Here is a 57317-nt window from a genome sequence, read left to right on the forward strand (position 1 = left end):
TATTGCAAATACTGCTAGTAAACATCTTGCATGGCTTGGAAGGGTCATTAGTACACAAGTTTTTCTAGTAGTCATCAGGCATATGAAAAATCTCCTTAAAAATACTCATTGTTTTCTTCATTTGATTCACCGAAACTCCATGATTAATAACCTGCTTCAATCTCATTATAATTTCCATTAAACATTATTCTAGGATTATACAGACTCGATGATGATAAATATTTTACTTGTGCATTGAAGATAGGACTGGCATGAGCATAAGACGGCTCAAACCCTCGCACCCTTGCTTGGCTCCACAAATCAGCACAAATAAATATATTGACCACTTATCAAAATTAAATAAAAATTCATTTGACAATTTTGAATTCTTATATAAAAATTTCACATTATAACTCGCTTTACGCCTTACAATATGTTGATTGGGTTAATTGAAATCATATTGTTATCTAAAATAGGGTTAGTACTAGCATAAGGCAAACCAAATCTTGTTTTAGACATTAAAAAAAGAGTAGATTCTTTGAAGGGATATAAAATTAGATTTATAAACCTTTAGGCATCTTGTTTAAAAAAAGGGTTAATAGGTCTTTACCCCTGTAATATAGGACACTTTTGGTTTTGCCCCCTGTGATTTTTTTTTTTTTAGATTCCGTCCTTGTAAAATAAAGATTCTTCAGGATTGCCCCCCGAGTCCTTTGAGTCAGCAGAATCTCTGACGTGACAGCTACGTGGTTTTTTTTTATTGCCACTCGTAAAAAACAATTTACACGTCATTAATAATAAAAAAATATGAAAATTAATTTTCATGAATTATAAAAAAAACGAATTATTTGGGAAAAAATAAATTTTTTTAAATTTAGAAAAAAATTATAAAAAATTTCAAATTTAATATATTTTGAAATTTTCAAAAAATTATAAAATAATTACAAAAAAGATTCTAAAATATCCAAATATAAATTAAAATTTAAAAAATTGAAAAATATAATATTATCTAATATTTTTTATTTTGAAAATTAAGTTCCATTTTTTTTTGAAATATTCCTAATTTCGAAAAAGATTTCATAAAAATTCAGAAATCAAACTGTCGAAAAAAAAATCTGAATTCTTTTCTAAATTTAAATTTTTCGAAAAAAAATCTGAAGTTAAGATTGTAAAAATTTAACTAAAATCGGTTTTTTTCGGATTATATAATTGGAATTTAAAAACATTTATATCCAGATTTTTAAAAACTAAAATATTTTCCAGAATTTTTATTTTTTGTAGAAAAAATAAAAAAACTTCTTTATTTCGAAAAATACCTGAATTTTTTTAATTTTAAATTTTTTTTCTTTTGAAAATTAAATTCCATAATTTTTAAATATCTTCTTAATTTCGAAAAAGATAAGAACTTTTTTATTTTTTTAAATTTCGTAAAAAAAATCTAAATGTTTTGAAAAAAAATCTGATTTTTTTCCGATTATTTTAATTATAAAATTTTTTTGAATTTTTTCAGATTTTTTAAAATTTTGAAAATTAATTTTCAGATTTTTTTAAAAAAGATTTTCGTTTTTATAAATTTTATTTTATTTTTTAATTTTTTTTAAATATAAATGACTTGTAAATTGTTTTTTTACGCGTGGCAAGAAAAAAAATATTTGTGGGAACTATAATCTTTACAAATTTAGATGTAGTTTGATTTATTTTTGACTTAATCTAGTTTGATAGATGTACACATGTTGACTACTTGGACAGACAACAACTTATGTCATTGAATAGCTCCTATTTGCTAGATTACATAAAGATAATGAGGAGTTTATTTCATTGATCTGGACCAAGTGCAAATTTAAAATACTTAGCAGAATTTTTTTGGTTGTCCCTCTAGCTTTAAATGTAATTGGAAGTTTAGTTTTGTCATTGTAGCCATTTTGGTTCCAGTCTCCACATGTTGTTGGAATTCTGGTCTGCATTATAATGTCTCGATATGCATCCTTCCACACTCTGCTCTTCACCTTTTAAAACATTATTTTCAAAAAAGTTTAAGCATTGTAATAGGGAATAGTAAATTTATCTATTGGCTTGATACAGTGAGTGGAAGTTGAGTAATAAATCTTCGAAAATTGCTTTTCTGACATTGATAAGTTCACATTGACACAAGTAAAATACCTAAATGCCTCCAGCAGCAGTTAACAACTGTTTATCAAGCTGGCAACAGTTAACAGCCGCTGAGTGTCTTGCTCATTTTCCAGAAACTCATTTTCCAGTGTCTCTCCTAACCAAATCCTTTGATACCTAAACAAATTCATCTAAAATTTTCATCCAATATCCAATTGATACCTAAACAAATTCATCCAATATTTAACAGGAACAGGATAAAATTAAAACGCAAGAAATAATATAAAGGTATGTCGGAAAATGTCATAGAAATACGAAAATGTACGAAACATGTCATAATTATACATCACCATCATCATAGTCAAAAAGTACATAAAAAAAGCCTAATAAGAATCAACCCTGCTGCCTACCATGCCCCTGCCCTGGGAAGATATCCTTCATCAGGTGGGAGAATACGGGGTGAGAGACTTTGGCATACCAAGCCATGTAGCCAGGCTCATGATGTCATGCTCTCTCACACCTCTGGGTCCAATGAGGGTAGAACCACACCTGAGCGTCTAGCAACACAGTGGTCAGCAACTGCGTAGGCGCCTGAACGACAGATGACGGATGTCTGGGAATGTTCTGTACAAAGTTAAATTGTCTCTTTACCCACTCAGGTAAATGACCGTACACACTCTCCTTCCCGCACATCAGCCATCCAGAGTAAGTGCATAGAAACTAAAAAAAGGGCGCACTTCTCTGTGATCACCATAAGTACAAAACCTCACGTCATCCACCTCTAAGCGATCCAGCCGTAAGTGGTAATGGTGCACATCTTTATGCCCTCTGCCAGTAAGCCATCTCCCAGCACATGATCTCTCCGGCTTCCACCTTGGGTTAGGCTTCCTTGGGTACGGATCTGGCAAATGCTCCAAAATCCATCCCTGCAACAAAATAAATAATACACAAAAATAATTATTCGAGTTAAATATTCAATAAATCTAATACATTATAAAATAATCTAACATGATAATAAAATTTATAAAATAAATTCATAAAAAAATGAAGATAAATATTAAATTATTACCATAAGAAGAGTCGTACATCCAACCATTGTTCTGTTATTCAGAATAATAGAATCATCCAAATAATCGTACAGGTAAGTTAAGGCCATCCCTCCCCATGACCACTTCCCAATCGCCTGCAAGTCTGTCATACAATCAAGATATATCAAGTCGATGTGTCGGTTCGTTTTGTTAGTGAACAGCGCACAACCGACGAGATATAGAAGAAAACTCCTCACACATCACTGCCTCCTCCTGCCTCTCTCCTGCATCTCCTCCTTCGTCTGTGGGTCCTCCAGCCGTCTAGCCTCTGTCAGGTGGGCTTCATAAAGCCGCTTCAGTGTGGGATAACTGATATGACCAGCAGACTCTGTCCTAACCTCAGCCCTAGCATCAACATCTGACATGCCCAACAACCTGGTCATCAAATCAATCGTACGATCCCGATTCATTGCCTCGTCATGGTCCAGCATGTGGCCGTGAATAGGAATGTGTAGGAGATTATACACATCATCCAAAGTGATCGTCATCTCCTTCATAGGTAGATGAAAACTACTGGTCTCCGTGTGCCACCTCTTGCACATAGCACGTATCATGGCATGGGGCACACTAGAATACCCCGTGTATATCAAATGATGTAGGCCAGACGCCTCCACAGGATCCCAAAACCACCTCAAACCCTCCTCCGGCTTACCAAGCTCTTTCATCTTTTCCCTGCATTTATACACTTGTACTCCGCTTCATTATACCTCATCTGAAATTCAAATTAATTAAGACATTGTCACTATAAATAATTTAAACACTTACGCTAAATTCTTTTAAATATAAGTAAAACACTTACGCTACATTCTTTTAAATAATTAAAACACTTACGCTATATTCTTTTAAATAATTAAAACACTACCGCTACAAAACAAATTTAAAAAAACACAAATAAGTGGACAATGTATTTAGACATTTCAAAGGAACGTAAAGATATACAAATATAAAGGATACATATTCTAGGCATATATGATTTTGATTGATATTTGATAAATATATACATTATAACACACAAATCCAAACTAATCAAACTAATAAAAATAAGGTCAATATGCACTATATCAATATGCTCAAAATATGGTTATTATATCACTATGGTCAAACTAATCAAACTTGCCAAAAAAGAGCAAAAATGCAAACTTATCATCATTATAACATACATACATTATAAAATTAAACATATTTGCAAAAAAATTATACAAAAAAGCAAGATTTCCTCACTTATGCATTTCATCAAACACCTTATGTGCATTCTAAATTAGGAGCATAATTAGTGTTATTTGAACATCTAAACAACTACATTGTACCTACACTTACTCTAAACAACAATTACAACATAAACAATCCATCAAAGCATCTAAATCATGCACATGGTCGTTCCTAGAGTTTTACGGGCCTTAGGCATAATATGAGAAAGGGCCCCTTATATAATATGTCGTAAATATTTTTAGTTCATTGTTGTGATTTTATTAGCTCTTCATTTTATTTTTTTCTCCGCTTTTCACTATCAAATAATTATTTTTAGGAAACATCTGGAAATAAATCAAATACTTTATAGACACCAAAACAAAATAAAATACCGTAGAAGAGAACAATAGCACCTACGAATTGATCATGAATGCGTCTCGCATGATCTTGCAATATCAAATTCAATTTTGCAATCCTTTCAATCAATTTAAGAAATTTGACATTACAATATTGATATAATTTATTTTTTAGGAACCTAAGAAAGATAAGATTTATTTCGTAGGCTCATTTTCAACTAAAATATAATTTGTTTTGTTATGAAAATTATCCCAATTTCTTGGATAATAAATATCACCAATATTTTTAATATTAGTGAGACACATTATTAGAAACAAAGGGTCCAAAAAATATCGTCAATTTCTTCGATAATAATTTTTTTTGGCACATTATTTAGAAAAATAAATAAAAAATTACAGGGAGGGTGTATATAGAAATTTTTGTGTTGTACGAGGGTATATATATCAAATCTTGCCAAAAGGGCCTAAAACATTAATAGACTTGAGCCCATCCCTTTATTTTGTCAACATTTCGGGACTTTTAGTGAACATTACTACATAAACCCCCCCAAAACCAAATATTTCTATATACACCCCCTCCATTAAAAAAATTTAGGGCCCCCTAACGGCATGGGCCCTAGGCCATCGTACCGCTGGTCTATGCCTAGGGCCGGCACTGATCATGCATAATTTGCAATTTTCTAACCTAACCTAAAACTACCTAAAACTAACATTTTGCTCAAAATTATAAAAACTACATTGCATGTAAATAGGAAGGAAAGAACTTACTTGTGAATTAATTGAAGAAATTGGGCTCAAATTCGATCACATGAAGTTTGGACAAATTTGGAAGTTGTGTTTTTAGTGTTTGTGTTTCTGGAAAATGGAAAAGTGAGGATTCTGTTTTTGTTTATTCGCAGAACTCAACGGTAGTTAACTACCGCTGAGTGCCAGCGGCAGTTAACTACCTCCGGTTTACAGAATGGTAGTTAACTACCGCTGGAGGCATTTAAGTATTTTACTTGTGTCTTTATGAAGTTTTTTATGTCAAAAAAACAATTTTCTAAATCTTCAAGTTAATCTTTATATATGAATTTAAATGTTCAATTAATTTTAGAAGCATTCCCTTCATTTTTTTACCAATAATATATCATACCAATATATAAAGGGAATACCTCTTCTTGCACAATCTTCTGTTTTAACTATTTTTGCACAAGTTTCTTCATAGTAATCCACCTTGTTCTATTGTTCTATCAAATTGGTATCTTGAGTCCGGTTTGTTCATTGTTGTTGAAGAATTTGTGAAGAATGGTAACTCATAACAACAATTTCCCTGCGCATTTGCCAGTTTTTGAAGGCAAGAATTACGATCAGTGGATCGTGAAGTTGAAGGTGATCTTCAGGTATCAGGATGTGCTTGAAGTGGTGAATGATGGTGTACCATCACTAGAAAGAAACGCAACAGATGTGCAACAAGATGCAAACAAAGAGGCAAAGAAGAAATATGGGAAAGCAGTGTCCTTGATGTATCGGTGTGTAATCAATGAGATTTTTGATAAAACCATGCATTATGAAAGTTCAAAGGAAACTTGGAATGCACTGGAGAAGTTGTATTTTGGAGATGGTAAATTGAAGAAAATGAGGTTCAAGCTTTAAGAAGGCATAATGAAGTATTGACTATGGAGGAAGAAGAAACCATAATACAGTACTTTGACAAGGTTGTGAATATGTCAAATCAGATGGCTAGGAATGGAGAAAGTGTTACTGATTTGATGAAGATTGAGAAAGTTCTTTGAACTTTAGCACCAAGATTTGATCATATTGTAGTTGCATTGGAAGAATCTAAAGATTTGGATTCTATGAAAATTGAAGAATTGCAAGCAAGTCTTGAACACATGAATTGAGATTGACTGATAGAATCAAGACAAAAGGTAAATGTGTTGCATCTGATCAAGCTTTGCAAGCTCAATATGTGAAGAAAGGAAAATTCAAGAAGGTGAAGAAACCCTGGATTGATCAATCCTACAAGGATGGTGAAGGATCTAGCAAGAATCGGGAAGGTAGCAAGAAAGAACATGCAAAGTCTGCATCAGATCAGAAGAAGAATACAAGAAGAAGCATCAAGAATGTAAATAAGATCATAAGTGGGGTCATTATGCATCTGAATGTAAATCCAAGAGAGTGCCAAGGAGCAAAGGGTGATGAAGCTCAATTTGCTCAAGATGGGGATTCAGATTCTGAAGAAGTTCTTATGATGACAACAATCAAAGAAGAAGAAGAAGAAGAAAAGAATGATGAATGATACTTGGATATTGGGTGCTCAAATCACATGACAGGTAAAAAAGCATGGTTTTCTAAATTAGATGATTCAGTGAATAGAATGATAAGATTTGCAGACAATAGCATGGTTTGTGCTGAAGGAATTGGGAAGGTTATGATTCATAGAAAGGATGGAAAGAAAGCTTGCATAACTCAAAACTCATATTACTCTCTCCGTCCGCATGTTTCTATCTTATTCGTAATGCTTCAAAAAAAGAAACAAAAGTGATCGTTCAATCTAAATCAAATACTTCAACGAAAAGCAAATTTTATTTTATATTTTATTATTTAAAATATCAAGGTTACATTTAAATCGTCTAATCTTGATCAAACGACCACTAACTTCACGAATGCATGAAAAACTCGTGAAGGATGATCTAAAAAAATCTTTTTACATAATATAAATGAGAATGGAACTTGAAGAAAGGAAGGAAGACGGTAAATGTATAATGCTTAACTATAAAGAAATATATGTATAAATAATATTTTATTATGTTTATTCTTCGATCTTTTAGGGAACTATATTGCCCAACTTACAAATTATGAGTATGACCAAGTTGTCTTCCTTCCATAACAACACTGGGATTCCAACGAAAGCAATCTGTAGATTTTTCTTTAATCTTACATGGTCCTGATTCGTTTACTACCCAATGACATTCATTTCCGCAATCCTGATCACGATTTTGAATATAGATGTCAAAGTGGTAATTACCATTAATCCATGAAAAACTACAAAAATATAAGGACCTTCCTACAATTAATGTAGGACTAAACTTGAAGAAGTAAAATTCGCCAAATCGAATTGTTCGAAAGCCAAAATCATAATTTCTGTCTTTACAATCAATACCGAGCTGGTAATTAGTCAAGTTGTTAGTAACGTACACGTGTTTTTTTTTTTTTGAAATGGCAAAATTTTATTAACCAACGAGCCCGTGCAAGACGCACTAACAAGCTCGGGTGGCGAAAAAAAACAAAGAAGGGGAAATCGGTTGCCGTATATAACGTGGCTCGATCAAAAACCCCTTTAAAAAACCACCCATAAAAAGGACAACAATCACAAAGTAATGACGCCAACATATACAAGTGACAGGCCACAAGCATACCCTTGCGTCAAGACTACGAGCGTCCGAACTAAACCCCAAAACAAAGCTGCGCCAGGCAAACAGCAACCAAGAACCTGCAACATCCACAATAGACCCACACTTCGCACCTAAAGCACCACAGCACAGCTGGAATACGCACACCAGCAAGCCAGAAAATCCGCAAGACAAAAACAACCCAGCAAGCAACAGAACAGGCTAATAAGCACCTTTCCAGGCTGCTGTTCAGCAGGCAGAAACCAACAATAACACAACCAGAACACACCCAGCCTGCTACGGACGCACCTGCACCCTGCCAAGACAATAGATAGGATTCCAACTCCACTCATAATACAAACACACCGGAATATTCATTCTCTCCAACAACCACCGCCAAGATAAAACCTTGATCTCCTCCACTAACTCATCCGTGTCATAATTGATCCCTTTAAAAATCTTATCATTCCTAGCTTTCCATAGGACCCAAATCGTAGTATGCCATATCAACCACAAACCTCTCGACAAATTCTTGTTACCACCCCTCCCACTCCAACACTCCCAATGGATAAAAAGATTTGGAGGGGTAATAAATTCCACATCCACCCAAGCCATCAAACGGGACCAAACCCCTAAAGCCACATTACAATGCAAAAAAAGGTGACTAGACGTTTCTTCCCCACCGTTACACATGACACAAACTAATGAGTCCTCCGGCAGCAAAATATTCCTCACCACAAGGTTAACTATTGTTGGAGCACGATTCAATAAAGCCTTCCAAGCAAAAGCCACCACTTTGGACGGTGCCGGGCTCTTCCACATCTTCTCAAACACCTTTAACTCACTCGGACCCCAACACTCCACCGGAGCACTCAAAGCCATCAACTTCTTATACGCCGTTTTGACCGAGAAGATACCCATCTCTTCAAGCTTCCACCTCCACACATCCTCGCTAGGAGACCACGATATACCTTCCAAATCCTCCATAAGGCTCACCAACAATTCCTCCTCCCAAACAAAAAGATGCCTTCTCCAAGTAAACAACCACTCCGTACCCTCCTCGGAGACCACTCCCAACTCCCCCACCATAGCCTCTCTTTGATTTGAAACCATAAAGAGACGCGGATATCTAAGCCTAAAACACCTCTCCCCTTTCCAATTATCATTCCAAAAACTTGTATTCAAACCGTTCCCAATCCTACGCACCACCTCGGAATTAAACCAACGAACACCACCAACTTCCCCCACCCTCACAACTTCCTTCCACCAAGATGAAGTATGTCTCGGCCAAGAATAATTACCACTCTCCAACACTCTCCCCACACAAGGGCCGTACCTCTCTTCTAGCACATCCTTCCACAACATTCTCTCCCCATCTAACAACCTCCACCGCCATTTTGCTAAAAGACTCACATTCATCACCCGAATATCTTTCACTCCCAATCCACCCAACCTCTTATGTTGACACACCGTTTCCCACTTCACCCAACAAATTTTCCTTCCCCCACCCACACCTCCCCAAAGAAATTCTCTTTGGATTCTAACCACATTCCTCCATACCTTAACCGGCATCTTAAGAAACGACAAATAAAAGATAGGTATCGAATTAAGCACCGCATTTAAAAGAACTATTCTACCACCAAAGCTAATGTATTTATGACCCCACACATTCAATTTTCTATTCAACTTTTCTACCATCGGTTCCCAAGTTGACAAACTCCTACCATTAGCTCCCACCGGCAACCCCAAATAGTTGAACGGAATACTTCCCCTACTACAATTCAAAAAATTACACGCCATATCCATAAAATCCTCACCAACATTCACCCCGATCAAAGAACTTTTAAGAAAATTAATCTTTAAACCGGAGGCCATTTCGAACCCCCGGAGAATAGCCTTCATTGCCCAAAGATTATCCACCGATGCTTTACCTATACAAAGAGTATCGTCGGCATATTGTAAATGAGTAACCACCAACCCATTCCGGCCAATATTAAAACCCTCATATAAATTAGCCTCCGTAGCTTTCCTCATCAAACCACTAAACCCCTCCGCCACCAAAAGAAACAAAAAAGGTGCAAGAGGGTCCCCTTGTTTAAGACCACGATGAGTACTAATCTCCTCCGTTGGACATCCATTCACAAGAATAGACATAGAACCTCCACACACACAAGCTTTCATCCACGCCACCCATTTCTCACACATCCCCACCCGATACAACATATACTCCAAGAAACCCCAATCCACCGAATCATATGCTTTTTCGAAGTCTACCTTGAAGATCAAACACTCTTTCTTTTCCTTCCTAGCATAATCCACCAACTCATTCACCACCAACACCCCATCCACCAAATTCCTCCCTTTAAGAAAAGCCGATTGCGTTGTAGAGATAATAGAATTCATAACACCCGCCAATCTCCTAGCTAACACCTTAGATAATAGTTTATAAAGACTCCCAAGCAAGGAAATTGGTCGAAAATCTTTTAATTCTAAAGGAGAGGACACTTTAGGAATTAAAGTCACAAAATAGCTCAACATACCCTTTGGTAGCACCTCATTAGCATGGAATTGATCAAACATAATTCTAACCTCATACTTGATCAAATACCAAAATTCTTTAACAAAAGCGAAGTTGAAACCATCCGGACCCGGGCTTTTTGTACCATCACTATCTCTAACCACCGCCTCTATTTCCGGCATAGAGAAAGGCGCCACAAGAAATCCATTATCCTCCTCCGAAATTTGGGCAAAAGACACCCCATCCAACTTAGGACGATCCCAACACTCATTGGCCACATGACTTGTAAAATAATCCACCACTTTCCTTCGGATCTCCCTAGGCGACACCACCCACCCATCATTAACCTTCAAAGCCTTAATCATATTTCTTCTCGTTCTCACCTTAAGACAATTATGAAAAAACCTTGAATTAGCATCTCCCTCCTTGAGCCATTTGGAACGAGACCTTTGGACTATCAACGCATCCTTCGCTTTAAGAAGTCTCCAAAGCTCTTCAAATTTCTCTTTACGCACCCTCACTTCCACCTCCTCCAAACTACCCTCTTCCCCCTTTTCATCAAGCATACTAATCTCCTCCACGAGCTTCTCTACTCTTTCCTCCATACCCCCATACTCCTCCTTATTCCAAACTTTAATTCTAGCTTTAAGGCCCTTTAATTTCTCTTTCAACACAAAGCACATCCACCCACTCACCTCTTGATTCCTCCAACACTCCTCTACCATGCCTTTGAACTCACGATTTTGTAACCAAAAGTTGTTAAAGCGAAAAGGTTTAGGGCCCCACTCCCACACACCATCTATCAACACCAAAGGGCAATGATCCGAGACATCTCTCGGAAGCACCCAAAGAGAATTATCCCCCCGCCAATGAGACCATTCCTCCGAGATAAGCACCCTATCTATACGACTCATGGATCTCCCGTTCGGGTGGTACCAAGTAAAACGACGGCCCAAGACATTTAAATCTTGTAGATTCATATCACCAATAAAATTATTAAACAAATACATCTCCAATAATTGACCGGTCGTAGCCTCTTCATTAACCCCCCTTCTTTCATCTCTCCTACAAACCACATTAAAGTCTCCAAGCACACACCAAGCCACCCCTGCTCTAGTCTCACGCTCCTCCACTAAAGTCTCCCACAATCTTCTCTTTGACGGCAAATCGCATTTAGAATAAACATTAACCACAACACACCTCCTTTTATCCACCCCCCATTCCAAGCACACCCCCACATATCCCTCCCCTTGAAACGAAGACAACAAATTAGCATTTGATTTCCTCCAAATAGAGAGAATACCACCACTATTACCTTCGGATGGCCTAAAAACCCACTCACAATCATCATCACCCCACAAATAGTGACATAATGCCGGAGTAATATCTTCTAACTTAGTCTCTTGGACCGCCAAGAAATCCACTTTATTAAGCCGCACCAATTCACGAATCTTATTCTTCTTCACTCTCCCTCCAAGCCCCCTAACATTGAAAGTCGACACAATCATTGATCCAACAACTCCTCCTCCCTACTAACCTTAACTTTCACCGCAACCTCTTCTAAAGCCACAAGCTTCTCTAAAGTTGGGCCCTCTTTCAAGATATGTGACACTCCAGAACCATTTTGGATATTAAGAACCCTCTCCGCCGCCAATTGTTTCAAATTCGGACCACCTTCCGATCTTCTCTTCTCAGACAGCACACCCCCCTTCCTTTTTTTTGCACCTGGTAGAAGACCACTACCATAGACTAGAGAGGTTCGCAGTTCCGGAAAACTAGAGAGACAACCAACATCCAGGGACCGTGACATCCCTACCTCATCATCACTACCTTCATCTTCGAAACCCTCCTGTAAGGATAACGCTCTCCTAAGCTTGATAGACTGTTGCGCCCTCCTCTTCTCTGTCTTCCCAGACTTCGGACTTCCAACTTCCTTCCCTGCCATAGCTGCCACATTTTGTTTTTTCTCCAAAGATCCCATAGTTTTCTTCCTTCTACTTCTCTACCTAATCTTCAAAAGCCTGTGCTCATTATCACCATGATCATGAATTGAATCACTAAGGTCTGAATGATCAGAATCTTCATAAACAAATCTAATGTGATTATTAACTTTACTCCCCCCAAACACCTTATCCTGCTGCCCTGTGTTATACCCTAATTTTGGACCTAAAAATACTTGTTCAATTCTTCTTTTCTTGCATTATAAGTCATTTGATATGTCTCTGATCAATTGCATCTTTCTCTGCATTTTATTTCAATGTTATCTGCAAAATTCACGTAGAAGGGTATTTTAGTCATTTCCTGCATTTAACTCATTTTAATCCTTGAAAATTGTTTGAGTCTTTTAAATTGGTTTGTATAAGCCCTTGTTTCAATCTCATGTCAAAATTCATTTCAGAAAACATCAGTCGAGTCATTTTTTAGTCAGTTTAGCCCCTAGGGGCATTTTAGTCATTTCATGTGATAAAATTTCTTTCAGTCTTTTAAAAAATTTGTTTGAGTCTTTTCATTTGATTAGAATAAGTCTCTGTTTCATTCCATGTCAAAATCCATTTTAAAATTGCATTTGAAGTCATTTTGAGTCAGTTTTGCCCCTAGGGGCATTTTAGTCTTTTCATGCGTTAAAACCCGGTTTAAATTCTAAAATTTGTCTCTGAGTCTTTTAATTTGTTTGAATAAGTGTTTGCTTCAATTCTCTGTTAAAAATCCATTTTTAAATTGCATTTGAGTCGTTTTTAGTCATTTTAGTCCCTAGGGGGCGTTTTGGTCATTTCACATAATATTTCTGATTCGTTTTAATCTGCTTCGTTGTTTTTAATCGTCTCGCTTTACGTTAATTTTCAATTTACATTTTTCAATTCATTTTTAGTTTTAATTTTCGTTTTGGTCCTTGTGCTTTTGTTATTTGCATTTTAATCCCTTTTTAAGTCAAAGTCAAAGTTTGTTACAAGTCTAGTGCCACATGTCTCATTCCAATTGGTCCAAGCTTTCCCACATCACCTATATAAGTCAAACTTGTGGTCAATTTTTCACAACTAATCATTTTTACACTAATTATTTTCACAAATACACAAAAAATCACAAAATCATTTTTCTCTCTTCTCTCTTTCTCTCTCCTCTAACTAACTTTCTCCATAACCAAAACCTCCATAACTAACTTCCACCACCACCTAAACCACCACAACAACCTCCCTAACTTCCCAAACTCATCAAAAAACTCACCAATTCCACAAATTTTTTCACCGATTCACAAAAATCTCATAATCAAAAGCCTCAATTCATCGCAAATTCTCACGAAAGTTTCTCGGACTCATCGTTGAAAGCAAGAATTTCAAGCTTCCAATCGCAAAGCATGAACGGCTCACGACGGCGCTAACCGTCACTGCGCAACTGCCAATCGTCATCAAGGCTCAGTTTCAACCTGAATTCGTGAACCACCGTAACAACACCGCAAATTTCCGTTTCAATCACTCAAATCAAACTGAATTCGGATTCTCCTTGGGAAAGACACGCAAAAACAGTGACGAGTTCGAGTTTGGATCGGAGAAGAACAGCAACGCATAAGCCATGCCATTTTCAAAGAGGAACACGTGAAAGAAGAAGGCTCCAATTGAATTTCGCAAAAGGCCAGAACCACAATTTCAGCGAGAAGAAGAATCCAGGAGCAAACTTACCGGAACCGTAACGGATTCGAAGAAGCTGAATTCGCGTGGGAAAGGAACAAAACAGATCGAAGCACAATACGTGAAGAAGGGAGGAGCAATCTCGTTTTTATTTCTTCAACATCTCCAGATCTTAACTAATCCGAGAAGGTAACGTTTCTTGTTCCCTTTATTCACCTTTCTTTCCAAAAAATTCGTAGTTAAAGTGCTAGATCCATGCCATGTCTTTGATGATTTTTGAAAATTGTTCTGAAAATCGAATAGAGGAGGAGAAGAGAATCATTTTGATGTAAAAGGTTTTGAAAACGGAGCTGTTTGGGTCGTCCGACGCGGCGGCGCCGCCCTGTTGGGCCGGCAGCCACCGTGCCGGAAAGCACTCATCTCGCCTGAGAAGAAGAAGGAGGCGCTGGTCTGTGAACATGGGGAGAAGTTTCTCACGTTTTTGAAAAAGAAAAGGATAACAAACAAGTTGTTTTTTACCATCAATTTTCATTTTATATTATGACCCTTTTTCTTAACCCATGTCCATACCCATAACCCATGGGTCCAACCCTACCCATTTCGTTTGGGCTTGGGCCTGACTTGCCTACAGCCTTTCTTTTCTCTACTCTTTTGCTGTTTACACCCCCCTTCCCTGTATGTTCTTAATAATTTCTTGCTTTTTACACCCCTGCTTGTTTGAAAACCTTTGATAAAAATTCTGAAAAAATTCCTATAATTTTCTTTGTACTTTTTGATCAATTTTGACATATTACATGTCAAGATTGATCAAGAAATACTGGAGAATTATTTTTACTTTGGTTTATTGTTTTTTCTTTAATTTTTGTTGAAAATCTTGATAAAAAACTTGTAAAAACCTTGTGATTTCTTTTACATTTGTTTTGAGTGATTAAGACTTGTTTCTTGTGACCCTTCGCATGTTGAAAATTGTTGGAGAAAGTGCATGTGGAATTGTGAATGATTTGTGTTGTCTTTCATCATATTTTGTGAAGCTTTTTTGCACATTTTAACTCCAATATCTTGGCTTATGATAATTGGTACTTGATGGGTGATCTTAGGGTGTTATTTGTTGCATAATATGTAGTGTTTGGTGCTGTTTTGAATGGGTGATAATTGGTTGCTTGGTTAGCAAGTTATTTGTCATTTTAATATGTAAATTGGTGCAAAAATAGACCTAGTTTCATATCATGATTCCTTGGCTTATAATTTTCTTGTAACTCTCACATTAGGGCTGACCCCAAAACTCTTTGAAAAATGTTACAATGTGAGGGTTATGGGTCTTTTGTTTGCTTGGAATTTTGGTATCTTGTTAGATGTATTTTGTCATCTTTCCTTGCCATTTTATCATGTTATCATGCCTTATTTCTTTGTCAATCTTTTCTACTATCACATGCCTATTATTACTAACTATTTGTTCATTTGTCGCATACACCATGAGCATTCCATATCTCATCCCTTTCTCCACTTTAATTTCTTGCACTTTAAGTTTCACCAAAAAAATTAGAATGTAAAACTTAGGAATTCTTGTAATATTTTACTTTCATGCTTTTAATTTCTTGGCAAAGAGGCCATAGAATGTATCTAGGGTATGATGTAAAGGACAATGGACTCTAATGATGTACACCGACACAAGCACCGACACATGCACACACACCACTATAGCTAGAATATGCATGTTTAGATGTATGTTTAGGATTGCATGTTTAGATGAATGCCTAGGACTTATACTTAGAAAAAACCCAATTTTCCAAACAAATGTGAACAACTTCACTCAAATCTTTTCCAAATAAACCTTGGGATCCAATATCCCATTGAATTTTCCTTTTGTTTTCTTAATCAAAAATCCAATGAAAATAATCATACTTTGACCTCTTTTGCAATTCACTAATTCAACCTCACAATTTTCCTAATCTCATACCCTTGAGGCCTCTTTCTATTCTTCCAAAATCCATTTTCAAACTTAAAATCAACCAACAAAAACAAAAACATTTTTGGAAGAGAACTACGGTGGATTTGATCCCTTAAACGGGTACGTAGGCAAGGAACAAAATTCCTTCAATCCAACTAAAATAAAAATTCAAAAACATTCTTCTCCCTCCAATTCTTCACTTAGCAAATTTTAGGTATAAATAACATTTCAAAATAGCATTTAAAAATAAAGCGCGCGCGTAGAAATTAAAGACGGTTCCTATAGGTTACTATAGTCGTTATGGGTGCCTAACACCTTCCCGTAGCGAAAACAACTCCCGGACCTCGATTCTCAAGGGTTTTGCTTACTTTTTCCCTTCCCAAGAAAAAAATAAGATATCACCGGTTAGAAAGGTTCGAACGTAATCAATGTTTGACACCCGAAAACCAAGATAAAACAGCTGGCGACTTCACTGGGGAGATTCGAGAGTTACGCCTAGTCTTTTATTTCCACGCTTGCGCTTGTATTTTTACTTGCTTCTTTTACTTGCTTTCCTATGTGAATAAATGTTTAATTTCTTGCAAACGTGTGGGGTGAGAATATCAAAAGTCCTGCACCCGGGCTGAGTGAACTTAGGATTTAGGGGGGATATAATCGACAATTCATTCCGGGGGTTGCCTCGTGTTTTGGATTATGCGATCAATCCCACATAGCTGAGGCATTTTGGGGGTGATGTTGTCGGCGCGAGTTGTCGCGTTTAGGCACTTTGCTTCTAATTGTTCTATGACGCTATGAACCGTAGATAACCAAACCCATCCATGGCCATTTTCTAGGATGTAGTGCGGAGGCTAAACCGGGTGTTGTCTCGAGTTTTAGTCGTCACGCGATACTACACTCAAGTTAGACCTTCCACGTATAATCATGGAGCGAGTGTTGACTCGTGACACCATGAGATACGTCGGAGAGGTTGCAACTTGGGAACCTTTTTAGAACCCGGTTACTATTATCCTAAAACCCTAGTTTCACCGGACACCGTGTCCACCCATGACTCCTCGACTTTGAACTTCAAACCCACCATGTTTTCTCCGAACTTGAACATAATCATGCATTCATGCATACATGCATACATGCATAAACTTTTTGTCATGCATTGTTATCGAAGGGCTTAGACAAGTTGAAATTGTAAACATTGTAGGGATGAAGATGACTAAGTCCTACAAGTTCAAGGAAGTGGATTTGGCTAGTTTGAGGGATTTGGCACTCAAGATTGAGGATCCGACTGGTTTCCGACGCCGTTACGGGGCTTTACTTCCTATTCTCCATACTAATGTGGATGAGAAGCTTGTGCACACTCTAGTGCAATTCTATGATCCGGGGTATCGGTGCTTCACTTTTCCAGACTTTCAGTTGGTGCCTACTCTAGAGGCTTATTCTTCCTTGACAGGTCTATCTATTGCTAAGGGGATACCTCTCTCGGGACCTGAAGATCCTCCTCCTCCATTGGTTATTGCTAAAGATCTCTATCTCAAGACCACCGACGTCTCCAAGAATCTTGTCACCAAGGCACATATTCGAGGGTTCACTTCAGAGTATCTTCTTGGGAAAGCCAACCTCAATACCACCTGTCAGGACACTCTTGAGGCTATTCTTGCACTTCTCATCTATGGGCTTCTTCTCTTTCCGAATCTTGATGGCTTCGTGGACATGAATGCTATTATGATGCTTGAGGATTTCCATTTCTTGTTGTTATTTCCATTTGTTTATGTTGAAGTTGTCTTGTAAAACTATATGTTAGTTGTTTGATTCCCGTTTATGTTAATTGTTGTTTAGTAATGTTTACAAGTTTATAATTTGTCTAAAAACCCTTCGGTAACACAAAAAGGGTCTTTTTGCATATGCATTTACACATTTCATGCATCATATGCATCCATCGGTCACAAATGGCTTCCCGTGCTCATTGTCTCCTGGTTTTTCCGCCGCAGTCTGCAAGGTGGCTCGTGCTCGTAAGGTTTACCAACCAGATAGAGCTTATCAGACAAGATTGTACAAGAGAAGAAACATGGCTAACCTTGAGGAAGAGAATGCCAGCCCCTCGGGCCAGCCCATTGAAGAGTCTAATCTAGACGAAATTTTGAGGCTCATCAAAAAGAGCGATTATAAAATTGTTGACCAGCTGCTGCAGACTCCATCAAAGATATCCATCTTGTCTTTGCTTATGAGCTCAGAGGCCCATAGGAAAGTGTTAATGAAGATACTAGAGCAAGCTTATGTTGACCACGAGGTCTCTGTGGATCAGTTCGATGGGATAGTGAGTAATATTACTGCCTGCAACAACTTGGGATTCGGTGATGATGAACTCCCCGAAGCAGGGAGGCACCACAACTTGGCTTTACACATCTCGGTGCATTGCAAGTCTGATATGATATCCAACGTGTTGGTGGACACCGGATCATCATTAAATGTAATGCCTGAGTCCACACTAAGACAGTTGAGTCATCATGGAATCTCTCTGAGGGGAAACAACTATTTGGTTAAGGCTTTCGACGGATCTCGCAAAGATGTTCTTAGGGAAGTAGACTTGCCAATCACCATTGGTCCTGAGACATTTCAGATCACTTTCCAAGTCATGGACATCAATGCTTCCTACAGCTGTCTCCTCGGAAGACCGTGGATCCACGACGCTGGAGCAGTCACGTCCACTTTGCATCAGAAGCTCAAGTTCATGAGGAACGGTAAGATTGTCACTGTGCATGGTGAAGAGGCATTTCTGGTTAGCCAAGTATCATCTTTCTCTTGTGTTGAAGCAGGGTCCGCTGAAGGGACGTCGTTTCAAGGCTTGACTGTCGAAGGTGCAGAACCCCGGAGGGCTGGTGCTAGCATGGCTTCATTGAAAGACGCCCAGAAGGCCGTTCAAGCAGGGCAAGCTGCTGGCTGGGGCAAAGTGATTCAGATCTTGGAAAACAAGCGTAAAGAGGGCCTTGGATTCTCCCCGACATCTGCTGTTTCAAAGGGAACCTTCCACAGTGCTGGGTTCATCAATGCTATTGCTGAAGATGCTGCTGAAAGAGGTCACGTGCCTGCGTTTGTTATACCAGGAGGCACTGTGAAAAATTGGGAGGCCATTGATGTTCCTTTAGTCATGCATGCTTCCATGTAATGTGTTTTGTTGCTCATGTTTTTTGTTTTCAAAATAACAATCCTTTCGCTCTGCCCAAGGCGAAAGTGATATCATTGTAAGGGCGTGTTTGTTTCGGCATTGCCGTTATCAATAAAAGTTGTCGTTTTTCTCACGACTCTTTGTTTTTTACTTTTTAGTGCCTTTTTCTTGGAAATAATGGTAATGCCAGAAAAAACCAAAACATCTGTATTTTCTTATTAATTTCAAAAATCTGCATGAAAAACTTTTTTCTAAAAATCATCCCCAATCATATTATGCAGATTGAACCATAATAAACCCGTTGAACACAGTGACCCTATGGTTCATCCAAATTTTGAATTCCCTGTATATGAAGCTGAAGATGAGGATGATGATAATGAAGAGATACCATATGAGATCACTCGACTGCTTGAGCAAGAAAGAAGAGCCATTCAGCCTCACCAGGAAGAGATTGAGCTCATCAACCTGGGTACTAAAGAGAACAAGCGAGAGATCAAGATTGGTGCTGCGCTTGAGCCAGAAGTGAAAAGGAAGATTATTCAACTTCTCCATGATTATCCAGATGTCTTTGCATGGTCTTATGAGGATATGCCGGGTCTAGATCCCCAGATTGTGGAACATCGGATACCGACAAGACCTGAATGCCCTCCTGTCAAACAGAAATTAAGAAGGTCTCGCCCAGACATGGCTCTTAAGATCAAGGCTGAAATACAGAAGCAAATTGATGCGGGTTTCCTCATGACAGCTGAATATCCTGAGTGGATTGCCAACATTGTGCCAGTGCCAAAGAAAGATGGGAAAGTTCGAATGTGTGTTGATTACAGAGATCTGAACAAAGCCAGCCCAAAAGATAACTTCCCATTGCCTCATATTGATGTGCTTGTTGACAGTACTGCTCAATCCAAAGTCTTCTCCTTCATGGATGGTTTCTCTGGCTATAATCAGATACGAATGTCTCCTGAAGATAGAGAAAAGACGTCCTTCATCACTCCGTGGGGAACGTTCTGTTATAAAGTGAGGCCGTTCGGCTTGATAAATGCTGGTGCTACCTATCAAAGGGGTATGACCACTCTGTTTCATGATATGATTCACAAGGAGATTGAATTATATGTTGATGATATGATTGTGAAGTCAAGTGATGAAGAGCAGCATGTTGTGTATTTGAAAAAGATGTTTGAAAGACTGAGAAAGTACAAGCTGCGGTTGAATCCTAATAAATGCACATTCGGTGTACGATCTGGAAAGTTGCTTGGCTTCATTGTCAGTCAAAGAGGCATCGAAGTTGATCCCGACAAAGTCCGAGCCATCAGAGAGATGCCGGCCCCTCAAACTGAGAAGCAAGTCAGAGGTTTTCTCGGACGTCTGAATTATATTTCAAGATTCATATCTCATATGACTACTACTTGTGGTCCAATTTTCAAATTGCTCAGGAAGAATCAGCCTGTTGTATGGAATGACGAATGTCAGGAAGCTTTTGATAGCATTAAAGAATACCTGTTGGAACCACCTATCCTTGTCCCGCCAGTGGAAGGAAGGCCATTGATTATGTATCTGTCAGTGTTAGATGATTCAGTGGGTTGTGTTCTCGGTCAACAAGACGAGACTGGAAAGAAAGAACATGCTATCTACTATCTGAGCAAGAAGTTCACCGACTGTGAGACTCGATATACAATGCTTGAAAAGACATGTTGTGCCTTGGCTTGGGCTGCCAAACGCCTGCGTCATTATATGGTGAATCATACAACTTGGTTGATATCCCGAATAGATCCAATCAAGTACATCTTTGAGAAGCCTGCTGTCACTGGAAAGATTGCACGTTGGCAAATGTTGTTGTCTGAATATGATATTGTGTACAAAGCTCAGAAAGCAATCAAAGGAAGTGTCCTTGCTGAGCATCTTTCTTGTCAACCTCTTGATGATTACCAGCCAATTAAGTTTGATTTCCCTGATGAAGAGATTATGTATCTGAAAGCAAAAGACTGTGAAGAGCCACTGATCAATGAAGGGCCAGATCCCAATAGCAAGTGGGGATTGGTGTTTACGGTAAAGGAATTGGAGCTATCATTGTGACTCCGCAGGGGCACCACATTCCTTTCACCGCTCGAATAACCTTTGACTGCACAAACAACATAGCTGAATATGAAGCATGCATCTTGGGCATTGAAGAAGCCCTTGACCTGAGAATTAAACACCTTGACATCTATGGGGATTCTGCACTTGTTATTAATCAGATAAAGGGTGAATGGGAGACTCATCATGAGAAGCTGATCCCTTACCGTGACTATGCAAGACGTCTGTTGACATACTTTACCAAGGTTGAGCTACACCATATCCCTCGGGATGAAAATCAGATGGCTGATGCTTTTGCTACTCTGTCTTCTATGTTTCGTGTCAATCACTGGAATGATGTGCCCGTAATCAAAGTGCAGCGTCTTGATAGACCCGCTCATGTGTTTACTATTGAAAATATGCCAGATCAGGCTGATGAAGGTGTGAATGATAAAAAGCCTTGGTATTACAACATCAAACAATTCTTGCAGAATCGTGAATATCCACCTGGTGCTTCCAACAGGGATAAAAAGACCTTGAGACGATGGGCTAGCAGATTCCTTCTGGACGGAGAAATCCTATACAAGAGGAACTATGACATGGTTTTGTTGAGATGTGTTGATAAACAAGAAGCTGAGAAGTTGATGCATGATGTGCATGATGGCACTTTTGGGACCCATGCTTCGGGCCACACCATGTCAAGAAAATTGTTAAGAGCCGGCTATTACTGGACAACCATGGAGCGTGACTGCCACAAACATGCTAAAAGATGCCACAAGTGTCAAATTTATGCTGACAAGATTCATGTGCCTCCACACGCTCTCAATGTTATATCTTCCCCATGGCATTTCTCTATGTGAGGCATTGACATGATCGGAAGAATTGAACCGAAGGCTTCCAATGGACATCGTTTTATTCTAGTGGCAATTGATTATTTCACCAAGTGGGTTGAAGCTGCCTCCTATGCCAATGTGACCAAGCAAGTGGTTGTCAAGTTTATCAAGAATAACATCATCTGTCGATATGGTGTTCCCAACAAGATCATCACTGACAATGGTTCCAATCTGAACAATAGTATGATGCAAACTTTATGTGAAGAATTCAAAATTGAACATCACAACTCTCCTCCTTATAGACCTCAGATGAATGGTGCAGTTGAGGCCGCTAACAAGAACATCAAGAAGATTGTTCAGAAGATGGTCACTACTTACAAAGACTGGCATGAAATGCTACCTTTTGCCCTGCATGGTTACCGTACTACAGTGCGTAGTTCAACCGGGGCAACTCCTTTCTCTCTTGTGTATGGCATGGAAGCAGTTCTCCCTCTGGAAGTGGAGATTCCATCTCTTCGAGTAATCATGGAAGCGAAATTAACTGAGGCTGAATGGTGTCAAAGTCGGTACGATCAATTGAATTTGATTGAAGAGAAACGTATGGATGCCATGACTCATGGACAGTTGTATCAAGTGCGAATGAAGAATGCTTTTGACAAGAAAGTCCGACCTCGAGAATTCAAGGAAGGCGAACTTGTATTGAAAAGAAGGATAAGTCAGCAACCCGACCCAAGGGGCAAGTGGACACCTAACTATGAAGGTCCTTATGTTGTCAAGAAGGCTTTCTCTGGTGGTGCTTTGATTCTTACACACATGGATGGTGTTGAACTCCCAAATCCTGTTAATGCCGATATAGTCAAGAAATACTTTGTCTAGAAAGAAAAGAACAGCGTGGTAGGTCGAAAACCCGAAAGGGCGGCCTAGGCAAAAATGCGCTTCCCGGTGGATCGAAAACCCGAAAGGGCGATCCAGGCAAAAGTTAGGGACAAAAAAAAAATGAATATGAAAAAGCTCGCTGAGATTGTACGCAACTCAGGCAAAAATGAGCGCCTCGATGAGCCGAAAACCCGAAAGGGCGGTTCATGCAAAAATGAGGTTGATAAAAGACAAGTAACTATATCTGGCAAATCACCATCACCCCTTGGGGCATCTGCAACTGTCAATGATCGTCTTCATCAGAGGCTTCCGTACGTGTGAATTCAAAATTTCTATGAAATGTAGCGGTCATCGTGTTCAATGTATCACCAACCAATAAAATTACCATTTTCCAAGCTTTGTAAATCCGTGGAGTCGTGCCCTTGGCTGACTTTCACTCTTCTACATCAATTCGAGCCTTTCTATTGTTTGAAATTCCATTTCCTTTCTGCTTTCAATGCTTTATATACAAAATATTTTCTGTCTATTTGATAATGTCAATGTCTGAAACAAACATCTTTGAAAACTAAAAAAAAATTTCTATCTATTTTGAAAGCAAACCTGAGCAACAGGGTACATTTCAATGAAACATGCATGAATGAATGAATATCAATGTCTATTTCAATACATGTTACAAGCAGGTTACTCCCCAGGATGATCTGTGGTCAATGGCAAGAATGAAAAAACAGAATGAAAATGAAAGTGAAAAAAATGAAAAATGAAAATGAAAAGCTCGCTAAGTTGAAAACCCGAAAGGGCGGCTTAGGCAAAAATGAGCACCCCGCTGATTGACAACCTATGAAGGCAATTCAGGCAAAAATGGGGCAATGAAAAGAAGTTATTCCCCGGTGAATCGAAAACCCGAAAGGGCGGTTCAGGCAAAAGTGGGGTTCGAAAATGGAAAAATGAAAAAATGAAAAGAATATAAAAGCATTGACCACAGATGCGAGCATCCAATGTTCACCCAGCACTGACACGCCTAGCAACGGCGACCTGTATCCAAGAACCTTCCAAGGGTCCCTCCTTTACAAGTTTTATTGCCCTCAGCCATGGTTTTGATACGTCTCTCAACGACGGTCTCTCCAAAGAGGTTTTTCCCCTGTGAATATGTCGCAGCACGAGCCACTACGTGCCCAATCTTCCAATGTCTCATCTGCCTTTGTGAAACTTCTCTGTCAAACTGCCAATCAATCATGCATTTCAAGCATTCATACATGCATAATCATGCATTTTATGTGCTCGTACATCCAATAATCTTGCTATACCATACATACATGTTGCATATCCAACTTTCAACTGCCAAATTCAATGCAAGTTTCCACTCTCCAACTTCAATTCCAATCATGTCGACTGTCAAATTCGAAGCAATTTCCAATCTCCAATGTCAATCCTAACCTCAATTTCAATGTCAAACTGTCAAATTCAACTCAATGTCAATTGTCAAATTCGATGCAATCTCAACCTTCCAATCTCAATTCCAAACCATGTCAAATGTCGAATTCGAAGCAATCTCAACTCCAATAACAATGTCAATGTTGACATCCAATGACAATGTCAATGTCAATCTCCAATTCCAATGATGACATCCAGTGACAATGTCAATGTCAATCTCCAATTCCAATTCCAATGCCAATTTCCAATTCCAATGTCAATTTCAATGTCAATTTCCAATTTCAATCCAATCCCAATGTCAAAATTCCAATTTCAATCCAATTCAAATGTCAATATCCAATGTCAATGTCAAATGCAAATGTCAAATGTCAAATGTCAAATGTCAATGTCAAATGTCAATGTCAAATATCCAATGTCAAATGTCAATGTCAAGTATCCAATGTCAAATGTCAATGTCAAATGTCAATGTCAAATATCCAATGTCAAATGTCAAATGTCAATGTCAATGTCAATGTCAAATGTCAATGTCAAATATCCAATGCCAATGTCAATGTTAATGTCAAATGTCAATGTCAATGTTAATGTCAAATGCCAATGTCAATGTCAATGTCAATGTTAATGTCAAATGCCAATGTCAATGTCAATGTTAATGTCAAATGCCAATGTCAATGTCAATGTCAATGTTAATGTCAAATGCCAATGTCAATGTTAATGTCAAATGCCAATGTCAATGTCAATGTTAATGTCAAATGCCAATGTCAATGTCAATGCCAATGTCAATGTCAATGCCAATGTCAATATCAATGTCAATGTCAATGCCAATGTCAATGTCAATGTCAAATTCAACTTTCAACTCAATTCAAATCAATGTCAATTTACTCTTGGGCCAACAAAAATGGTCATGTCTATTTGCAAATCAGGTCAATGACAATTTACCCTCAATTGGTATCTTGTTAAACCAGACTCTCAATTTGTATCTTGTTACTGGTCAAGTGCCAGGTTCGATCCAAAAAAGAACCACTTGTACCTGCTCATATACCTATGCTTCCGGACAAACGACAAGTTCGATTTAAAGAACAGTTTGTACCCAGCTTATGCTTTGTTATCGGTCAAACGGCAAGTTCGATCTAAAAGAACAGTTTGCACCTTCCCACATGACGTGGTGATAATCCAACAAGCAAGTTCGATCCAAAGAACAGCTTGTATCAACCCTTTTTGTCTATAGCTCCAGCCAAACGGCCAGTTCGATCCGAAGAACAGTTTGTGTCTGTCTATCTGTTTGTATTTTCAATCAAGTGTCAAGTTCGATCCAAAGAACAGCTTGTATCTGCCTATATGTCTATGTTTCCGATCAAGTGTCAAGTTCGATCCAAAGAACAGCTTGTATCTGCCTATATGTCTATGTTTCCGGTCAAGTGGCAAGTTCGATCCAAAGAACAGCTTGTACCCTTCTCTTGTTTGTGTCTCTCGGTCAAGTGGCAAGTTCGATCCAAAGAACAGCTTGTACCTGTCTATTTGTTGCCCGTTCTTTCTACCTTGATGTCTATAAATCCCTTAGTGGTGTGACACAGCCCGTAGATTCCGGTTCGATTGTCTTGCATTCATAAATGAAATGTTGCATGGCATTCGTGTTTGTTTGAAAATCTGAAAGTGTATTTTTATGTCCAAAAGCAGTGCAAATGTTAATATTTAAGTATCTTCGTCCCGTCAACTCAAAGACTTCGTCTCTTGACTCTCCGGACAAAGAAACTTAAATAGGGGCAGCTGTTATACCCTAATTTTGGACCTAAAAATACTTGTTCAATTCTTCTTTTCTTGCATTATAAGTCATTTGATATGTCTCTGATCAATTGCATCTTTCTCTGCATTTTATTTCAATGTTATCTGCAAAATTCACGTAGAAGGGTATTTTAGTCATTTCCTGCATTTAACTCATTTTAATCCTTGAAAATTGTTTGAGTCTTTTAAATTGGTTTGTATAAGCCCTTGTTTCAATCTCATGTCAAAATTCATTTCAGAAAACATCAGTCGAGTCATTTTTTAGTCAGTTTAGCCCCTAGGGGCATTTTAGTCATTTCATGTGATAAAATTTCTTTCAGTCTTTTAAAAAATTTGTTTGAGTCTTTTCATTTGATTAGAATAAGTCTCTGTTTCATTCCATGTCAAAATCCATTTTAAAATTGCATTTGAAGTCATTTTGAGTCAGTTTTGCCCCTAGGGGCATTTTAGTCTTTTCATGCGTTAAAACCCGGTTTAAATTCTAAAATTTGTCTCTGAGTCTTTTAATTTGTTTGAATAAGTGTTTGCTTCAATTCTCTGTTAAAAATCCATTTTTAAATTGCATTTGAGTCGTTTTTAGTCATTTTAGTCCCTAGGGGGCGTTTTGGTCATTTCACATAATATTTCTGATTCGTTTTAATCTGCTTCGTTGTTTTTAATCGTCTCGCTTTACGTTAATTTTCAATTTACATTTTTCAATTCATTTTTAGTTTTAATTTTCGTTTTGGTCCTTGTGCTTTTGTTATTTGCATTTTAATCCCTTTTTAAGTCAAAGTCAAAGTTTGTTACAAGTCTAGTGCCACATGTCTCATTCCAATTGGTCCAAGCTTTCCCACATCACCTATATAAGTCAAACTTGTGGTCAATTTTTCACAACTAATCATTTTTACACTAATTATTTTCACAAATACACAAAAAATCACAAAATCATTTTTCTCTCTTCTCTCTTTCTCTCTCCTCTAACTAACTTTCTCCATAACCAAAACCTCCATAACTAACTTCCACCACCACCTAAACCACCACAACAACCTCCCTAACTTCCCAAACTCATCAAAAAACTCACCAATTCCACAAATTTTTTCACCGATTCACAAAAATCTCATAATCAAAAGCCTCAATTCATCGCAAATTCTCACGAAAGTTTCTCGGACTCATCGTTGAAAGCAAGAATTTCAAGCTTCCAATCGCAAAGCATGAACGGCTCACGACGGCGCTAACCGTCACTGCGCAACTGCCAATCGTCATCAAGGCTCAGTTTCAACCTGAATTCGTGAACCACCGTAACAACACCGCAAATTTCCGTTTCAATCACTCAAATCAAACTGAATTCGGATTCTCCTTGGGAAAGACACGCAAAAACAGTGACGAGTTCGAGTTTGGATCGGAGAAGAACAGCAACGCATAAGCCATGCCATTTTCAAAGAGGAACACGTGAAAGAAGAAGGCTCCAATTGAATTTCGCAAAAGGCCAGAACCACAATTTCAGCGAGAAGAAGAATCCAGGAGCAAACTTACCGGAACCGTAACGGATTCGAAGAAGCTGAATTCGCGTGGGAAAGGAACAAAACAGATCGAAGCACAATACGTGAAGAAGGGAGGAGCAATCTCGTTTTTATTTCTTCAACATCTCCAGATCTTAACTAATCCGAGAAGGTAACGTTTCTTGTTCCCTTTATTCACCTTTCTTTCCAAAAAATTCGTAGTTAAAGTGCTAGATCCATGCCATGTCTTTGATGATTTTTGAAAATTGTTCTGAAAATCGAATAGAGGAGGAGAAGAGAATCATTTTGATGTAAAAGGTTTTGAAAACGGAGCTGTTTGGGTCGTCCGACGCGGCGGCGCCGCCCTGTTGGGCCGGCAGCCACCGTGCCGGAAAGCACTCATCTCGCCTGAGAAGAAGAAGGAGGCGCTGGTCTGTGAACATGGGGAGAAGTTTCTCACGTTTTTGAAAAAGAAAAGGATAACAAACAAGTTGTTTTTTACCATCAATTTTCATTTTATATTATGACCCTTTTTCTTAACCCATGTCCATACCCATAACCCATGGGTCCAACCCTACCCATTTCGTTTGGGCTTGGGCCTGACTTGCCTACAGCCTTTCTTTTCTCTACTCTTTTGCTGTTTACACCCCCCTTCCCTGTATGTTCTTAATAATTTCTTGCTTTTTACACCCCTGCTTGTTTGAAAACCTTTGATAAAAATTCTGAAAAAATTCCTATAATTTTCTTTGTACTTTTTGATCAATTTTGACATATTACATGTCAAGATTGATCAAGAAATACTGGAGAATTATTTTTACTTTGGTTTATTGTTTTTTCTTTAATTTTTGTTGAAAATCTTGATAAAAAACTTGTAAAAACCTTGTGATTTCTTTTACATTTGTTTTGAGTGATTAAGACTTGTTTCTTGTGACCCTTCGCATGTTGAAAATTGTTGGAGAAAGTGCATGTGGAATTGTGAATGATTTGTGTTGTCTTTCATCATATTTTGTGAAGCTTTTTTGCACATTTTAACTCCAATATCTTGGCTTATGATAATTGGTACTTGATGGGTGATCTTAGGGTGTTATTTGTTGCATAATATGTAGTGTTTGGTGCTGTTTTGAATGGGTGATAATTGGTTGCTTGGTTAGCAAGTTATTTGTCATTTTAATATGTAAATTGGTGCAAAAATAGACCTAGTTTCATATCATGATTCCTTGGCTTATAATTTTCTTGTAACTCTCACATTAGGGCTGACCCCAAAACTCTTTGAAAAATGTTACAATGTGAGGGTTATGGGTCTTTTGTTTGCTTGGAATTTTGGTATCTTGTTAGATGTATTTTGTCATCTTTCCTTGCCATTTTATCATGTTATCATGCCTTATTTCTTTGTCAATCTTTTCTACTATCACATGCCTATTATTACTAACTATTTGTTCATTTGTCGCATACACCATGAGCATTCCATATCTCATCCCTTTCTCCACTTTAATTTCTTGCACTTTAAGTTTCACCAAAAAAATTAGAATGTAAAACTTAGGAATTCTTGTAATATTTTACTTTCATGCTTTTAATTTCTTGGCAAAGAGGCCATAGAATGTATCTAGGGTATGATGTAAAGGACAATGGACTCTAATGATGTACACCGACACAAGCACCGACACATGCACACACACCACTATAGCTAGAATATGCATGTTTAGATGTATGTTTAGGATTGCATGTTTAGATGAATGCCTAGGACTTATACTTAGAAAAAACCCAATTTTCCAAACAAATGTGAACAACTTCACTCAAATCTTTTCCAAATAAACCTTGGGATCCAATATCCCATTGAATTTTCCTTTTGTTTTCTTAATCAAAAATCCAATGAAAATAATCATACTTTGACCTCTTTTGCAATTCACTAATTCAACCTCACAATTTTCCTAATCTCATACCCTTGAGGCCTCTTTCTATTCTTCCAAAATCCATTTTCAAACTTAAAATCAACCAACAAAAACAAAAACATTTTTGGAAGAGAACTACGGTGGATTTGATCCCTTAAACGGGTACGTAGGCAAGGAACAAAATTCCTTCAATCCAACTAAAATAAAAATTCAAAAACATTCTTCTCCCTCCAATTCTTCACTTAGCAAATTTTAGGTATAAATAACATTTCAAAATAGCATTTAAAAATAAAGCGCGCGCGTAGAAATTAAAGACGGTTCCTATAGGTTACTATAGTCGTTATGGGTGCCTAACACCTTCCCGTAGCGAAAACAACTCCCGGACCTCGATTCTCAAGGGTTTTGCTTACTTTTTCCCTTCCCAAGAAAAAAATAAGATATCACCGGTTAGAAAGGTTCGAACGTAATCAATGTTTGACACCCGAAAACCAAGATAAAACACCCTGAAGCCACTAATACATGTGCAGCACCTTCTTCCCGCGGCCTCTCACAGCAGAAACTTGAATCAGGCCTATGTTCACCACCCATTAGAACTTGGGCCTTGTCCAGCCCAATATCAATTAACCCACCTGATCCCTGGGGCTCCACAATCAAGACCGGTCCACAAGATATCTCCACATGGGTCCCAACACACATCTTCCCCCCACTTGCAACAAGCGCGTGAGGAACTCCTTCCCCAAGGTTCTGTACCAACTCCACCTGGGCCCCACCTGCATCACCTTCCAGCCGTAAACACCTGTCCACTTCAAACCTTCTCCCATCTAAGTCAACTGTCCCACATGCCACTTGTCCCTCACTCACAGGATCATTCAAAATATTATCCCCCTTTAAGGGAACTAGGTTCTTTGTTCCCCCAGGAGTATCTTTCTGCACCTCCTTTTGTTTCTCTGACCCATCAGTAGAGTCCACCCTATGCTGACCACTCCTAACACCTAAATATTTTGAATTATGAGAACAATAGCTAGGCACATCATCTTCAGAGGAAAAGCCTCTCTCCTCCCCCACCATATCCGCATCACGTGACCCCACCTCTGTGACATCATCAATGATTCTACCTTCCTTCCTCCTTGGAGACCTCCAACCACCACCCTCCTCCACCACCCACAGAGCAAACTCCGCCCCCATCACTCTAATCCTAACCACCTCATCTATAATACCTTTCCTTGCTGTCGAGACTCGGATTCTAGCCACCTCAAAGTTATTCCTACCAATAGTCTCCTCATCAAAATCATCAAAAACACCAAACAATGAACCAATCTTTTTGAAAAGTGGTTCATCCCAAACATGGAGAGGAATGCCATGCACATTTAGCCACACCAATCTAGAAGAAGACACCAAGTTGGGGTACCATCTCCTGACTCTTTTAAACATAGCTCCCCACCATTGCTCATTGCTCTTCTGAATTGCTGCCACACCACCGGATTCCGCCACCTGAAGCAAAACTTGCCTCTCCCCCATTCCAGTCACCTTAACTTTCGGCCATCCTTCCATTGCCAGCGCTTGCTGGACCTCTAAAGCTTGCAACGATTGATTGAGCTCCGCTACAAACCCATCCTTCAAAAAGTCCATCATCTCCTCACTTGGTTGGATCTCCAAGCAAGGAGTCTCCTTTCCCACCTCTGTCTCGTTCCTAACCTCCCTCACCACCACACCTTTATAAGATCTACCATTGACATAGGACTTCGAGCCACCTCCAACCTCCCGCCGAATCTTCTTCACCTCCGCTACCTTCTTCTCCTCCAACTTCTTGTCCTCCCCTCTTCTATCCTCCCTTCCAAACCTAGCTCTATTCACCTTCAGTCTACTTTTCCACAACCACACCTCCTCCAACCGCCACCCTAGCTCCTCCTCATCAACCACCTCTTTAAACTTAACAAAACCAAATCTCCTTCCCCATTTATCTAATTTATTAGGGATGAAGACCTCCTCCACTTTACCAAAGTTGACAAACAGACGCCGGAGATCCTCCTTGGAGGCATTCACTGGAAAATCAGTGAAGAAGAACGGAACAGTAGAGTTATCTAGGTGTTGGAAACCTCTGCGCCGTATCACCGCCTTGTCCGTTGCATCCTGGATGGGAGTTTCACTCACTTTTGTCCCTGTGGACCCTACCCCCCCAGAGCCTCTCTCTCTTCTTTCTCACTCATACTTTTTTCAAAATTGGTTTTCTCTAGTAACGTACACGTGTACTTTTTGAAAAATGGGTAACGAGCTTTTGCAGTCTTCGAACTGCAATGCAACAAGAATTGTTAGTAACAAAGAAACTAATAACAAAGATTTAGAGATTGTTACCATCTTTCTTGCCCAAGTGATTAACCGATACAATGATATTGAAACCTTTGATTAGTTTCTTATTATATATTGTCGAGCCTGATGAATGTGGACATGTTTTTTTTGTTCGATAATTACAAATATTAATTAATCGTATGATCATATAAGGTATCACTATTTATTTTTAATTATTTCAAATATTCTTTTGGACAAATAGTCAATGTAAGATTAAACTTAGAATATTTTTTTTTTTTTTTACATATTAAACTTAGAATAGACCTTCATATAGTTTTTTTTTACCTAGAGAAATTTTTTGCCATCATTTACCTAGAGGTAATGTTAATAGTCTTTATTTTTTTAGAACGACCATTTACTTGATAACTTTTGGGACAATCATAATTTTACAAAGAAAAAGAGGTATTGACATAAAAATCAAAGCAATAGAGAGAAAGTAAAATTATAATGTATACATGAGAGATAAAGTTGTCAAAAACATTGTGAAAAAATGGTTATACAAATATCTTTTCTCTTTTTAAATAGATGATTTATGCTTAAAGTTGTGATTTATACGAATAAAAGAAAATATATTTTTTATATTTGAGAGAAACAATTATTGATCAGATTATATCACCACCCTTCACAAAAATCTTGGGGTTAGCAAAAAAAAACATCATTTTAACAAATTACTCCATCCGGTCACATTTATAAGCAAAAATGCACTTTTTAAGTTTATTGAATACATCATGTATTTGGTCTATATATTGACCAAATACATTAAACATTGAATGAATCTAAAAAGTGTTTTTTTGCTTATAAATGTGACCGGAGGGAATAATTGATACTTGTAACATTTTTTTTTTTTTTGTGGAAAGAAAGAAAATAAAACTAATTAATTCCTTAAAAAAAAACTTAATAATAATTTAACAGCACAGCAGAGAAGTGGATCATGGCACGTGTACGTACAATATGACGTTTAACAGAAGGATCGTGCGGAGCACCATCGCTTAACTTTCCCGAGAAACACAAAAGCCTAAAAAATCTATGAACTCTCTCTCTGTTAGAGATCTTGCACTCACGCGCGATCATCTTTGAATCCTAAGTTTAGGGTTTCAACTTTCCAATCACCTCTTCTAAATGTGCCCAGCACAATAATCACGGTATCTATCAAATGCATTTTCCCACTTTGTTGAACTGCTTCACTGCATGATGGATTTTCGTGTAAATAATCTTTTGTTGTTGTTGTTGTTGTTCATTTTTCTGTGCAGGAAGATTTTGTTACTAGTTCTAAGATGACTTGAAGTGCTTCTTCTTATGAGCTTACTTTGAAGGAAATGGTATGTATTGTTTTGAAATTAACATTGTTGCCCAGAAATGGATTATGTTGTTTGTGTTTGATGTTTGAATTTCAAGTGTTTACCATTTTGTTTTAAATGTGATATCTTGAAAGAGAAGAAGAAAAAAAAACATTGGGGCTATTAGTTATTTACTTATTTTAATTTGCTGTTGCACTTGCATATGTTTTTGTGGTCCACTTTTAGTGTCAAGTACTACAGTCTACAACTTAAATTAGAAATTGATATGATTTTTGTACTTTTATTTGCATGACATTCTGAACAATAACTGTTTTATCAGGTGAATAGGTTATTGTTAGTGTACTTTAAAAGTTCCTTAAAATATGACCCTTTTCCCTTATTTGTAATAAGAAGCATCCTAAAACTTATTTCTATATAAAACTCTTTGCTGGGTGCGTTTTTGCATTTTTCTAATGTATGTTTTTCTTGTGATAGTCGTTCGACAATCAACCATTTTGGATGGGAAAGAGTTCTGGGAATTTGAATGAGGGTGATGATATGACATATGAGAATTCTTCTAGAATCGAGTCAAAGCGTTCTAATCAGTCCTTCATGGATGGCCTTGAAGTGGATCTGTTTCCCAATAAGAAACAAGCAGTGGAGGCTCCAAACAGTTTATCATCAGGAATGCTCAGCTCGAATATTTTGTCTTGGGGAAATTCTTTGACTTTTCACTCTTTAACTGGCCATTTTACTTCACAACTATTTGATCCAGGTGCTGCAATTATGAATTTTGAAGACACAAATGTTTGCCCTTTAAATATAGATAATAAGTTGAGTGCGGAGAGAAAGGATATCTTGGATCCTTTTGGGGGCGATGCCTCATTTGGTTTATCAATGTCAACTACACTAGAAGATTCTCAACCAGTTTTTAATCACAACGGGATTAGAAAAGTCAAAGTTAATGAGGTGAAGGAGTCTGAGAATTTCATGTCTGTTCCAAGTAATAATCCCTATGATGGAGGGTTTAGCAACACCGTGTCAAACACTCATGCATTCAAGGAAGGTGATTATTCAATATCAACATGTCTCTCATACAACAGAGGGGATGCCAATGTTATATTGACGGGTGGCGCTTTTGATAGGACGGAGAACAATTTAATGTCGATGAGTCAATCTTATAACAAGGGAGGTGGCAAGTTATCAATACCTTCAACATACACAGATATTTGTAATGCAATACCAATGGATCAAGGATACAGTAATGTAGATAGTAATGTCGTGTCTATTGCTCAAGCCTACAACAAGGCTCATGACAATTTTATGTTAAGTGACCGCTTATTCAATAAGGCTGGAGATGGCACCATATCAATGGGTCACACTTACCATCAGAGGGGAAATGACATGCCATTTGTTTCTCGTTCTTATAATAAAGGAGAAAGCAGTATCATATCCTTTGGTGGCTGCGACGACGACGATGCAACCCCATTTGACTTATTTGTTTCCGACTACGGGCTGCTTATGGGTCAAGCACCTTCGCATATGTCACAAGTTGCAAATGAAAGAGAGTTGGTTAGATCAAGCTCTAAAGTACCTCCAAGTACAGTTCAGACGTCTGCATCTGAAACTGAAAATGTTCCCAAGACAAAAGAGGAGATGAAAATGTCCAAAAAGGCTACTTCAAATAACTTCCCTTCAAACGTCAGAAGTTTGCTATCCACTGGTATGCTGGATGGCGTCTCTGTAAAGTATAAAGCTTGGTCACGGGAGGTAAAATTTCGTATTCCTGATGAGTTCATCTTTGCAGTAGCTTATCTTTGATCACATGTCTGGTTCTTCCTATGCTTAATAGAAGGAACTTCGAGCTGTTATAAAAGGTGCTGGGTATTTGTGCAGCTGTCCGTCGTGTAGTTTTGCCAAGGCAAGTTTGTTTAATCATCGTAGAGGAGAATCCTTTTGAAGTCAACTTGCTCTGTCTAATATTGCATTTCTTCAGGTTATTAATGCATACGAGTTTGAAAGGCATGCTGGTTGCAAGACAAAGCACCCAAATAATCATATTTACTTTGAGAATGGGAAAACCATATATGGAGTGGTACAAGAGCTCAGGAGCACTCCACAGAATATGTTATTTGAAGTTATTCAGTCAATAACTGGTTCACCTATCAATCAGAAATCCTTCTGCATTTGGAAAGGTAATATATCTTGTTCAGTACGTAGACCATGTTTGCATAATCAACTTAATTAAACACTTATAACATTCGTGATTATCATGTAAGTGCTTATGTTTAAGCTATTTCTATAGTAAATGATAAAATAAAGTCATAATATATTCTCATAAAAACTATAGGCTGTTTTCATAAGCTATCCTAGAGAGCTTATGAAAAAGGGCTGAAAACGACTTACATACATGCCATAAATTGTTTTCATAAGCTCTTCTAAACAGTAGTGCTTATGTCAGTAGATAAGTTTAAATGAATCAGTTCAAACATGCCCTTAGTTGTATTTTTTGTATATTTGTATGACTTGTTATGTTGATGGACCAAGATGCTTTATGTGAGTACATATTTCTTCTTTCTTACGTTGTCTTCTTCCTATACAGAGTCCTTTTTGGCGGCAGCACGCGAGCTCCAGCGCATATGTAGAAAAGATGAAGTAAAGCAATTGTTATAAAGAAGCAAATTTGAGTTGTAATATGGAACATCCTTGTTGGGTTATTAAGTGTTCTGTTTTGATACACCTTTTTCTGAGTAATTGTTGACCCTAAAGTTTTGCCTTTACACTTTCGAGGATAATAGAGACTAAAATAGAAGGAAACTCTTAAAACAGAATGTACATATGTGTTGCGTGTTGCAAATTGAATGTTTCATGGCACGTAAGCATATAGTGAGTAAATTTCATGAAAGAAACATGATTTTGAAGTCATGGTCTAATTTATACAACAAAACCTCCTTTAAGTGATATTCTCGATATATGTATCTAATTTAACGGTAACTCTGACAGATACAATATTTTGACGAACAAAACCTTATCCTCTTGTTTGTGTAAAAGTTTCCTACATAGAAAGCTTAGTCTGGGAGTAAGAAATCAAAATTGTGTAAAAGTTTCCTATATAGAAAGCTTAGTCTATGAGTAAGAAATCAAAATAAATGAATATTTTATGCAATTTGTTTCTTTCAACCAAAGTTTCATTTTTTAGGCTTTGTTTATTTATGCGGGATAAATGAGAATGATCTATTCAAACATGGTTGTTGAAGTGGATCAAGAGTTGAAGTTTTGCAATACATATTCTTGAAATGTGATAATTAAGTTTGATTTTTCAGTCAATGTGATAATTTAGTTAGTGTTAATTGAATATTCTGTCTGGGATTGACAATGGTGAGACCATTTAGATTGAAGGAAGTGGTGGTGCAGCAGGGTCATCTAGTGATTTTCCTGGTGATCTTTATGTTACTATCAAGGTCAGGGAATATCCCGTATTCATGTAGATACTGTTTTAAGTATCAGTCAAGCAATTTTGGGCGGAACCATTCAGGTCCCAACTCTTACCGGAGATGTTGTTCTTAAGGTGCATCCTGGAACACAACATGGTCACAAGGTGGTTCTGCAAAATAAAGGGATTAAGACCAAAATTAGATTAGGTGATCAACACGTTCATCGTCAGTATCCCAATAAACCTGACCGATAGACAGCATGAAATGAATTGATTCAAGAGTTTCACAGGGAAGAGCAATATGAATCTGATAAAGGGAAAGATTGCTTCAGCACCAGTCAAAAACATATACCATCAGTAATCATTTACAAGTATGTTAGTTTTTTTTTTCCTTTCCTTTTCACTCATCGGCTTTTGAGTATATCATATGTAATAAATCTCGTCATAAGAGATGATCATAAATTATCGATTCATCTTTAAGGTTAGATTAAAAGACAGTTCCTTCATGCACCTGTAGACTGTAGTATTCTAGTTTGTGCTGTATATATATTCCTTAACATAAAGGGGTTCAAGTTACGAATCTATCACATGTAGAGGAACCTTGACAATCATTGGAGCATGTGCATGCTAGTTGATAATTTCTGCATCAATACAGAAAGATTATATATTTGTATTTTCTTAGATATAAAAAAAGAGCACAACAAAATGGAAATAAGCATTATGGTTTCTCCAATGGAAAATCATAAAAGATGATATTTTCAACTCAACCTGCGTTGGTGGCAAAAATAACTTCAAGTTAACGTACTTGGACAATCAACCAAACATATAATTAAACTATATTTTTCCAATGAAAATGGATGTTCAGCACCGTCAACAAATTAAAAAACAAACATTTCCCAAAAAAAAAAATAAAAGAAAAAACAAACATGCCTTGCCCTGCGTTGTTTGTTATAAACACTATTGTTAATTTGATATCAAAATAATAGGGAATGGTCCATAAATACACACCTAAAATGACAAGATTTTGATTTAAATGTGTCTCCAATAGAAGTTACTTAAGTAGTTCTTAAACTTAAGATTCGGTTCTTAAATAGTATCATCATTGATTCAAATATAATTGTCACATGTAACTTGTAAGAATTATTATTATTATTATTATTATATTTGAATTGGCAAAATTTATTCTCGTCGAGTTTGTACTAATAACAGTACCACTCACAGAAAAAACAGAAAAGGAACAAAAACACCAGGTGTCGTATATAGACGTAACACCGAATACATACAAGACAAACACCCGGAACCACAAAAAATAAAAACAAAAATTACCCAACTCCCAAACTAATCCTGATGCCAAAATATACTAAGGGGTAGAACTAGCCGAAACCCAAAACAAAGGTACTGCTATATATTCCAACCCCACCCTAGCATACAATTGCCTCAACACCAGCCTACAAAGCCAAATATAAGGCGCTTCCAGCACAAACAGCTGCATAGCAGAGGCCTTAAACCGCAGCCTACTGTGAGGAGAAAGATAACAGCAATTAAAACACCCTGGGCAAGCACAGCACACCTCCAAAATCACACACAAGCAACTACCTCAAGAGACACTCATGTGGATTCCAACTTCATTCATAGTATAAAAGTTTCCATATTAAGCCTACCCATACTCCAACGCCATGACAACACCATAATTTCCGACACTAATTCATCAACTTGTTTCGTAACATTCCGGAAAATTAAATGAATTAATAGCAAGCCCAACCCTATCCTAGTACAGCTCTCTTAATTTGGTGATCACTAATCGATTAATTAATTAACCTAATCTAATTGATCAAAACTTTGAAGGAATCCTAATCAATTATCAAATCTATTCCATTCAATTACGTTATCATTTGGAGTTTTAAATTATTCTCAAGTTAAATTAGAATCTAATCGGTCATACGATTAGTTTCTAAAAAAGTCAAATTCATCCTTAATTGCTAGATTCATTCATTAACATCATTAAAATAGTTACCTGCCTTTGTTACTTACTCTAATGGATCACAATACCTTTTTTTTTTGACGGATCATGGATCACAATACCTATTTATCTAGATTTTGCAAATTTATGATTTTAAACACAACCTAGTTCTTGCTATGCTAGGAGTATTAGAATTTCATTGATCCCAAAACTTTGATGACGATGAGGAAGAAAGGGTGGCATATCTTCAATCTCAATGATACAAACTAGTGTTCTTACAGTTATCGCTGATTGATTGTAATTGTAAAATATGTTACCATCAAGCGTATTCTTGCAGTATTTATTTTTGTTGATTCTAGACTAAAATTATTTACGAAATAAAGTCACATGAAAATGATAAATCACAACAATACTAGTTTAGGGATGGACCCGTGTATGTGTCGTGCATAACTTACCACCTCATATTTAGAAGAGAAAAGGCAGCATTTACCATCTCTATCTGACTCTCCTAATTGAATGCAAATTTTCACCATCTCTAAATACAACACTCTGTTTTCAGTTAAATGAAATGTCAAACATTGAATCAAAGACCATGAATATCAAAAGCAAATACTCCCCTGTCCCTATCTAAGCACCCTTTTATTAGAGGCAAAGGGTGCTTACATATAGCGACGGATGAAGTATTTTTCATATAGACTCAAAAGGTTACAAGCAACAATAATCATAATATTGTTATATCTAATCTACACATTCTTCACCGTCAATACACATCTACACATTCTTCACCGTCAATACACATAAATGCAGTGAATCTATCAAAACCTTTGTTAATATATTTAAATAAGTACTTAATACGATTGGACTTGTTGCAAAATTCCTTATTGATATGAGCATGATACTTTATGATCAATGTTGGGTTATATGGAACCACATATCAACTACCCAACTATACATATTTTTTGTAAACATAACTCTAGAATCTCCGTGCCAATAGACATGATAGCCGCTCTTACAAAAGATGTGTGATAAATATATATATTTTTTAGATAAATTTTTTGTAAACATAACTCTAGAATCTCCGTGCCAATAGACATGATAGCCGCTCTTACAAAAGATGATTGATAAATATATATATTTTTTAGATAATATTTTGAACAATTACCGTCTTTTGTGCTGGTCGGGGTTCGAACCCCGGACCTTGCATATTTTTATGCATTGTTTATACCAACTAAGCTAAGCGCGAGGACACAATTACCGTCTTTTATCATGACAAGAAATAATTTTGAGAATAGTCTTTTATTTCATTTTTTTTTGAAAGGTAGTCTTTTATTTCATAGTTCTGCACATATATCTTGAAAGTCAATCGTATGCATACCTAAAATATTATCGGAACAAATTAAAGATATAAATAAATAATAAATATTCCCCTAAAAAAATATAAATAAATATTAGATACAAAGCCATAAGAAAAAAATGAAACGAAAGATAAAAAAAAAATTAGGTATTTCGACACTAAATATACTTGTTATCATCCTACGCAACCAAATGAAAAACTTTACAGCTAAATCAGGACTATATGTTGCATGGTTACCATACTTATCTAAATATTGTTGAATTTCTAATCACTCTGGATTATACATGTCATAGTAAGGAACCAATCAAGATAACCAAAATTTTGCATATAATCATTGCATCTTAATAATTGTTGAACATACACCTCCTACCACTTGTGAAAGAACGATCCTATAGAAAAGCTTGAATACCGCTGCAACTTACAACTTCTTCTAATTAGTTTTTGGTTGCGTAGAAGTGTTAACAAGAATTGTGCATGGAGGCAGGATGAAATCAAAGAAAGAAAATGCAAGAATGGAGGGGAATCCACAAAGACCAATAAAAAAAATCAATGCGATACTTATGATACAATATTATGAGAGAAAATATCATTGAGTGGAAACTATAGAAATGTGAATTGTGAACGAATTTCCTTAATGTTTGTTGTCACAAGAACAAGTATTTATACAACAATTAAATGTGTGATTAGTCCCTACACTTTCACCCAATTTTGGCATTGGTCCCTGCACTTTTTTTTGTTTGGCTTTAGTCCCTGCGCTTTATAAAAAATTTGGTTTTGGTCCCTCCGTTAACTTTCCGTTAAAAAAAAAAACAAAACTAACGGAGTGCCACGTGGTCCAATCATTTTACGACACGTGGCACACTAAAAAACAAAAATTCAGAATTAAAATAAATTAAATAAAATAATTGATTTTTTTTTTTAGCAAAATAAAATAATTGATTGTTAACTAGTATTATCATTATTTCATTAGAAATAGTAATTGAAAAATTAAAAAGACAATATCAGAGCCAATGAAAAAGGCGACATTTGAGAAAGGGGAAGAAATGATTTCTTATTCAACTTGATCTTCCCTCAAAAAACAAAAAAAATTCAACTTGATCTAACATTGCGATTCAAGTTTCGTTCTTGTTTCCGTTTTCGTTACTGTCTGCGATTTCGATCTTGGCCGCGATACCGTCTTTGTTTTTTGTTTTGATCTGCCATTCCATCACCAATTTGTTGTTTAATGGTTCAATTTCAATTTTTTTCTGTAACTTTTTTGTTTATGCTATTTCAACTTCTGTTTGTTTCTATTATGTTAAATGGTTTAATTTCTGTTTTGTTTCAATTTATGATGAATTTTCATGCCAACTATATGTTGAATCTGATGAAATTGGAGTTGGTGTTGATGGATTATGAATTAAAAGAGAAGAAGGTGAAATTAGAAATTAGAGTTGAGTGTTGATGGAGATGGGTGAAGAAGAAGAACAGATATTGTGTTAACCATTGATGGTAGTGGCGATGTCTCGTTAAGAAACTCTTTGTAGAGGATTTTATTTTTTTAATTAATTCTGAATAAGGAGAATGCTAATTATAAATCAATTATTTTATTTAATTTATTTTAATTCTGAATTTTTGTTTTTTTAGTGTGCCACGTGTCGTAAAATGATTGGACCACGTGGCACTCCGTTATTTTTGTTTTTTTTTTTTAACGGAAAGTTAACGGAGGGACCAATACCAAATTTTTTATAAAGCGCAGGGACTAAAGCCAAACAAAAAAAAGTGCAGGGACCAATGCCAAAATTGGGTAAAAGTGTAGGGACTAATCACACATTTAAGCCTTTATACAATCATATAGTCCTTACATTAGTAATTCTATCAGCACAGGTACAGGATTGCATTGCTTCATCTACAAGTAACTAACTTCCTATAAATCTATAGTGGCTAACTATCAATAACTGTTTCGACAGTATGTTGGGATGTAACTTGTTGAGCTTGCAGATGTAAGCTCGATATACTCTGGTGCTCGATATCACTTTCGTTTCGTGTAATAATGTTCTCCTCATCTTTGCGGAGAAAATTCTCCGCTCGCAAGTTCTCATATGGGGTAGTCTGCGGAGAGATCTCCACTTAATACAATTTGACATCTAATCAAAAGTATTTGGACAATTGTTGAAAAATAAACATTATTTTTTTGAAAACAGAAAAATAAACATTTAATATATAAGATAATATGTAAATAATTTATAAATGGAGAAATGAACAAAATCTTTCCCCAACATTAATATAAATTTTTTTCTCGAAAGAATATATATCCCCCTTTGGGTAATACTTGTTTGTTTTGGTTCTTATTTGGCAGCGAAAAATATAACCTTGCTATGTTACACAATGTAGATTGTAGACTAAAGCTATGGACTCTTTGTTACCGTTAAGCAGCAGAATGCAATACTGCAATTGGTGGTCCAAACTCGTGATACACTCACTAGGCCCTCTGCTTAATGCTTTTATTGTGAAAGAGGCTTGTTATTTAAATAAGCATTTTTTTTGACAACTTAATTATGAGCAACAAAAATATACAAGTTCCTTAAAAAAACAAAAATATACAAGTTAATGTGAGTATTGATACTTTACATCAAAAAAATGTGAGTAATTGATATCATTTCTTATTATGGAAATGACTATTGTTCTTCTATGAAATTATATTTGCTTAAATTCATGCAAATAGAGTGAATCTTCTAAAAAAATACAAAGAAGTTAATTCCTATATATTATTAGTATAAGTTTTTAAGTTCGATCCAATGATAAATTACTTAGATGAATAACAAATCATTACATCATTTGATAACTTTAAATGTTTTAAAACTACTCAAATATTAAATTAACTACTTTTTTATGATTGAAATAATGTAAAAAAGTTCCCTGAATCTGCTTCCCTTAAACTTTTCTTGTATATATAAAAAAAATGTAATATTTACAAGGAAAAAAATATGCAAATCAAATACTACATATCTACTTCCCTTAATTCGAGCCCTTGATAAGTTATTGTCAACCTTGTTGTTCTAATGAATGAATGAGTACAAATTCACTCATTCCACCATATTTGATCCCATGTGCTACTTCATCAGGAGTCAACATCAGGTAAATCGTACCCCTGCAACTGGACCGGCTCTAGTCTTGGCATATTTTGGATGTTCAGCCACCTAACAAAGTCCCAATTTTATGGCCATACTTTTCTTTTATCCTTTTGTTAAGTATTGAAAAACTTGTATTTCTTGTGATTAGATTATGTTACAAACATCTTGATATGATACTTAAAAGAACACTCATGTGATGGTGAATATGTTAGTAATCGAAACAAGTGTTAGGATGCACTTGTCTTGTTGGGGGTATGAATTTGTCTCTATAAATATTGTATGACCTTGTAATGGAACCAATGAAAAATATAATCAAGTTTTTTCTCTCTAAATTATGGTATATGCATGATCGTTACTCAAATTAGGTTGAATCACATCTTATTTTTTTTTATGTGTATGAATATAATTTGATACTTTCAAATTACAAAATTCACAATACCACTTATGTTATTCGTATATGGTATTTGACCAGAAATTAGGTCGTAACTCATATTACAATCTAAAATAACACTTTCTCTCCAATTTTACCCATAAATTATATAATTAAAGTAACAAGTATATAAATTGTTTATATTTTAAAGATCAAAATGACGAATTTTCTATGCTTTACGGACTATTTTTTTATTTTAGAGGATAAATCAGAGAAAAATGATACTTTTTTTTTAAGAGGATGAGAAATGATACCTTGAGGACTACATTAATCTTTATCTTAAGAAATGAAGTAATTAGGCAAACACTTACCGAACTGCATGGGCATGGCAGTGTATATCCATAAAATTGGGATTGAAATAAAACTAGGACATGGACGCTCCTTTCATTTCTTTTACTTTGAAGATAAGAGACAACTCCAACAGTGTACTGCATAGAAGCACTTAAATAATTGACCATTACTGATATATAGTGCCAAAAACAATAGGAGAATGCTAACCAATGCCCCAAGGACAATGGTTAATCATATAAAAGAAGTAAATTTTTATAAAAAAAGGTGTGTAATTATTGCTTCACCAAAAGTAACATATTACATTTCCAAGATAAAATTTCTATTTAAGGATTCCTTAACCATTGCCATGAGGGCACTGGTTAGCAAGACCCAAAACAATATTATCGTGCTATTTTGTCGTGTCACCTCGAAAAATATACACCATCCGGTCACAAATATAAGCAAAAATTCATATTTTAAATTCATTTAATAAATAATGTATGTGGTCTTTATTGTAGACAACATACATCATTTATTGAATGAATCTAAAATATGAATTTTTGCTTATATTTGTGACCGGAGGGTGTAACTCTTGTGACTTGTGACACTATATGTGCATTCTTTTTTTCAAGAAACAAAAACAAAATACTATTACATATTAGAATCAAGCATGAATAAAAAATGCATGTAAATTTCATGATTTTACTCTACCACCCCCTTACTGCCTTCAAAGACAGAGTAACCCTTGCTAAAATCTGCATTTACAAATTACAATAATTAAATTGATAAATTAATATTAAAGGATACATCAATGCCATAAATATTAAACTTTCCTCCTAATTAGTTGAATTTGGTTTCTTTGGTGTCAGATCCAAGTGATGGCCAAAATTGTGCATTCTTCACCTTTGATATGCTTGCCAATACACTAAATGGAGTCACATCCCCAACTATTGTCACCTTCTTTGCAGCAAAATCTATGTTGAAGGAGGTAACTCCTGCCCATAAAATCAACAACATTAAAATCTCATATTTGAATTCCCATTCGTAAATGCGTGACATATTTATTGACACTATGAATAGGGCCAAATAAATCAAAATACAAAATTGGTTATTTTAAAAAGTGAATAAAAACTATATTCATAATATATCACTACAAGAGAATATCCGATATGGTACGATAACTTTGCTATCAAATCTGTTTCGAGTGAATCTCAAGTTAATTAGTTACCATTTGACTAAAATTCATTTTTTATTGGTTACTTTAACTAAACGCTCCCGAACTAAAAAAAAAAAAAAACTTTCACGAAACAAACGCGATTTCAAAACAGGATCTCTCTCTCTCCCCCCCATTCATCGCTCAACGATTTCAAATCCCTAATTCGTTCTAATTTTCGATCTCAATCTTCACATGGCGATGAGCGACGGCACCAAAATGAATCTCCTCGACGATCTCTTCTCATTCAAACTCACCGATTGGTCGCACTCTTCTCTCAAAGGTAATTCAATTCGATTTGATCCATTCTAATTCCTATTTCTATCAATTTCGTAATTCAATTCGTTTCTTTAGGGTTTCGTAATTGTTACTTACTCGCTTTGTTTGGATCTGTTTTGAATATGAATTCATGATTTGTGAAATGTGTTAAGGTAGAACTAAAAATCATATAGCTAAAATTCATAAATATTTATGAATTTTAGCTATATGAATTTTTTTTTTTACCGTGAATAAGGTAGAACTAAAAACAATATTTAAGGTAGCAAATTAATAGAGATTTCCTTGCAATTTGAACATGATTACATGTACACTCATTTACTATATGGATCATATGTGTACACATTTTTTTGAATAATACGTGTAAACATTTTTATGAGATGTAGAAATAATTAATGCTCCTTAAAATTTTAAGATGACATGTGTACACTAGAAATCACAGGGGAAACAACACTTGGTCAGTGCGCATGCCTCTACGCATGAGCCGGATTAGTCGTCCACCTTTGGTGGGTCGGAAACCGGTGCGAAAGCCAAAAAAAAAAAAGAAATCTTCTCATGAAATAAATGACTGAAAACATCTCTCTACGAAACTGCCGTCAACCCACATTTCTTTACCATATTGTGCCAATGGCCTTATTTAGTTATTTCACCGTATCATAGATACATAGGGTCTCACGTTTAAGGGAGAGATGTTGTGTTATGTGCAAACGTAGATATTGAACAACATGTAAGTGAGATGTGGTGTCAATCTCATTGTGGGGTTTCTCTTAGCCAAATATGATGATCTAACCCATTGTAGACTCCCTAAGAACTCCATGAAATATTTTGTTAGTTTTTTAATATCATTAGCTTAATTTTTTATATTAAATTTAAAAAAAATGATTTTATTTTTGCGTTATTTTAAATTCAATTATTTTTGGTCTTTGGAGGAATCTAAAAATGGAAAAACTCTAATGTGATATGTTGAGTTGACAAAATACATGCTTATTTAAAAAAAAAATCGATAGATAAATCAGGGAAATAATTTGATGAGTTACATGTGTGTGTGTGTGTGGATTTGCTAGAAGACACCTTTTCTGAATGTGTCTTTTAGCAAGTTATTCTATGAACATTTGCTAAAAGACACCAACTAATTTTTATGAAGGTGTCTTTTAGCAAAGTTATAACTAAAAAGTGGAAATCACACCTTGAGGTGTGGGTTGCTAAAAGACACCTTCATGGGTGGCTTCTAGCAAAATCCATATAGTTATAACTTTGCTAAAAGACACCTTCATAAAAATTAGTTGGTGTCTTTTAGCAAATGTTCATAGAATAACTTGCTAAAAGACACATGTCTTCTAGCAAAACTCATATATATATATATGCAAAACCTTTGATTAGTTTTAGGATTGATTAGATGATGACCCACTTGTGTTGTTTTATTTTTTTTGTATCCCCTAATTTATTTTTGTATCTCCCCTTTTTTTAATAACATAATATATATATAAGCACAAATGAATAAAGTCTAGTTGAGACGTCATATATTCTCTTTAAATTGTGCTTTTAACTTAGAAAAAAAATTAATTACAAATATGATATGTAAAATTTACATTTAAATGTCAACGTATATTGAAGGAGGACACATCGAAAATCAAACTCTCCACTCAACGAAAGAGAAATTTGAGAATTCGAGAAGAATTTCAAATTTTAGAATGAACATTGAATTTTGAAACGGTGTGCAAATGTTAATATCTATAGAAAGAAAAAAAAAATCAATTACCTCCTTCCCCTAAAAAAAAGAAAAACATCGATTACCCCTTAATTTTGTAATATGATCAATGCATAAATATCTTATAGGATAAATGCATAGTTGAGCATTGATACGATAAATGTCTAATCTTGAATATCTTATTAAGGCATTCATTTCTTACCAAAAAAAAAACCGAAAATGTGCATGCTGATGTGGATTAGTTTGATAATATTTAATGAGCTTAAGCACCATATATGTACACGTGTATTATTATTATATTATATTATAGGCTTAAATATGGAAATGGTCCCTGCAAATATCTGGCGTTTTGGTTTTAGTCCCTATAAAACTATTTTTTTGGTTTTAGTCCTGCAAATATAGAATATTTGGTTTTGGTCCTTGGTATTTTGTTTTAATCCTTGTAAAATCATTTCATATTGAAATTGGTCCCTATAATATTCATTTTAGTCCTCATTTTGAGGGACTAAAATCAAATATTCTACATATTATAAGGACCAAATCCAATATGAATCAATTTTACAAGGACTAAAACAAAATACCAAGGATCAAAATCAATTTTTTTATATATGCAGGGACTAAAACCAAAAAAATATTTTTACAGGGACTAAAACCAAAATGTCAGATATTTGCAGGGACTCTTTTCATATTTAAGCCTATATTATAACTAGTATGGAGCCCGTGCCAAGCACGGGTTACTATTGTCATTTTTTCAATTCGTATTTTTCATATTTTTTTTTATAAATTTTTTTTAACATCGACCATTGTAATAGAATTTTAAAATAATAGTATAATAATGTATTTTGTGAAGTACTTAATCAATGAAAATTATTTGAGGGTTATTTCAGCTATAAAGACAAAATAATTCTTCATTTTTGTCAAGTAGACTATTGGTTAGAAATTTACCTCATAAAGTAAATAAATGACCAATTCGGGTTTGGATCACGTCCTTTACATTTTACATGCGATGTCCCTATAAATTGAGTTAAATTCCAGTCCTTATAAAATATTCCAGATGTATATCATTGTTTTCATTTGATTTTTAAAATAAAAAAACTTGAGCTGAAATATTCTTTCTCAATCCCTTTGATTAATTATTTAAGAATTATTCTTGTATTATAACCAACTCAAATATGTATCACTCATACCGCAAATTAATTGTAGCTTTAACAAAAATTTATCTATCATACTTCAGTGAGGGGGGTAATGCTTAAGATAGCGAATATTTTTTCCATGACACGTTCACGATGTATGTTTTAACTATGTTGACCGAGCTTATACCACAACTACGGCTTTTATTCCATCAATTCCGGAAATTATATCCTACCATTGTTTAGCACATCAGAGTTCATGGTTTTTCACGACAAATTACTTCGCAATGTATATCAGTGCTCCTTCAATAAAGTAATTATTAAATGGCATAATCACATTTAAATGACAGATATTACATCATAAACTCCCATGCTTCTACTACTAACATCATGCGATGATTGAAAAAAATGGTTGAAATATTTATTAAATAAAAAAAACAATATTAAAAGGGTCATGCTAACTTGTGTTGAGCACATATTAAGGTTTCTATAAAAAAAACAAATATTTATTGAGAAAAAATAAATTTCAATATTTTGTGAAATAAATTGGCACATTTTTCAATGCAAAATTTCTATCTATGGTATCTTAACATGTGCCTAAGGACACATGTTAGCATTTCCCATACTAAGTACTCCATCCGTTTCAAAATGAATGTCGTTTTAGGTGTTTACACACATATTAAGAAATGCAATGATTAAAAGAAAGAGAATGGTTATTTTACCAAATTATCCTTATTAACTATTGGTTAGTTTTAAAAGTAATACTTTGGAAGTAATGTCCAGAGTATTAATTGGAGGGTACAATTGAAAAGAAAAAGTTATTATTGCATTGGAAACTGATTGTGACATTTATTTTGAAACAATTTTTTTGGCTAAAGCGACACTCATTTTGAAACGGAGGGAGTAAAATGTTTGATGTAAACACAGCAACAAACCGTGCCCATATGTTGCGCCATCATTAGCCCCACGTAAATACAAAACAATAACACAGTCGAATTTGAAGATATTAAAAAATGACCATAAGTAGTCAAATGTACAACATTAAATAGACAAAATGAAGACATTTAACCAAATCCAGAATATTTATATTAATAAATATAGTGTTCTAGAGAAGGTTACTTGCACTAAATGTTTTAGGGATGGTTAATTCCAATCCTCTATGTATGCCTTCAGACCACATTATTATCTTTCTTTCTCCCATGTCGTGTTGTTAAATCCATCGCGTAGCACCGATCCTTATATAGTATTATGTGTCATTCTCATACAAAGAATTCATTTCTTTTTGCATGGATTTCAACCACTTTTTTTAATCAACATTTGCAATAGCCTCTTGGTGGTGCTTAGGCTCTCCGCTATCACTTATATTCGTATACTCATATTGAGGATATCTTGGAGAAACTTTTGACTGTCTCTAGCAAACCTTCGCTACTCGATTTTCTTTGTTTTGAGCTCTCAAGCATCTTTCTTATTAAATACAATCCACCTTAATTGTGTCTACACTGCTAAAAAGGAATAAAAACTATTCTATAAAATTTTAGACCTGCATTTCTTCTTGCATGACTTTCAACCACTTTTTGTTTAATCAACACTTGCAATAGCCTCTTAGTGGTGCTTAGCCTCTCCGCTATCACTTATCTTCACATACTCATATCGAGGATGTCTCAGAGAAACTTATGACGGTCTCTAGCAGGCCTTCGCAACTCCATTTTCATTAGTTTTGAGCTCTCAAGCATCTTTCTTATTAAATATAATCCACCTTAATTGTGTCTACACTACTAAAAATGAATAGAAACTATCATAGAAAGCTTTAGACCCCACCTTAATAGATTGAGTCACCAGTCCCACGATAACAACCACACACATTTGCTTCTAATCATACTTGTGCTAATTTAAACAATAAAAAAGTTAACAAATTTATACAAACTTTTTTTGTCATCTTACACCAACATATTTATTATTCGGTAAGGAAATATCATCGAACCATATGCTTGGATCACTGTAACAATTTGAAGACAAAAACCAAATTAAAGGAATGACATATTGTTAGTACACATTTCATTAAAAAAATTAGAAGGTCTTAATTTGACAAATTTAGGATTCAGCATCCTTTAAAGAAATATGATTCAGCATTTATGTCGACCAAGGATTGGAAATCAAGAATTAACATTATAAAGAGAGTTAAGGTATGTGCATGTTATCGTTTTAAAAAATATATATAGCTTTGTATAAGCATAGACTTTTTTTTTTTTTGAAGAAAAGGTGCTTATAGCATTTCATTTATAATCGAAGATTCAATACAATTGGGTATAGCATAATAAACTATGGCACTAGCTAATAATGTGGCCTCTCTAGCGAGAGTATGAGCTACCACATTGGCTTGTCGCCTAACAAACTCCACCTGAGAGTTAGAAAATTTGGAATGAAACATAGAACGAGACGCTTCAACAATGTGCCCAAATTCAGATATATCATCTCGTCTGGCAGTAAAAGCATCTTTCGTGATTTTTGAATCTACTTCAAAATCAATGTTGTCCATTTGCATATCACTCAACCATTGAATAGAATGGAACAAACCTAAAGCTTCTCCCACCTCAACAGAGTACACACCTTCAAAGTTCACAGTTTTGGCAAGGACAAAAGTGCCTTCGTCGTCTCGCAAGCAAATGCCAACACCGATGCGGTTATGGGGGATAGAAAAAGCCGCGTCAACGTTACATTTCAAACGACCACTCGCAGGGGGCTGCCATTTGATCTGTTGCGGTTCAGCAGTAGCAGATGTGTTTTATCTTGGTTTTTCGGGTGTCAAACATTGATTAAGTTTGAACCTTTTTAACCTTTGATATCTCATTTTTCTTGGGAAGGGAAAAATAAAAAACAACCCTTGAGAATCGAGGTCCGGGAGTTGTTTTCGCTACGGGAAGGTGTTAGGCACCCATAACGACTATAGTATCCTATAGGAACCGTCTTTACTTTCTACGCGCGCGCTTTATTTTTAAATGCTATTTGGAAAAATGTTATTTACACCTAAGGGTTTACTAAGTTAAGAATTTGGAGGGAGAAGAAGGTGTTTGAATTTTTGTTTTATTGGACTTGGAGAAGTTTTGACTTCTTGCCTACATACCCTTTTAAGGGATCAAACTCCATGTAGTTCTCTTCCAAAAAATGTTTTTGTTTTTGTTGGTTGATTTTAATTTTGAAAATGGAATTTTGAAGAATAAGAGAGAGAGGCCTCAAGGGCATAAGATTTGGAAAATGTGAGGTGGAAGTAGTTATTTTGCAAAGAAAGTCTAAGTATGATTAAAGTTCATTAAGGTTTTTGTTTAAGAAAATAAAGGGAAAATTCAATGGGATTTTGATCACAAGGTTTCTTTGGAAAATTATTTGAGTGAAGTTGTTCATGTTTTTTTGGAAAAAAGAATTTTTCTAAGTATCGTGAATCCTAAGCATACATCTAAAGCATACATCCCTAAACATACATCTAATATATCCATGTGATGTGTGTGCATGTGTCGGTGCTTGTGTCGGTGTACATCATTAGAGTCCATTGTCCTTTACATTGGCCCTAGTTTACATGCTATGGTCTTGCAAGAATATGAAAGCATAAAGAAAATTACAAAATCCCTAAGTTTTTACACGCTAAGTCTTGGCAAAATTTAAAATGCAAGAATCAAAAGCTAAGACTATAAGATGGAGGATGAGATGCTTATGGATGAATGAAACATGAAACAAAGGGGTTAATAGCACAAGATATAGAAACAAGTTAACAAATGCATAGTAAAGCAATTATAACTTGCAAGTAAAGTAAACCAACAAACTTAACCAAAAGTGGCAAAAAGGACTTGAAATTCAATATACTTCTAAAACAAGTTTAAGACCTAGATTCTCACAACATTGGGAAATTTTAAGTGACTTATTTCAAGGAAAAACAACATGAGAATCAAGGAAAGTTAACATGCCAAAGATTATAAGGTTTTCAAGTTCTTTATGCACTTTATTTCACAAGAGCATTTCACATTATTTACAACACAAAGTTCACAAAAAAATCTAACTCAAAACAGCAAGCATACACCATATTAAGAGGCAAATTTATTCCACAAAATTATATGTCTAAAGCTACAATTATGTACCAATATCCAAGCTCAAAATCACATCACAATTTTACCAAAGAAAGTTAACAAAAAGTGAGCTAAAAGTAAGAAAAGGTCACACATACCTTTGAAGTGAATTTTGGCATGAAACCACATCCCAAAAGATAAGTTTCAAATGCCAAAATTACCACAAGAAAAAGTTCACAAAAACTTAAAAGTTTTTATAACAAAATTTCAACAAGAATCAAAAAGTTGAATTAACAAGAACACAAAATATTTTTTTAATCAAGATTCAACATGCAAACAGCATCAAGATTCATCGAAAGACACAAGAAAATTAATAGAAATTTATTTGGAATTTTTGCAAAGTTTTTAGCATAGCAACGGTGCAAACAGAAATTGACAGTGTGTACAAGTAGCAAGAAAACAGTAAAAACGAAATCCACAGTGCACATAGGCCCAAGCCCACACATATGAGTAAAAACGGATCGGCAAAACGCCTAAGGACCGTCAGATTGATCCAACCAGATCAGATCTGAGATCCAAAGGTTACAGCATGCGAAGGAACACAGTAATAACATAGGCGAGCATGCATTGAATTAAGGCAGAGTATAAAAGCCAGACAACAGCCAAACAAACACATAACCAAAAAACACTTCTCTCTCTAACATGATCCTAGAGAGAGAGGCTCTGAAAGTGAGCGAACAGAGAAGACGATCAGAAGAGTTTTCCGGTACGGTGGTCGGTCGGAGCGCCGCCGTACCGGAGACCTTTTCTTGCTTTTTCTGAAACCTTTTTATACCAAAACAATCGTCTATCTCTCTTCTCTTCATATCCACACTTAGTTTTCAGAAAATCACCGTAAAATTATCAAGATCTACACATGCAAGTTTCGAAAATTTTAAAGAAGGAAATAGAGAAGAGGATACCGTTGAGATTCGTCGCGTTTCTGATTCTTCCTTCCTCTGTTCCGGCCGACTTGATTCTTCCTCCCTACTGTTCTGATTCAGATTCGCTTCCGTTCAAACTCTCTTCCTCCGCCATAACTGTTACGATCGTCCTCTCCGTTCCAGATTTTGACCTTGTGATAGATTGATGCGTGAGTTGTGTTGGAATCGGTTTTGGCTTGGTGAAGTTCGATCGGTGAGGACGATGATGCTTGAATCTGAAAGGTGTTTGTAGGTTGCAGATCAGTGGACCGGTGATGGTGAGAGGTTGAGGGTGAAATTTGTGGGGGATTGTGGTAGCTGAGAGGGTAGTTACGGTGGTTTTAGTGGTGGAGGAAGTTTGTTAGGGTAGTCGTTACGGTGGAGGAAATTTGGAGAAGAGGGAAGAGAGAGAGAGTGAGAGAGAAAACTTTTTTCTGATTTTTTTGGATTTTTGGGAATGTGTGTAATAATGATTGGTGAAATCCTTGACTTTGACTGTGACTGGACCTTTATAGGTGATGTGTGAATTTCTAGACTAATAGCCTGTTGACACGTGGCATAACTAACTCTTGGACAAAAAATCTGCAAAATGAACAAACAAAGGACCCAAATGCAAATAACAAGACTAAAAAGGACTAAAATGTAAAAATTAATAAAATTGACTTAAAAAAGTAAATGGAAAATAACGTAAAGTGAAACTAAAAATAAAATCAACAAAAGGACTAAAATGAAACAATTACTAAATGAGGTACTTTAAAGTAACCTCTCTCTGTCAAAATTTCATGTGAAATGACCAAAATGCCCTTGGGGACTAAACTGACTCTAAATGACTCAAATGCAATTTTTGAAATGGATTTTAACATGGAATTGAAACAAAGACTTATACAGCAAATTGAAAAGACTCAGAGACAAATTTCAGGGACTAAAATGAGTTTGAATGCAGGAAATGACTAAAATGCCCTTTTCCATGATTTTTGCAAATAAAGTTGAAATAAAATGCAGAGAAATATGCAATTGATCATAGACAACTTCAAATGACTTGATATGCAAGAAAAACTTTTGGATGGTTTTAAATGCAAGAAAACATAGACAAATACACAGTTGAAAAGATTTTTGAGGCAAAATTGGAAGATAAAGCAGGGTAAAATATCAGTGTAAAACAATGGCAAATTGACAATCTCTTAAAAGGTCAAAGACCATATCAGAGATGAAAACATTTTGAGCAAGTATTTTTAGGTCCAAAATTAGGGTATAACAAGATGCCCCAAGAACAGCAGCTGAACTGTCAAGAACTGCAGCTGAACTGTTCACAGCAGCAGCCTGTTGCTGCAGATCGTGTGGTGCAGGCTGAGTTACGGGCTGCATATCTGTTCGCAAACTGTTAGCAAACTCCCAATCATCTAGCATAACTTTAGCTCTTTCAATCACAGCTGCACATGACTCCGTAACATCCTCCCAAACCTTTAAATTACGTCGTTTCCATAAACTCCATAATAGCATAACCATCTGTTTTGCCTGCACAGTAGAGAGATTCTGTAGAAGTGCAAAAATAGCCTCTTCAGCCGTATGAGAAGTAGCAACAGAAAAATCAATATCAGTCCATAAACCGGCCCTTGTCCATACTTGAATCGCAAAGGGACATGTAAAGAACAGATGAGCAAAATCTTCTTGACCAGAATTGCAATTTACACATTCAGTTGGACAATGAACTTCTTTATCATGTAGTCTAATCCTGGTGGGCAAAACACCTCGACACATACGCCAAACCAAGTTCTTCACTTTTGATGGGACTTTGAATCTCCAAATTCCAGACCAATTACCCGGCCTGCGAAGATGAGACATGTCAATGAGCTCGTTCACACATAACCAGTAAGCACTACGAACCGAGTAATGACCGTGTTTTTCAGCTTTCCAAATCAAACGATCTTGCTGCACATGTTCAAACAGAGGAGTATTTAAAATCTGTGCTGCAATGTTGTCACTAAAAACCTGTCGAACCACAATTTCATTCCACCGCTTCGAATTTGGATCCATAAGACTATTAATAGAAGTATGGCTAACAAAATGTGCTCCTGCTACATTTCCGTCGATACTGTCACCATTACACATCCAAGGTTCATTATTGTTACCTGAACCAATACTCCAACGTGCTCCGCCACGAACAATAAAGCGAGCCCGGAGAATACTTCGCCACCCATAACTTGGATTGTGCCCTATGGTTGCTGTAAGATAAGATTTGTTATGGAAGTACCACGCTTTAAAAATTCGAGACACAAGAGAGTCGGGTTCTGACATGAATTTCCACCCTTGCTTGCCTAACATCGCCAAATTAAACTCCGAAAGATCTTTAAAACCCAAACCACCTTGAGTTTTATGCGTGGACAATCTTTCCCAACTTAACCAGTTGATACCACGACTGGAGGATCTGCCATGCCCCCACCAAAAGGAATTCATCATTCTTTCAATAGCGGTAATAAGCGTAGCAGGTAATTGAAAGATGCTCATGACATAAGAGGGGATAGCCTGCAATACTGACTTGATCAAAATTTCCCTTCCCGCTTTTGATAAGCATTTGCTACTCCAAGAATTGATTTTCTGCTAGACACGATCTTTAATATATGCAAACGTGGCTGTTCTATCCCTTCCGATCATAGACGGCAAACCTAAGTACTTCCCTGTTCCAAGAACTGCACGCACACCCAAAATGTTTGTGATAGAATTCTTCCTCGTGTCAATGACATTACAACCATAGAAGATCTTTGATTTTGGCAAACTAATGGATCGACCAGAAGCCTTCTCATATGTTAGTAAAATATTCTTCATGATGTGAGCTTCATCTTCTTCAGCACGAAAAAAAAAGGAAACAGTCATCGGCAAAAAGAAGATGGGAAACCGGGGGCGCCCTTCTACACACCCGGGTTCCAGTAATGGCGCGCTTCTCCTCCGCATCACGAATAAGGGATGACAAGCCTTCAACACAAATGATAAATAGATACGGCGACAAAGGATCCCCTTGCCGAAGCCCTCGACCCGGAATAATAGGTCCAACCGTTTCACCATTAACCAAAACAGAGTAGTCCACAGATTCAACACATAAACTCATCCAGTGAACCCATTTATGATCAAAACCCATTTTAAGCATAACTTGACGAAGATAATCCCAATCTATACGATCGTATGCCTTGCTAATATCCAGTTTAAGAGCAACATACCCATCAGTCCCCTTCGTCTTTGTTTTCATGAAATGCACGACCTCAATAGCTACCATGGCATTATCAAGTATAGAACGACCCGGAACAAAAGCGGATTGAGAATCAGAAATGCATTGAGAGAGGACAACTTTCAATATATTAGCAAGAACTTTAGAAATGAGTTTGTAGAGCACATTACAGAGAGCTATAGGGCGCCAATCCTTCATACTATGTTGGGAATGACCTTTTGGAATAAGAGCAATATTTGTCATATTCAGGTCCGGCAGGAATTGACCCGTGTCAAGCCAAGCACAACATTCTTTAAAAATATCATCGCTACAAAGACTCTAAAAATGTTGATAAAAACCCGGATTATACCCATCAGGACCAGGGCATTTATCCGGGTGCATAGAAAACATTGCGATTCGAAATTCCTCTTTGGTGAAGGGGGCCATAAGACACAAATTATCATGGGCAGAAATAGATTGACGAATTACCTCAATGACAGGTTCGAAAGCACTTTGGTGTTGCTGAAATAATTGAAGAAAATAATTCTTTGCAAGGTCCCTCATACCGAGATCATTTGTAACTTTGTTTCCTTCGTCATCTTCAAGAGAAACAATTTTATTCACATTCTTGCGTGCAGTAGCAGAGGCGTGAAAGAATTTTGTATTACGATCTCCATCTCTAAACCAATGTGCCATAGCTCTTTGACGCCAATAAGAATCATCTTGTGCAAGCAATCTGTTCATTTTCCTTCTTGCCTCAAGTAACTGATTCTGCCTATCCCTCGAAATGTTAAGTCTGATATTATTCATTTCACGCCTACATTCTGCAATATCAATTTTCAATTTACTACAATGATCCTTGCTCCACGAGGTCATGTCCTCCGCACAAGCTGAAAGTTTTGGAATAATATTT

At 36.2% G+C, this 57317-nt stretch overlaps 3 protein-coding genes across 3 annotated transcripts in view; 1 reads left to right on the plus strand and 2 right to left on the minus strand.

Annotated features, from left to right (window-relative positions):
* Positions 1 to 7551: 7551 nt before the first annotated feature.
* LOC146956166 (uncharacterized) lies at positions 7552 to 32329 on the minus strand. The gene is made up of 9 exons (XM_085749104.1): positions 32310 to 32329; positions 31921 to 31967; positions 30198 to 31720; positions 12948 to 12988; positions 11458 to 11794; positions 10111 to 11397; positions 8404 to 9990; positions 8122 to 8247; positions 7552 to 7689 (listed from the first exon to the last, which is right to left on the minus strand). The coding sequence occupies exons 1-9, from the start codon at positions 32327 to 32329 to the stop codon at positions 7552 to 7554; spliced, it is 5106 nt and encodes a 1701-aa protein (XP_085605230.1).
* A 736-nt stretch (positions 32330 to 33065) lies between these two features.
* LOC146956167 (uncharacterized) lies at positions 33066 to 36262 on the plus strand. Its single transcript, XM_085727257.1, has 6 exons — positions 33066 to 33166; positions 33275 to 33343; positions 33797 to 35071; positions 35154 to 35222; positions 35298 to 35496; positions 35904 to 36262. The coding sequence occupies exons 2-6, from the start codon at positions 33341 to 33343 to the stop codon at positions 35972 to 35974; spliced, it is 1617 nt and encodes a 538-aa protein (XP_085583383.1). The 5' UTR covers positions 33066 to 33166; positions 33275 to 33340; the 3' UTR covers positions 35975 to 36262.
* A 20481-nt stretch (positions 36263 to 56743) lies between these two features.
* The window catches only part of LOC146956168 (uncharacterized), a 1764-nt gene continuing 1190 nt past the window's right edge, over positions 56744 to 57317 (minus strand). The window contains exon 1 of the mRNA XM_085749115.1: positions 56744 to 57317. This exon is cut by the window's right edge and continues 1190 nt beyond it. Coding sequence (XP_085605241.1) covers positions 56744 to 57317 — 574 coding nt within the window.

Source organism: Medicago sativa, chromosome 1 (assembly GCF_051527215.1).
Source record: "Medicago sativa cultivar Bolivia chromosome 1, Bolivia_mono, whole genome shotgun sequence".
NCBI classification, from domain to species: domain Eukaryota; kingdom Viridiplantae; phylum Streptophyta; class Magnoliopsida; order Fabales; family Fabaceae; genus Medicago; species Medicago sativa.

Coding starts and splice junctions, on each gene's coding strand:
- LOC146956166 (XM_085749104.1), bottom strand. CDS start 32,329: ATGGCAAAAAATTTCTCTAG. Junction 31,721..31,920: donor ATTTTTCAAAAAGTACACGT/GTACGTTACTAG, acceptor CTGATTTTCCAG/TGAATGCCTCCAAGGAGGAT. Junction 7,690..8,121: donor CTCGTAGTCTTGACGCAAGG/GTATGCTTGTGG, acceptor AATCGTGATCAG/GATTGCGGAAATGAATGTCA.
- LOC146956167 (XM_085727257.1), top strand. Junction 35,223..35,297: donor CGTCGTGTAGTTTTGCCAAG/GCAAGTTTGTTT, acceptor GCATTTCTTCAG/GTTATTAATGCATACGAGTT. Junction 35,497..35,903: donor ATCCTTCTGCATTTGGAAAG/GTAATATATCTT, acceptor CTTCCTATACAG/AGTCCTTTTTGGCGGCAGCA.